The sequence below is a fragment of the Daucus carota genome, chromosome 2 (assembly GCF_001625215.2).
Source record: "Daucus carota subsp. sativus chromosome 2, DH1 v3.0, whole genome shotgun sequence".
NCBI classification, from domain to species: domain Eukaryota; kingdom Viridiplantae; phylum Streptophyta; class Magnoliopsida; order Apiales; family Apiaceae; genus Daucus; species Daucus carota.
The window spans coordinates 25,468,381-25,540,469 of NC_030382.2; positions in this window are offsets into that span (position 1 = coordinate 25,468,381).

The window sequence follows — 72,089 nt, forward strand, 5'->3', positions numbered from 1 at the left end:
CCAAAAGATAAATGAATAACTCCTACTGCAACTACTGCTACTTTCGTAGCATCTCCCATGAACACGTAGATCTCACCATCTCTAAGCATTCTGGATTGCTGGAACCCCTGCATAGAGTTACAAACATGATCAGTGGCTCCAGTATCTACACACCAAGTGCTCGTAGATATAGTTGCTACAAATGTTTCTGTAACTAGAGAAAGAGACATACCAGTATCGTTTGTCTTCTTAGGAGGAGGACAATCCTTTTTCCAGTGACCCGACTGCTTGCACCAGTAGCACTTCCCCTTAGGCTTTTTCACACCACCTTGAACTCCCACTGCCTTCACAGCTTTCTATGTCTGAGCCTTTTTCTTCTTCTTATTGCCCTTCGGCTTAGAGGAAGAACCTTTCTCAGCCACATTCACTTGAACACTCTGGCGAAATAATCCTTCAGCTGCCTGAAGTTCTGTCAGCAGTTCCGCAAGACTATACTGCCTCTTGTTCATGTTGTAATTCAAGCGGAACTACTCAAAACTCTTGGGCAAGCTCATAAGGATAATTTCAATCTCGGTTTCCCCGTCAAGCTCTGCACCAAGGATCTCTATCTCATTCAGATTTGACATCATCTTGAGAACATGATCCCTTACAGGTGTACCTTCAGCCATCTGAGTGTTCATTAAAGCCTTCATGGCTACTTGCCTAGCAGCCCTATTCTGATCTCCAAAAAGTTCCTTGAGATTAAAGAGCATATCCGAAGCAGTGGCCATAGCCTGATGCTGATGCTGCAAAACACCCCACATTGCTGCCAGAATGTAACATCGCGACATCTCATCAGCCTTTATCCACCGCTTATAATACTCTTTCTCCTCATCAGGAGCATCAACAGCGGGCTGCTCAGGCTTGGGTTCATAAGTGCAAAACTTGTACTCCTCAGCAGTCAACACAATGTCCAAATTACGTTTCCATTCAATATAGTTAGGTCCGGTAAGTTTGTTATCCTTAAGTATGGTGAACAGTGGATTAAAGCCCATTTTATCCTGGGAATCATGCATGAAAAAATCACATTACACATAAAGAAGGGAAATTAAGACCTCTTGGTTCCTCTAACAATCATTAAAATTAAATGCACTAACGTTTAAACACCATAAGTTTCTGCTACGTCACGATGGGTGACATGTATACCACCTAAATTTGTTTAAACGTTACTTCGGTCCTATTACTAAACAATAAGCCACGTTGGGGTGGTCTATATTATTTTTCATAGCTAAATGTATACCATCATCAAATCTTAAATTATCCGAAACCTATAGAACTTGGTACGCCACGATGGGCGGCATGTATACCTTCCAATATTCCTTGAATAGAATAATTCAATTCAATATTCGTGTCTGGTTTGAGTTCTAGGCAGTGGAGGAGTCACATTGGTCTCACTTAATACCCATAAGCCTTAGAAATCGCCCCAAATCAGAGATAAAGAAAATTCGTATCTATTCGTATTAATTTAAGAAGTTTGTTCCAGTAATATCTATAACATTCTAGACACCATAAATTACATGCCACGATGGGTGACGTATACATAATTTATATTCGTCTTTATGTTAAATTACATACAAACAATTATGGAGACCATGGAATTTAATATCATATTAACTCCCTCTCCCACTTAGAATTTACTTTGAGGATTTTAATCTAGATGCATCGCCCTATGTTAGTTCTTCGAAGTCCACATGTATACTATCATGATCATAGCAACACAAAGAACATATAACATGGCAGCATACTATCATGATTAAAGCATTAATAAAAAACAACCCTATGTCCATGTCATTCTAGCATGCGAAGGGTTAGTATCACATGGCATAACAACAAAGACAAGAAATAAATAACAACAATAATCGAGTATTATGTAAATCATAATGAAACACGTCCACTATTATGGCCCCGGAAAAATCAGCTTTGAATTTATCCTTCGGAAGATTCCAGAAAACTTCGAGAGCCCAAAACCCTAGCTGTCTCCTTGAGAAAAGTTCGGAAAACAGCCTCGAAAACACCTCAACCGGGGTTCCCCCGGTTGTAGCTAGCTCCGTCTCGTTCTGCCGTCTCCGAAAAGTGCTCGTTCGCCCAAATCGGACATCATATGCAAAAGTTACGGCCAAAACAGTGCAGCACCCCCGAAACCCTAATCGCAGCATCGGAAGATCCTTGTTTCTTGCAGCCCCGTTGATCAAACAATTACATACAAATCGTACAGACGAACCAGCCTATTCTATTACATCAGATCATAATCTAAAACAATTACAAATTGAATTACAAGATCAAAACTATCACAATCAACCCTCGTGATTTACAACAGCCACGATAAACCACGCGGAATCCAAACATAACAGAATAACCACGATAAACCACGTGGGATCCAAAACACATAATTAAGACATGGCCATAATAGTGGATAACAACCTGCATCACAGAACCACTACATACATGCATATATATAATCATGACATGGACTACATATAATAAAACGCAAAACCGCAACCTCGCTCTGATACCATTGTAGGAACAATCGGACCTTGGCCCTGCGTTTTATGATACTAATTAAAAGTTCGAACAGAATATTAACCTTAATCGCTACGGCGCAAGCGATTCAAATCCACGTCTTCTACTGTATTCCCTGATTCTCCTTGGACGAAGTGTGGCCTTCGATCTCCCAAGGTGTGCCTCTCCTTAAAGCTTCGAAAACCCAAAACCCTAGCTGTCTCCTTGAGAAAAACGTCTGCCTCTCCCAAACTCTAGGATGAATTCGTTTTGCTGTGTCTTTCAGCTTTAGGAGAACGAGAATATATATAGGCTACAGTAGGGATCATGGACCATTAGGTCAGGCCTTCCAATGACATTCCGGGCCAGGCCCAATGTCGTTAAATATTAATTCAATCCACTAAAGAATTAATATTTGCACTACCTTTCCTAATTCCGTAAATTGATTATTTAATTCGGCTCCCATATTAATTGCTTATAAATTCCCCATGTTTAAGGTATCGCATGTCCATTAATTAAATTAACTTCTGACAATTAATTTAATCAACATCTTTCATCCTTGATCATCCACTCAACCTTATAATTATGCGAGAACAAATCTGCCTGCAGGACTAAAGCATAATTATCTTTATGAGCTTTCAAGAGGACATCATCACCCGAATATATTTTTCGGACACGGTTTCCTTCTATAGTCAATATCCCACTCTGTATATAATGTCATTGCCTAATACATAAATTCGTAATTTGAAATAAATTACTTAACTTATGAGTCAAGGCATGTGCATTAAATACAAGTGTCAATAACTATATCCGGATTAAGAACCTAAGCAATAATAACTTCGTAGAATCCTAGTTCTTTATTGTCAGAATTAAAGAAACAATTATTCCACTATTTTGATCCCGTTCAATATACACAAAGTATACAAGTATTATTCAATAGTCAAGATAAACTATTTCCAAATAATACTTCAGTCGTTCCAGTGGTTTATCTAACACCACCTCGACTGTAAACCTTTATTATATTTATATAAGGAACTCGACAATCTAATCTTCTGCTATCCCATTTGATACTAGATTCTCTACAATATATAATATTCAGACAATGTGAAAACATGCATTCAAGATTCTCAAATAATTTTTATATACTTCAAACGAATATTTCAGTATAACCCTAACAGTACGTGCTTCTGACATTCTTTGGTATGATTTAAGAAAGTCATACTGTGTCAATCAGTATGACATTTTCCTTAAGTCATGTGTCTTGTGTCTATATGAATTTAAATGTCATACCCTTTGATGCTCTATGTCACACCCCAAACCAACACACACACTCGAATTGATATAATATGAACAAGAGACAGATAAATAATAAATCCGGAAATTAGGATTACATAATTTATATCCCAAAAGAATAACATTTAGTTAATTACAAATCCAAAAAGGTGAAATAAAGTCCCAAAAGATCTTATAAGTTCAGAGTGTGGATCAGCCCATCTAACTAGTACCAAACATAATAGCGAAAGCCGCTTATATCATATATGCTACCTTCGCCCTTAAACAATTCTCTGCGTAGCCAGTGGTCGATTTACGTGCTGTTTGCTTTGTGCGTACCATATTTGCTAGCTGTAAAAGGGGTTAAATACGAGAATATGAGCAAAGACGCTCAGCAAGTACTAACAGTCCTAAACACATGGCATCATAATAATATCAAAGGTGTCCGAAACAAATTCAAGAATAAATGATAAAGCATTCATTAAGGTTCATGATAATATGATGAATGGACATGGCAAAACACATGGATAATCATGGCATCATGGCAATATGGCAACATGTTATAATCATATCATCATCAAAATTCATTTTAGGACGCTACGGATTACAGCCGGTGATCAGCCGCGAAGTAATCCCGAACCGCGCTGGGTTCTCAAATATAATGGGATCCCTAGGCTATCTGTGAGCCTAATAAAATGTGAAGAGGACTTGCGTCTAGTCCAAATCACTAAAGAAAACATTTTATAATTCATTTTGATTTATAACATGGATGCCGGAAAAAGGTTTATATCATCTTTTATTGAAATATGGCAAAAGGGTTCAAGTTCACTAATAATGTGTCAACGCATATTGGACTTAAGGGGATAAGTTCCAAAGTCAAAAGAAAATCGATTCTATCAAGTGTTATTCGGTATTTATGAAAGTGTACGTGTCATGATCTTATTGGAGGTTTTATTAGGAAATCTATCGTTTTGTGGTTTAAGGGTAAGGGAATATGTGGAAAGAAAGGTACTAATATGATCGGGAATTTATGTCAAGGTATTTGCGAATATAATAGGCATGGTGATTATTGCAACAAAAATACTCGCGAGGATTTATGAGTCACGGGTGCACATATATTTGCAACAATTGTAAGGTTAAGGATGTAGTAACTTGCCTTTGCAAGATTCTGAGATTATTCAATCTTGATGGTACGAGCTTTTCCTTTTGCCTCGGAACCTACACATTATATTAACCTCGTCACTAAAGGGCACTTTAAGTCTAATTTATATTACACGCGCCTATTCTCTAGTTACGTAACCTAATACTCTATTATTAGCTAACTATCGCTATAAGAGTCATTGCACGTATTTAATTATAGGTATACATGCTCATTTATACATATAAAGATAATTAACGTAATCATGTAATCACATACTCCACATAGTCACATAATGACATGGCATGATTTATTAACTATATATATTATATACTATATACTTAAACTCCTAAACACATAAGCAAGTAGCACATAAAGGCTTATTTCTAAACTTCTAAACTCCCCATACTGACCTTATCTTAATCCTAAAAGTGCTTGCAAAAACTCAGCCCTTATACCCTTGACAATCATGCAAGAGTTGCACTTACAACTCTCCAATGACTCTCTAAGGTTGCTCTCGGTTACTTAGTGAAAATAAGATGCTCTAACTAGGGCCTTCACTCTAATTTACTTTTAATAGGTTGCTAAGACTCTAAACTTACTTGTGCAATTGATACAATACAAAGGCCTCACACAAATTGGTTTAAAAAGTTAAAAGGGCACAGTGAGGTTCTCTGTTGTAACCTCTCTGCACTACCTGCATCCTAACTGAGATAACTCAATGTGTACTAAGTGCATTCCTACCAAATCAATTCACATGGATTCCCAACTCTTAAGGTTATCTCTCAGACTTGGTTTCACTCCAAGGCCCCCTCTGAAACTACCCAGGTTATTATTCAAAGTTGACACTGCTGAAAACTACCCTGTTTCCCAACTGCCTTGTGTTTACTGATTTAAAACTCTGTTTTCTCACTAGGTTTTGGGTTCTAATGGTATGTTAGGCTTCCTTAGGGTTCACTAAACTCAGTTAAGCCAAGGCCCCATGAAGGCCTCACTCATGACAAGGTGAAAATCTCACAAGAACACAGATTACTCAATTCTGCCCTGTTTTGGGGTATCTACTGTTTTGAGTGTGTATACCTACCTAAATGCAGGGGATTTGGTGATTTAAGCCTACTGGAATCATAACAAAACTAACTCCCAACTCCTGGACACTTGGGACAAGTAAAACCCAATCAAATCAACACCAGAACTCCTAGTTTCTATGTGCAAAAATCTGTCCAGTGCTAGTGTGTGCCTCCTTCCACCTTATCACCCATCTTAACACCATTCAACATCAACCAAGCCAACAACTCTAATCTATAATCTATATACCACTACTGTATAGCCTTATACAAGAAATTACAACACAATTCAAGCCTCAATAATCACATTACCGAAGCCAAAAATCACAGCAGAGCAGAGCAGATTGGTTTTCAGCATTTTTAAGCATGATTTCGAACTCATAATCCATATAAAGTCACATAATACATCAAAACTGAACATGACTAATCATGGCACATATTATACTAGCATTTTATGGCAAAAACCGAGGCATGCAATGATTAAAAACCAGTTTAAAAAGTGACAAAATCAGCTTACACTTTATACTATGAAAATCATGACATGCACTTATAAACTCTAACTTTCTTGGCAAGATCTTGACATGCAATGTTTAAAACTTTGTATAACAACCTTGTAGAGACTAAAACTCAAAGATCCCAGCAAGAAACATCTCATTCCATCCACAAAAATATCCAAATCAATGGATTCCCTTCGGCTCCTTGGGAGTCATTGCCGAGGGCTTGAACCAAGGTTATGGCTTGACAAATGGGGGTGATACACTCCCTCAAGACCACTCCTTGTCCAAGTATTTAAGCCACAATGATTCCAACTCTAGATTCACATGAATCAAAGTTGAAAATCTCGGCTTGGTGACATGCAAGTACTCAAACTAACCTTAAATGGAAGCTTGTGACTAGGAGATGATTTTTCTCTCTTGGATGAGTTGCAAAATATGTGTGTATATGAGGTTATGAAGAGAAAATTTTAAGGGTTTGGGAGGGAGGTAGTATTCGGCTGAAATGAGAGAGAGAGGGAGGAGAGTTTGGTGGGTTTAATTTGGTGTGTAGTGTAGAGAATGATGAGGTCTTGTGCTTTTGACTAGACTAGAAGTGAGTGGATTTGGGTAGTTACAATTCTATCCTTCTAGTAGCTTTAGGTGAGAATGCATGCAAGGTTTTAGTGGTAATTACAAGAGTCAAATGGTGTGAATAGTCGGTCATGCCCTTGGACTCTATTCTCAACCAAAATGCATGCAAGGGTACTAGTGTAATCTTATAATTATTAAAAGTATGAATAAAATGAATGGATTTTAATAAATAAACTACAATTCCATAAATCATCAAACTAATACTATAAATACTATGAGATTTTACAAGTTTAACAAAATCATGATCAAAAATTTTGGACAAAGAAATATTTTTAAAAGCATTTTCAAGTATTACCCTCTAATATATAATCTATGTATAAAAAGAATAATACACGTAATAATTCACAACGAAACAACTTTCCACTACAATTATATATGTATATCATATCACGTAATCGCTCGCATTACAATTTACCACTATTTACGATAATCTCTACTATTATTAAATCGCGTAGCCGCAACTATTAAATTAACACCGAATCGTGCAAGATAATTAATCGCGTAGCGAAATCCCTCGCATACGACTATTTATACACGAAATAGAATCTAATTATGCCATCAAGTCATGTATAAATCCCAATTATCACTAAATCGCGTAACAAGAAATCTTACTCGCGTACAAAATATATCGCGTAGAAATTATATTAGTGATACTTGCAATACCACATAACAAGAGAATATATATATATACACTCTTATATAACGATTCCACGTATCGACATAATAACATAGAATATAAGTATCGTGCTTATGAAAAAGTTCAAAATTACCGGTTGTTACATCCTCTCCCCCTTATAGGATTCTGTCCTCAGAATCTAGGAGAATAATTGAGGATACCGATTCCGCATATCAGACTCTAGCTCCCAAGTGGCTTCTTCTACCCTTGGATTCCTCCACAACACTTTTACCAAGCTTACTGATTTCTTCCTAAGTTTTCTTTCTTGCCGATCTAGTATTTGTACGGGATGTTCTTCATATGATAAATCAGTCTGGATCTCCACTGGTTCACTTTCTATCACATGATTGGCGTCCGGGTTATACTTCTTGAGTAATGAGACATGAAACACATTATGCACGTGCTGATATTGTGGTGGCAATGCTAACTCGTAGGCAACTTTTCCAACTTGGTTCAAGACTTCAAAAGGTCCAATATATCTTGGTGCTAGTTTTCCTTTCTTACCAAATCTGGTCAAACCCTTCTACGGTGATATTTTTAGCAATACAGCTTCCCCAACTTCAAACTTCACATCTTTTCGAGCGGGGTCCGCGTACTTCCTTTGTCTGTCTTGTGCAGCAATTAGTCTCTTCTTGATTACCGTGATGGTGTCCTTCATTTGTTGTACCAATTCAGACCCTAAAACCTTCCCTTCTCCAACTTCATCCCAATTCGTCGGTGTTCTGCATTTCCGTCCATATAAAGCTTCGTATGGTGGCATGCCAATGCTGGAATGGTAACTATTATTGTATGAAAACTCCACAAGGGGCAAATGTTCGTCCCAACTTCCCGAAAAGTCAATGGCACAGCTTCGCAACATATCTTCAATGGTTTGGATTGTTCGTTCGCTTTGGCCGTCAGTTTGTGGATGACATGCCGTGCTCATGTTCAATTTCGTCCCTAAATGTTCTTGAAATTGCCTCCAAAATCTCGAATTGAATCGTGGGTCTCGATCTGAAACTATTGATATAGGTACACCATGTCTCAACACGATTTCGCGTACATACATATGAACTAGTCTGTCTAAAGAAGACTTCTCATTAATTGGAAGAAAATGTGCCGATTTCGTAAGACGGTCAACTATTACCCAAATTGCATCGTGTCCAGAACGCGTTCGAGGTAATCCTACTACAAAGTCCATGGCAATATTTTCCCACTTCCATTCTGGAATCTTCAATGGCTGAATCAAACCACTCGGTCTCTGATGTTCAGCTTTTACCCTTTGGCATGTATCACATTTTGAAATCCATTCTGCAATTTCTCTTTTCATGTTCGGCCACCAGAAATTCTTTCTCAAGTCTTGGTACATCTTGGTGCTCCCCGGGTGAATCGAAAATCTAGAATTGTGTGCTTCTTGCAAAATGTCATTCTTCAATTCAGTCACATTTGGAATCCAAATCCTTGATGAAAATCTTAACACACCTTGCTCATCTTTCTGTGTACAAATTTCTTCTCCCGTCAACTGATTATCTTCTCGCGTCATCATTTCGTCTTGATATTTCTTTATCTTCTCTAACAGAGTTGGTTTAAAGGTAATGGCATAACACATCTCTTCTGCCCCTCCAAGTTCACAAAACTCCAATTGCAACTTCTCAATTTCATTTGACAACTCTCTTGGCATTGAAATCACATTTAACTTCTCTTTTCTACTTAATGCGTCCGCTACCACGTTGGCCTTCCCGGGATGATATTGTATCGAACAATCATAGTCTTTGATCAACTCCAACCATCGGCGCTGTCTCATATTTAGATCTTTTTGAGTGAAAAGGTACTTCAGGCTCTTATGATCTGTATATATCTCACATTTCTCCCCGTACAAGTAGTGTCTCCACAATTTCAAAGCAAAAACTATCGCAGCCAATTCTAAATCATGAGTTGGGTACTTCTGTTCATGTGGCTTAAGTTGTCTTGAAGCGTACGCTATTACTTTTCCATGTTGCATCAACACGCATCCAAGTCCTTTGTAAGAGGCGTCACTGTATATCACAAAATCTCCCTTGTCATCGGGTAATGCTAAAACCGGTGCAGTTACTAGTCTTTGCTTCAACTCTTGAAAACTACTTTCACACTTCTCCGTCCATTCAAACTTCTCATTCTTCCTTGTTAATTTGGTCAATGGTACGGCAATCTTCGAAAAATCCTTCACAAACCTTCGGTAATATCCTGCTAATCCCATGAAACTTCTCACTTCTGTTGGTGTCTTCGGTCTCTCCCAATTCATCACAGCCTCAATCTTTTCGGGGTCCACTCTAATCCCCTCACTTCCAACAATATGTCCTAGAAATCTTACTTCCGTCAACCAAAACTCACATTTCGAGAATTTGGCATACAATCTCTCCTTTCGCAACACTTCCAACACTATTCTCAAATGTTCTTCGTGATCAGCTTCCGTCTTTGAATACACCAAAATATCATCGATGAAAACTATAACGAATTTATCTAAATATTCCTTGAATACCCGATTCATTAAGTCCATGAAAGCAGCCGGTGCATTCGTCAATCCAAAAGCCATAACAAGGAATTCGTAATGTCCGTATCGTGTTCGAAAAGCTGTCTTCGGTATGTCTTCAGCCTTAATCTTCAATTGGTGGTATCCCGACCGTAGATCAATTTTCGAAACACAAGAAGCTCCCTTGAGTTGGTCAAACAGATCATCAATTCTAGGCAAAGGGTACCTATTCTTAATCGTCAATTTGTTCAATTCTCGATAATCTATACAAAGTCTCATACTCCCGTCTTTCTTCTTCACAAACAAGACCAGCGCGCCCCAAGGTGAAACACTTGGCCGTATAAATCCCTTGTCTAATAGTTCTTGTATTTGCTTTGCCAATTCCTTCATCTCTGACGGAGCCATTCTATAAGGAGCCTTCGAAACAGGTTCGGTGCCAGGTGCAAGTTCTATTGTAAACTCGATTTGTCGGTCCGGGGGTAAGCCAGGAAGCTCTTCGGGAAACACATCTATAAAATCTCTTACTACTGGAATGTCTTCAGGGCTAGAAACTTCTTTACTCTTATCAATTACATATGCCAAATACGCCTCGCATCCCTTCCGAATCATCTTCTTTGCTTGCATCGAAGTAAGAAATCTTTGAGTTTGCCTTTGACCCTTAAATGTTACCTTCTTGCCTTGTGGTGAACTCAATACTACCGTTTTGTTCTTGCAATCTATTTGAGCATTGAAGCTTGTCAACCAATCCATCCCTACTATCACGTCGAATTCGCCTAACTGGAAAGGAATAAGACTCGCAGGAAAAACGTGTCCGGCTATCACTATTGTACAATGGGGGCACACATGTTCTACAGATATTCTATCTTGATTAGCTAAGACAACGGATAGGGGTTCATGCATCAATTGGGTTTCACAGTTCAACTTATCAACAAAAGATTTCGAAATAAAGGACCTTGTAGCTCCCGAGTCAATCAATACTTTAGCACTAGCAGCGTTCACAGAAAGCGTACCTGAAACTACATCAGAACTTTGAATTGCATCCTTTACATTCATGTTGAAAGTCCTTGCTTGTGCCGGATATGTCAAAGCTGGATGAGATGAGGATGATGCCATTTGAGGTTGATTGAAAGGCATTGGAAATGATGGTGCTGGCATAGGAGTTGCTTGATTCATCGGATACGGCATAGCAGTCATTTGTAGCAATTGATTGTTAACCGCTCCTTTGCATTCCCTCGACACATGTCCTACTTTACCACACTTGTAGCACGTGACATTGGCCTTCTGATTCTTACATTCATGAGCATAGTGGCCTTTTGCGTGACACTTGTAACAAACTACATTCGCCTTGTTGCAAATCCCCGTATGCTTCTTATTACAAACTTTACACTCCGGAATTGATCCTTGCAGGGGTTTCTGTCCACTCGATTGAAATCTGTTTTCTTGTGACTTGTTCCCAAATTCTTTCTTCTTGAAGTTTCCGGGTCCACTTTGAGGTTTAAACCTTTGATTAACTTTCTGATTCTGGCCCTTGTGACTTGTGCCTTCTTCTCCCGATTCAAATCTTCTCTTTTTGTTGCCTTTCTCCTTCTGATTCTGCTCACTTTCGCCTTCAATTACCATTGCTTTTTGAACTACTTCAGCATAAGTAGTCAATTCAAAAGCTGCCACCCGACTTCTCAACCACGGCTTTAGTCCTTGTTGAAATCTCTTCGCTCTCTTCTCTTCAGAATCAACATACTCTCCCATAAATCTAGATAGTTCAGTGAACTTCTTCTCATACTCCCCAACTGTCATATTATCTTGTTTTAATTCAAAGAACTTCATCTCCATTTGTGTTTGCATATAGCGAGGAAAGTACTTATCCAAAAACATTCTCTTAAATCTGTCCCAAGTAATAATTCCTTCGGGTTCTAAAGCTTTTGCTGTTTCCCACCAATAGTTCGATTCTCCTTTAAGAAAATAAGCAGCATACTCCACTTTCTGATTATCTCCAACATTTGTCAAGGCAAACGCCATCTCCATCTCCTTTAACCAAGCATGAGCTTCAACCGGATCTTGGGTTCCTATGAATTCCGGGGGTTTTACGGATTGGAAGGTTTTGAAAGTGGTGACATTTCCTGGAGGTGGTTGTGGTGGTTGCATTTGTTGAAGAAGTTGTGTAAGTCTAAATGTAAAGACAACCCTATCTGTTACATAGGGATGATAACTCAACAATAGAACAGGACAAGTAAATAACACTACGCCTGCACCGGAATCGGAAGATACGAAGACAAAGGTTGAAGAAGCCATCTACAGTCTTGAAGGAATAAGTTCACTGGAAGAAGTTCATTAATATGTTCATGCCTCAGTGAAGAATAAATATTGAAGTATTCAAGATTGTGGAAGTAATGAAGATGTTGTCCAAGTACTCGAAAGATTTCAGTGCAACCCCTGAAGCAAGATATTTCTCTATATCTTGGTTGGTTATTTACAATCAACAATTGAAGCATAAACTAACCCTGAACCGACTGATCAATGTTTGCTGACAAAGAAGGTACAATGTTTGACTTCAGTGTTAGTCGCTTGTGAACCAGACCAGTGCACTAAGCGTCAACACATACGGAGTTTTCCAAAGTATTTATCAATCGAAGAATTGATCAAGTCATAACAAGTCATTTGTTCCAAAGCCAAGCCAAGCCAAGCCAAATGCCTAGCCTCTGCAAGCTATGCCAAAGTGACCTATCTTTTATATGTGTGCACTTATATATTTGTATATGTACAAATATAATTATATATGTATATATGTATATTTAATTAAATATAATATATATAGTATATATGTATATATGTTTTTAAACATATGTATATGTATATTTATATGTATATATATTTAAATAAATATATATGTATATAATATATGTATTTATATTTTACATAAACATTTATATATTTAAGTGTATATATATATTATATTATGTGCATAAATATATCTATATTTAGAGAGAGTTATATATATCTTTATATATATATTTATATTTATATTTACACATAGTTATATGTATATTATATATATTTAAATATATGAGAATATATTTAAATATATGTGTATATATATGTTACTATATGTTTATATAAATATTATATATATGTATATATTTATATATACTTTTCTTTATATATATTTATGTTTATATTTATATTTATAAATAACTATATATATCTCTATATATATTTATATATATATATTTACATTTGTATTTACATATAATTATATATTATATATATTTAAATATATGAGAATATATTTAAATATATGTACATATATTATTATATGTTCATATAAATAAAATATATATGTGTGTGTATATTTATATATATTTTTATTTATTAATATAATAACAACATAATATATTATATTATATATATTATGCATGCATGTGATGATGTCAGGTGTCTAGGGCAACCTAGGGTTTGCATGTGTCCATGGAGCTAGGGTTTCAATCTCTTTAATCAACTGTGTTCACTGTGAGGCGCAACTTGCATTTGATTCAAGCAGAGACTAAGGCAAACGACATATACATACAATGTATGCTGTGTTGGCGCAACTTCAAGTTGGAAATAAATCTAAGGCACTCCGCATACAGTATACACAGTATATATCATGAGGCGCAAGTTGCTTAACCAGGAGAGAGAACATGGTGAGGTGGTTCTACTGTGTGGCGCAAGTTCAATGGGCTTAGTATTTTTCTAAGTCATATGACTAATACAGTGGAACTCAGTAGCGCAAGCTTTGACCTGGAAGTCAAAGCGCAAGTTTAAATGACAAGAATTTTTCTAAGTCCCTACAACGGAGCATTGAGGCGCAAACTCTACTGGGAAGACAACTTGTAGCGCAACCTTTGACCAAGTCAAAGGTTGCGACTCTAAGTCATCTCTCTGTGGCACTAGTTGAAGAAACTATATTTTGTCTAAGTAGAAGACACACTGTGGACACTGGACGGCGCGAGGTTTGACCAAACATTGGGCGCCAACTTTGACTTCTTATATATGCACACATATGTACATATCCAAGCGCAAGTTTGTGATATATATATATATATGTGTGTGTATATGTAAATGGCGCCACTTCTTGTGCTGGGGAGTTAGATTTATTTTGGATATCTGAAGTCGTCCAGGACGAACTCGTTAACCAGGGTTAGTTAATGAAAAGTCTATAAATACTTGAGATGTGAGTTCATTTTTCACACACACTCTCCACCACCTTTATGGTGGAATGGCTTTGTGCCTTGCACACTACTACACACAAATAAACTCTAGCTTAGTTTTGTATTATATATATATTTAGAAGCTAGGGTTTGTGAGTGTAAGTAGTAATAGCCATTGTAGCCAACCTTCGGGTTTGGATTTATAGCACCTTCGAGGTATTTATCAATATACAGATATACCTTGGAAAATATTGTGTGTTGGTTTAATATTTTTATATCCTCAGAAACCGACTCAATAAATATCCGGAACACGAAACCCATTACAGGACTGCAATTTGTTTATCCGCAAGATTCGAAAGAATTTTAAATTGTAGTGAGTATCGTATTCAACCCCCCCTTCTACGATACTTTGGACCTAACAATTGGTATCAGAGCCAGGTTGATTGATATACAAATCAGGATCCTAATCGTACGGAAAATCAAGAACCTAGCTTTTGATATTTGATTAGGGGAAATGTTCTTCCGGTTTGTGTTGCTGAATTTGTCCGTAGGCCTAAGCAAGGATTATTTGTCGGATACTGAACTTTGGACCGGGACTTATAAATTTATACTTTAAATTTTAAAAAGTTTATTTTATAAATTTGACTTAATTTATTTTAAACTTATTAATTGAGTTTATTATGAATTAATTAAATTTATCTTATAAACTTAATTAAATTTACTTTATAAACTTTACTAAATTCATTTAATAAATTTGCTTAAATTTATTTCAGACTTGTAAAGTTTACTCTTAGACTTTATCAAGTTTATCATAAATTTTTATAAATTTATTATTTAAATTTGTATAGTTTATGATTTAAATTTAAGTTAAAATATAAAATATAAATTTTAGAGGATTTTAACTGATTATGGATATAAGTTCAAGTTCAAGGGTTCAATTTAGTTTGTTCTGGAAGCTATGATTTAATTGGAGACGAGACACTTGAATATTTTCAAAAATTAAATTTATATAATAAATTTTAATATATTTACTACATGAATTTGTAATAAATTTGTTCTAAACTTGTTCAGTTTATTATGAATTTATTTGAATTTATTTTTTAAATATAATTAAATTTACTTTATAGATTTAACTAAGTTTATTTTATACTTTATTTTCTTTCATCTTTTAAAACTTATTTTTAAATTTATTTTCTTTATAATTTAAACTTAGTTTAAATAATCAAGTGTCCCGTAACCTTTTTAATTATTCTACTCCAAGACAAATCAGATTGACATTTAGTTGAGACAGATCAGGCTGACAGATTACAAGACAAACACCGGGCTTTCAAATACCAGATTCTCAGAACCGGTAATGGAAGTACATTGATGACCCAATCCAATTGATTACTCAAAGAATCATTAGAAGCAGTTTTCTATGTTCGACAAAGCTGATTGTGATTCGAAGAAGATTCTATTGAAGACTGATTGGACACTACTGACAGTGAATTTTGAAGAAGGTACTTCAGGCCTTGATCTGAGTAATTACTCCTACTTGATTATCAGATCACTAGATCAGGATGGGAATTTGCTACATCTGCAGTGAAGCATCTTCCCAGGGCTCGGAATGTCAACTTTGAATGGCACCACTAGTAGTAGGAAAAGAGAAGTTTTTACGGAAGAATCTTCAAGGGATTTCAATCTAACTCAGTGATTCAGGGATATACAATTACTCAGTGAATTGTACTGATGCTAAATCCATCCAGAATCAACTGAACCAAAGACAGAGAACTGTGGAGGTTTAAGGATATAATTATCGAGTTACTACCGCACCAAATCAGTTTCGTGCATTTATGTCAGAACCTTAGGATTGAACAGAAGAGTTTGTAACTACTGAATTTGAGGAAGCTCAAGTCGACGAAAGTTAACACTTTTGAAGAATGTGAGGACATAACTTCAAGGATTAGCATAACACTATCTGAGAGGTTTAGTCATGTCAGATTCAGATGGAATCCATTGGTTTCAAGTGGAGACTCTTCGGGGTTCAGTTCGACAGGTTGTTTGAAAACTGAGTTGGTCAGTACACACAATATTGTTTGGTATCTTAAGCAAAGAAGGGTTGCTATATATATTGAAGCCTCGACAAACAAGGATGATAGGGCTTGTCTGAAATTCAAGTGGATGTTTTGAAAGAAACATCACAACAAGTTCTTATGCTATTTTAGGAAAGGTGTGAGCTGGATCAGTTGCTGATGAGAAGGATGATTATGGTTATCTGGCTATCCTAGCATTCTCTGAAGATGACTCAACTCGCACATCTCAGGTACGAATTCTTTCTAACTATGCATTACATATTTCTTTATATTCAAAGCATGTTATAAATCTCTGAGTAGAATTGTTTAACACACAAGCACAAGCATGATAGCATCACAATAGATAATGTTGAACTAGTATGCTAGATCACTGTTCTGGTAACTAGGATTGATGATAATCTTGTGCATGTGTCTTTAGCAGATTCTTAACATGTGTATGAATATTTAGGATTTGATTATTTGCAATGTTGAGATTAGAAGCTTTCCTTTGGAACACGACTCTTAGTTTTATGGGTTATGATCCTAGCATATATAACTTTGTTAAAACACTTAGTTTCAAATTCCCTAGTACAACTAGATTTGCTTATTTATCTGAATTGTTTGTTAAGGAATTTATTTGTTCTATGATGGAATGTCTACCTTGTGTCAGTAGAACTTTTAGGACTTCATGTTAGATCTAAAACTGACTTAGGTAATAGAGATAGTATAATGCCATATAACAACAGATTGGAATTAGATCCTTATGCTCTTGGAAGATTATTGAATATCTGTAATTCTGCTTTCTACCTGTTACACTTGTGTTAATTGGTTTAAGTAGAGAGTACTGAATCTTCTGAATTGCATAACTGCCTGTCTTGCTATTGTCTTATCTTTGATTGTTTGCCATGTGTATTCAACATCATGTCTGCTTATTTTCATGTCATGAATGCATGTCTTTGTACTTGCATTGATTTTAGAAAAGCATGTTTGAGAATCACATTAGGGCAATGTCTAAATAAGAAGTAGCATGTTAAGGTTGATTCTGTTGTTACCACTGTTAAAGAAAAATCTCTAATCCATCCGGACCCAGTTATGATTGGGGACCATAGAACACTTTCCATTTGTGATTGCAGGTTACATATGATCCATATGATTTTTGGTGCACTCTGTTTGCTGAGTAGCTGAAATCATATGATTCACCAAAAGTACCCTGTTAGCAAATGTGATCATGTGAGCAGTTCTGTCAATAATCTTTGAAAGATGACAACAAAGATTCTCTTGCGGGACATGCCTGTTTTCCTGGAATGTCATCATGGAAGTATATCTTTCTTGGAAGAGTCAAAGCACACAAATTCTGAGTATCAGACTATTCTCTGACAAAGGACATTATGTCAGTTCATGGAATAGTGCTTTATCTCAAATCAGGAAAGATGTGAATCTGCTCGTAGCTAATATGGAACTTCAACTGAAGATGAAGTGAGCTATTTTCGATAGTAAAGCTTCATCGGATGAGTGTTAGCTATGGAACATGAAGCTCTCACACTTGTATGTCAAAACAAGGAGCTCTTTTTATTCGTAAGAAGAGAATTGGTGAGAGGACTACCTCATCTGGGATTCTATATGGATGAAGCTTATGAGGTATGTCAATAGGGAAGTCGAAGGAGCATCACAAAGAAGCAAAGATATGATCAACATTACTGAGCCGCTTCAGATGATACATATGAATTTCTACGGATCAGTTAATGTTATATCTACAACAAGCCAGATATCTTTTTGTGATGATCGTTGACTACTCTAGAGTCTTTTGTGTTGTTCGTATGTGTTCGAAGGACAAGACGTCACAAATGAAGGTTGATCAAGATGAACCCTGATCATTGATAAATCCAGAAAGACACCATTCTTTCCAGTGGCCAATCAGAAGCAAACACTAACTCTTGGTATGTGTTTGGAGGAAAATGCCTCTTTGAAAGTCTTGCATTTGAAGATCAAAGAATATTTTCCTCGGCTACTCAATGGAGTCTACAGTCTACAGGGTGATTGTGATTAATCAACAGAAGGTGATTGTAAGTCTAGACGGGACATTGAATGACACTTTGCTCCAAGCTGTTAAAGGTGATTGTATTTGTTTAATAATGATTCAGATCCTAGCAGAATCTCTTTGCAAGGATAAGGATTATTAAGAAGATCCCAACAACAGCTTAGGGGGAGCATTTGGTGGATCCACTAGTCAAACTCAACACCACATTGAAGATGAACAGGACATATCAAGAACGTATCTGCTTAGACAAAGGGTTTGAAATCAATATCATTCTCGGGTTCTAGTTCTTAAATGTTCCTAATGGTGAAGTGAAGACTAGGAGAGCTATGGTGAAAGGATGTTATTTCTTTGGGTTTCAATCTAAAGTGAAACTTGGGGAAGATTCAAAAGCTCTTAATGGGATCCAGATTGAGTGATTGCACGGCAAGATGATCTCAGTCAGTTTGAAAGCAGATTATGCGGAGTCTGATACCCTGACCTAATGACAATTCAGTACTTGGTATTTGTCGGGTATTTAGATTCCAACTGGATGTTTTTGGCTCTGTTACGAGGGACAAGCCAATTTGGTTGCTCAGAGTTATTACAAAGGAGAAGGTTATGAAGATGATGGAAACAGAATCTTCAAGTTCAGGACTCTACATCTTAGGGGACTCAACGACCTTCATGATTTAACTAAAGCACCATTGACGAGACTCGGGTTCAGGATATTACAGTGAGCTAGAAGATGAAGCTTCATGCAACATTTCAAGGACTTTTGCAGTTGCAGATCCAACGGAATTTGTATTCTCTTTCTTCATCAGCTCTCTATGAGTTACTCTCCAAGACCTGATGATCGTCATAGACATGGTATGACTTCTGACTAGCATATTATTTTAATATCTGTTTGCTAGAATCATATTTGGTATCCAAATTGTTACCTCTCATGATACAAGGCACACACAATACAACTATCTGTGCTGTGATACCATGATTATATTATATGTGGACTAACATCACTTGTGCAAGATAATTGCTAAGTGAATGCAGATTAGTGATATGATGAGTAATTTGTTGGAAAGTTGCAATTCTTTATGGTCTACTAGTTAGCCTAAAGAATGATGGCAATAAGAGGAAGTTAAGGATCTTTTGAATATGCGCATTTTGGAAGATCCTAGACCTGCCAAGACTTAAGCCAACAACCACTGAACTTGATCAGTACAAGAAAGGTACATCAACTGAAATGTCAAGTCTCAGAGGTATTCAACTTATCATTTTACTTAACTGCAAGTGGATCACATACTATATTTTTCATAAGGTATTACTTATTTCATGAGCATGTCTATCGTATTTATTAAATGAATTCATGAGTATTAAATTGTCTATACATAGGACTTGTGAATTTATTTAAAATCCAGTACCTCGTGCTTTTTGCTATTCTATGTGATTGCCATGTTTATTGTTTTGCATGCTTAGATGGTGATTATATGTTTTAGCATGAGTGTTTGTTATTTCAAATTATTTAAATTATGGTGCATGACAATTAAGTGACTTATTTGTTCATGATTTAAATGATTAGAGATGACATGAAGCATGACTTAATTATGTTATTTTTCTTGATCTATACCTTTTCAACAATTGGTATCTAGTAGAGAACTTTGTCATAATATGGTCGTGATATATCTGTATTTGTGAACATACTTAGGATTATTTTCTAGGTTGAATTCACTTTTATAGGTATAAAATCTGAAGCATGACTTATTTGTTTCTAGACTTGTGACTTGTATCAGTAATTGGTATGTGGTTAGAATCTAGTTAGAATTTAGTCATGATATACTAGTATTTGTGGAGTTACTTAGATTCTCTCTAGGCAGAATCCATTTATATTAGTGTATATATGTGAAGCATAGCTATTTGTGTTAGATATTTGATGATTTATTAATTGGTATTTTATTTCATGTCTAACTGCATATAGGTGTGATACTTTTAGTGTTAGTGATATTTTGCATGCTTATATGTAGATCACTAATATTAATTGTTAATATTTTCTGCGAGGAGTTGTGTGAGTTTACTTGTACTCAATGCTTACATGTATAGGACTTGTGAACTTTTCTTCAACTTTCCCTCGGGCTTACGAATATCTTTGTATGATTGTCATGATTTTAGTTGTTATATGCTGATCTGATAATTATATGATATTGCGTAAGTAATTATTATTTTATCTTAGTTAAATTGTGATCCATGACAATTATATGCTTATTTGTTTCATGATTGACTTTGATAGATTAATAGAAGCATGATTAATTCACGTTTTGAAATATTTAATTGGTATCTCTTTTTGATGCTTTATTGATGTTTTATTTGTGAATTGATTGTGATGTATTGGCACTGGTGAAATACTGTTGCATATTTCTTAAAACCACTAGTGCTAATATATTTTAGGTGTTTAATATTCTGAGTACAAGGGAGACAACATAATCTTTATTATGTCTCATATTTATGTTCTAGAGTGGTGAGTTTCTTCAAAGAAATTTTCTTATCAATTGATTTCAACAATTGGTATTCACTACTCTATTTCATAAATATTTCTTAGAATATTTTGCATCTATACATGTAGCGTCATAGGACGAGACATTGATTATCTTGTATTTGTGTACTTGGTGATCTTTGTCACTTGCAGCATCTGTTTTGACGATGTGCTAGTATGATGCCTTTTTACTAATTATTGTGATGAGTGCTTTATACACTGTAGCGCATAAATTTTCTTGTTTCCTTTTTAAATTGTAGTGAGAAACAAGAGTCTGTGTCTTTTTCAAAGACAAGTTCATTTAAAACTTTTATGCATAGATTCAGACTCTCGTACTCAAACAAGTTTTAAAGGAAAACTTTGATTCTTTCATCGGTTGTGATTGTCATTCTTTATGAAAATCATTTTACACTCACAACTGATTCATTTTTCTCAAAAGATTAAATGCAATTGCTTTCATTTAAAATCATAGATTTTCTAAAATGCATTTATATCTCATCTTGTTCTTCGGAACTTTATCAGCCTCTTGGCTTTCCTAGATAGTCATAAGGTTGAAAACCAACAATCTTTATCCCAGACTATAAAACCAAATTCAGAACACATCCCAACTTTCCCCCTGGAGTGATAAGGAACTTATTAGACTAGAGGTCAATGAGGGAGAAACTGTACTTGTTGCAGCAAATAAGGATGTGAGGGATATACCCACAGCTCTACCTCTCAAGAAGAAAAGGTGTTTTTGAACTTGAGGTAACTGTTGCTCATCTGTATTCTCTCAAAAGAATATAGAGCTGAAAAGGCAATAAAACAGTCTCTGGAATCATTCTCTCAACAGGATGAGTCCATTGAAATTCGCTCGTCAGCCAGAGCATCTTGTATTGAGTCAAGCACATCATCAGTAATCACTCTGATGAAGAGCCTAAACAGAAAATCTTATGGACACAATACAAGAGAGTGCACAGTAAGGTTAAAGGTTTTGTTCCAGAAGCAACTTCTTCATTTACCATTTTACGGTAAATAAGATGGTTGATGCCTTTACAGGTGTAAGGAGGAAACGAGGATCTCAATTGCCAAATCTTCAGGATTCTCGTCTCCCTCCCCAGATAAGAACAGATCTGGATCCAATCGGAATGGATTTCCTATTTATAGGAGATCGGCAACTCTCTGACTATGAGTCAATTTATTGATGAGTCGGTTGAGGGTCGGGGATTTACGAAACCCCATTGCACCGCCAGTGACCTCTCTTGAAGGGGCTATGGTGACTTTCTCATGCAGGTACAGAAGACCATACTTTGAGTGCTGAGAGAAACACTATGAGCCAAACACTAAGAGTTCAACACTTGGTGAGATTCTGAGAAGAACAAGTGAGATATCAGAATGAGAAATATGTGAGCATGAGTGAGTGCAAACACATAGGATATTGAGAAGAGTGAAACACTTGTGAGGTACATATAATAATAATTGGTATTGAAAGCTCACAAGTTGTTGAAAGAATTGACGGAAGCAACTACGGTTCATTCCATTTCACGTTGTGAACCTATGGTTGATGATTCTCTTGAATCAAGTGTCTTCACAGACATTGAGGAGGACTTAGGCCTTTGCCATAATTAAGCCTTTGTCTAACCTCCCAGAGCAAACAACTCTGGATCCTTAATTGGATAATCCACTTAGTGGTTGGCAACTTGTGGACCATGATTCGGATTTATCTGATGAGTCTGCAGGGACTGGGAATTACGAACTCCCATTGCACCACCGGTGACCCCCTACAAGGGCGGCTAAGGTGATTTTCTTGCAGGTACTCAGCATTTTGGAAGCTCAGTATTTGTGTGGAGGGATACACTTACAGAACTCGTGAGTGACACCCTTACCCAAAAACCGAGAGAAATTTGAGTGTTGAGTGATACACCTGCAGAACATTTTAGTGAGACACCCACTAATTACCAAATTAATACCTAAAGACAAAGTGGATGTTGTTACTGGAATGTTAGTTTTTACTCATTATTTTTCCGTTTGGAACCTATTCTTTCAGCATAGGGACCAACCCAATCAAAGTAAACCCTTCTTCTGAACTCTTTCTTCGACCCCAGCTTTAGCGTTGTTTAGTTCTCTATGGGGAGATTATCTTTTGGTACAGGAAGTATTGTACACGTTCCTTGACCTATTTGATACCACATATCCTCGGAGGATTCCACAACTAAGGGGGAGAATATATTTAGGGGGAGAATATATGAAAGGGGGAAGAAAAAGTAAGTTAGCTTTCTTTAGCTGTCTACAACTAAGGGGGATTAAACTACTCTTTAGCTGTGTACTACTGAGGGGGAGATTCTTCTTTCAACTAAGGAGGAGGATTGATCTTTCATCTAAGGGGAGACAACTACTTATCACTAAGGGGAACCTGATCAAGGTAACGGGAGGAGAAGTATAAGGTGATACATTTATTCTTCAGTAAGTGGTAGACAGGAACTTATTCATTACCACTGAAGAATTCAATGAAGCTGCTGATTGTTCTTTGCATAATGGAATGTTTTGAATTCTCTTCAAGACAGACTATGAGGATTATCTGGCAGGTAAGCAAGAACCAGAGAAATAAAGGTGATATGCACATCTGTTATTTCTATTCATGAAATCTGGAAATGTATTATATGATCCAGAAACTTTGTAGCATTATTTACTAGTCCAGGACTTTACTTTTTCTAGTGTTAGTTGAGTTATCCTCCAGAGGATTTGCTTGTTATGATTAACAAACAAATAGGGGGAGATTGTAAGTCTAAATGTAAAGACAACCCTATCTGTTACATAGGGATGATAACTCAACAATAGAACAGGACAAGTAAATAACACTACGCCTGCACCGGAATCGGAAGATACGAAGACAAAGGTTGAAGAAGCCATCTACAGTCTTGAAGGAATAAGTTCACTGGAAGAAGTTCATTAATATGTTCATGCCTCAGTGAAGAATAAATATTGAAGTATTCAAGATTGTGGAAGTAATGAAGATGTTGTCCAAGTACTCGAAAGATTTCAGTGCAACCCCTGAAGCAAGATATTTCTCTATATCTTGGTTGGTTATTTACAATCAACAATTGAAGCATAAACTAACCCTGAACCGACTGATCAATGTTTGCTGACAAAGAAGGTACAATGTTTGACTTCAGTGTTAGTCGCTTGTGAACCAGACCAGTGCACTAAGCGTCAACACATACGGAGTTTTCCAAAGTATTTATCAATCGAAGAATTGATCAAGTCATAACAAGTCATTTGTTCCAAAGCCAAGCCAAGCCAAGCCAAATGCCTAGCCTCTGCAAGCTATGCCAAAGTGACCTATCTTTTATATGTGTGCACTTATATATTTGTATATGTACAAATATAATTATATATGTATATATGTATATTTAATTAAATATAATATATATAGTATATATGTATATATGTTTTTAAACATATGTATATGTATATTTATATGTATATATATTTAAATAAATATATATGTATATAATATATGTATTTATATTTTACATAAACATTTATATATTTAAGTGTATATATATATTATATTATGTGCATAAATATATCTATATTTAGAGAGAGTTATATATATCTTTATATATATATTTATATTTATATTTACACATAGTTATATGTATATTATATATATTTAAATATATGAGAATATATTTAAATATATGTGTATATATATGTTACTATATGTTTATATAAATATTATATATATGTATATATTTATATATACTTTTCTTTATATATATTTATGTTTATATTTATATTTATAAATAACTATATATATCTCTATATATATTTATATATATATATTTACATTTGTATTTACATATAATTATATATTATATATATTTAAATATATGAGAATATATTTAAATATATGTACATATATTATTATATGTTCATATAAATAAAATATATATGTGTGTGTATATTTATATATATTTTTATTTATTAATATAATAACAACATAATATATTATATTATATATATTATGCATGCATGTGATGATGTCAGGTGTCTAGGGCAACCTAGGGTTTGCATGTGTCCATGGAGCTAGGGTTTCAATCTCTTTAATCAACTGTGTTCACTGTGAGGCGCAACTTGCATTTGATTCAAGCAGAGACTAAGGCAAACGACATATACATACAATGTATGCTGTGTTGGCGCAACTTCAAGTTGGAAATAAATCTAAGGCACTCCGCATACAGTATACACAGTATATATCATGAGGCGCAAGTTGCTTAACCAGGAGAGAGAACATGGTGAGGTGGTTCTACTGTGTGGCGCAAGTTCAATGGGCTTAGTATTTTTCTAAGTCATATGACTAATACAGTGGAACTCAGTAGCGCAAGCTTTGACCTGGAAGTCAAAGCGCAAGTTTAAATGACAAGAATTTTTCTAAGTCCCTACAACGGAGCATTGAGGCGCAAACTCTACTGGGAAGACAACTTGTAGCGCAACCTTTGACCAAGTCAAAGGTTGCGACTCTAAGTCATCTCTCTGTGGCACTAGTTGAAGAAACTATATTTTGTCTAAGTAGAAGACACACTGTGGACACTGGACGGCGCGAGGTTTGACCAAACATTGGGCGCCAACTTTGACTTCTTATATATGCACACATATGTACATATCCAAGCGCAAGTTTGTGATATATATATATATATATGTGTGTGTATATGTAAATGGCGCCACTTCTTGTGCTGGGGAGTTAGATTTATTTTGGATATCTGAAGTCGTCCAGGACGAACTCGTTAACCAGGGTTAGTTAATGAAAAGTCTATAAATACTTGAGATGTGAGTTCATTTTTCACACACACTCTCCACCACCTTTATGGTGGAATGGCTTTGTGCCTTGCACACTACTACACACAAATAAACTCTAGCTTAGTTTTGTATTATATATATATTTAGAAGCTAGGGTTTGTGAGTGTAAGTAGTAATAGCCATTGTAGCCAACCTTCGGGTTTGGATTTATAGCACCTTCGAGGTATTTATCAATATACAGATATACCTTGGAAAATATTGTGTGTTGGTTTAATATTTTTATATCCTCAGAAACCGACTCAATAAATATCCGGAACACGAAACCCATTACAGGACTGCAATTTGTTTATCCGCAAGATTCGAAAGAATTTTAAATTGTAGTGAGTATCGTATTCAACCCCCCCTTCTACGATACTTTGGACCTAACAAGTTGTTGTTGTTGGGCAATAGTGGCTGTCTGTTGGCGTACCAATTCTAGAAGTTGTGTTATGTCAAGGTTCTGGTTCGCGTTTCGATTTCCTTCTTCCGCATTTTCTCGGTTATTAGAGGGTCTTCCTCGAGCTCTTTTAGGTGCCATATTCTGAAATAAGAGTTATACAATTTTAAATGATACAAGGTTACGGTATTATTCGCAATTATCATGGTATGCAGTTCAATATAAGCAATAGAAATGATGCATGGTTATAAGCAAATTTAAAGAGCAATATAGGAATCAAGGAAAGTGCATTACTGGATTAAAACATGGTTCGAAACGAAAGATACGAATGTCAAAGTACGAAATACGAGTACAGATCCGAATCAAAATAGTACGAAAGTCTAGAAACGAAAATAAACAACATAGTGATAAAAGGAACAGCCTAAGGAACTAAAGGTCACGTCCTCTAGTCCTCGTCCTCCTCCTCGGTCTCCTCCTCACGGGTCCTAGGGATGTTAGGGGTCGTGTCCTCACGCAGCATCTTGACCATGCTCCTAAGTTCATCCGCTATCATCTGCACAGTGAGCTGGCTGGACCGGTCACGGTGTACTGGCATCTTCTCCAACCTAGATGTGGCCACCTGGATCAATGATTCGAGCCTAGAGATGGTCTTCTCCTTAGGTCCGTCACCCATGATATGATCACTCGAATAAACCTCCTCAATGCGCTCCATGAGCCTGTCATACTTCCCTTGGATAGTGTCGAGCTCCAACCTCAAGTCAGCATAGACAGAAAAGGGAATAGGTTCAGGCGGCGGGACCGAAGATGAGTGCGCACGTTGCTGTCAATAATATATATATATATACAAAAGGGTTAGATACGATTAAATCGAACGACGCATAATAATACTCCCGATATATATATATATATATATATATATATATATATATATATATATATATATATATATAATATACTTATACACCCTATGATCCTAATTGGGCTGTCCAGGGACTCTAAACCTAGGCTCTGATGCCAAAAATGTCACACCCCAAACCAACACACACACTCGAATTGATATAATATGAACAAGAGACAGATAAATAATAAATCCGGAAATTAGGATTACATAATTTATATCCCAAAAGAATAACATTTAGTTAATTACAAATCCAAAAAGGTAAAATAAAGTCCCAAAAGATCTTATAAGTTCAGAGTGTGGATCAGCCCATCTAACTAGTACCAAACATAATAGCGAAAGCCGCTTATATCATATATGCTACCTTCGCCCTTAAACAATTCTCTGCGTAGCCAGTGGTCGATTTACGTGCTGTTTGCTTTGTGCGTACCATATTTGCTAGCTGTAAAAGGGGTTAAATACGAGAATATGAGCAAAGACGCTCAGCAAGTACTAACAGTCCTAAACACATGGCATCATAATAATATCAAAGGTGTCCGAAACAAATTCAAGAATAAATGATAAAGCATTCATTAAGGTTCATGATAATATGATGAATGGACATGGCAAAACACATGGATAATCATGGTATAGAAATCATGGCATCATGGCAATATGGCAACATGTTATAATCATATCATCATCAAAATTCATTTTAGGACGCTACGGATTACAGCCGGTGATCAGCCGCGAAGTAATCCCGAACCGCGCTGGGTTCTCAAATATAATGGGATCCCTAGGCTATCTGTGAGCCTAATAAAATGTGAAGAGGACTTGCGTCTAGTCCAAATCACTAAAGAAAACATTTTATAATTCATTTTGATTTATAACATGGATGCCGGAAAAAGGTTTATATCATCTTTTATTGAAATATGGCAAAAGGGTTCAAGTTCACTAATAATGTGTCAACGCATATTGGACTTAAGGGGATAAGTTCCAAAGTCAAAAGAAAATCGATTCTATCAAGTGTTATTCGGTATTTATGAAAGTGTACGTGTCATGATCTTATTGGAGGTTTTATTAGGAAATCTATCGTTTTGTGGTTTAAGGGTAAGGGAATATGTGGAAAGAAAGGTACTAATATGATCGGGAATTTATGTCAAGGTATTTGCGAATATAATAGGCATGGTGATTATTGCAACAAAAATACTCGCGAGGATTTATGAGTCACGGGTGCACATATATTTGCAACAATTGTAAGGTTAAGGATGTAGTAACTTGCCTTTGCAAGATTCTGAGATTATTCAATCTTGATGGTACGAGCTTTTCCTTTTGCCTCGGAACCTACACATTATATTAACCTCGTCACTAAAGGGCACTTTAAGTCTAATTTATATTACACGCGCCTATTCTCTAGTTACGTAACCTAATACTCTATTATTAGCTAACTATCGCTATAAGAGTCATTGCACGTATTTAATTATAGGTATACATGCTCATTTATACATATAAAGATAATTAACGTAATCATGTAATCACATACTCCACATAGTCACATAATGACATGGCATGATTTATTAACTATATATATTATATACTATATACTTAAACTCCTAAACACATAAGCAAGTAGCACATAAAGGCTTATTTCTAAACTTCTAAACTCCCCATACTGACCTTATCTTAATCCTAAAAGTGCTTGCAAAAACTCAGCCCTTATACCCTTGACAATCATGCAAGAGTTGCACTTACAACTCTCCAATGACTCTCTAAGGTTGCTCTCGGTTACTTAGTGAAAATAAGATGCTCTAACTAGGGCCTTCACTCTAATTTACTTTTAATAGGTTGCTAAGACTCTAAACTTACTTGTGCAATTGATACAATACAAAGGCCTCACACAAATTGGTTTAAAAAGTTAAAAGGGCACAGTGAGGTTCTCTGTTGTAACCTCTCTGCACTACCTGCATCCTAACTGAGATAACTCAATGTGTACTAAGTGCATTCCTACCAAATCAATTCCCATGGATTCCCAACTCTTAAGGTTATCTCTCAGACTTGGTTTCACTCCAAGGCCCCCTCTGAAACTTCCCAGGTTATTATTCAAAGTTGACACTGCTGAAAACTACCCTGTTTCCCAACTGCCTTGTGTTTACTGATTTAAAACTCTGTTTTCTCACTAGGTTTTGGGTTCTAATGGTCTGTTAGGCTTCCTTAGGGTTCACTAAACTCAGTTAAGCCAAGGCCCCATGAAGGCCTCACTCATGACAAGGTGAAAATCTCACAAGAACACAGATTACTCAATTCTGCCCTGTTTTGGGGTATCTACTGTTTTGAGTGTGTATACCTACCTAAATGCAGGGGATTTGGTGATTTAAGCCTACTGGAATCATAACAAAACTTACTCCCAACTCCTGGACACTTGGGACAAGTAAAACCCAATCAAATCAACACCAGAACTCCTAGTTTCTATGTGCAAAAATCTGTCCAGTGCTAGTGTGTGCCTCCTTCCACCTTATCACCCATCTTAACACCATTCAACATCAACCAAGCCAACAACTCTAATCTATAATCTATATACCACTACTGTATAGCCTTATACAAGAAATTACAACACAATTCAAGCCTCAATAATCACATTACCGAAGCCAAAAATCACAGCAGAGCAGAGCAGATTGGTTTTCAGCATTTTTAAGCATGATTTCGAACTCATAATCCATATAAAGTCACATAATACATCAAAACTGAACATGACTAATCATGGCACATATTATACTAGCATTTTATGGCAAAAACCGAGGCATGCAATGATTAAAAACCAGTTTAAAAAGTGACAAAATCAGCTTACACTTTATACTATGAAAATCATGACATGCACTTATAAACTCTAACTTTCTTGGCAAGATCTTGACATGCAATGTTTAAAACTTTGTATAACAACCTTGTAGAGACTAAAACTCAAAGATCCCAGCAAGAAACATCTCATTCCATCCACAAAAATCATCCAAATCAATGGATTCCCTTCGGCTCCTTGGGAGTCATTGCCGAGGGCTTGAACCAAGGTTATGGCTTGACAAATGGGGGTGATACACTCCCTCAAGACCACTCCTTGTCCAAGTATTTAAGCCACAATGATTCCAACTCTAGATTCACATGAATCAAAGTTGAAAATCTCGGCTTGGTGACATGCAAGTACTCAAACTAACCTTAAATGGAAGCTTGTGACTAGGAGATGATTTTTCTCTCTTGGATGAGTTGCAAAATATGTGTGTATATGAGGTTATGAAGAGAAAATTTTAAGGGTTTGGGAGGGAGGTAGTATTCGGCTGAAATGAGAGAGAGAGGGAGGAGAGTTTGGTGGGTTTAATTTGGTGTGTAGTGTAGAGAATGATGAGGTCTTGTGCTTTTGACTAGACTAGAAGTGAGTGGATTTGGGTAGTTACAATTCTATCCTTCTAGTAGCTTTAGGTGAGAATGCATGCAAGGTTTTAGTGGTAATTACAAGAGTCAAATGGTGTGAATAGTCGGTCATGCCCTTGGACTCTATTCTCAACCAAAATGCATGCAAGGGTACTAGTGTAATCTTATAATTATTAAAAGTATGAATAAAATGAATGGATTTTAATAAATAAACTACAATTCCATAAATCATCAAACTAATACTATAAATACTATGAGATTTTACAAGTTTAACAAAATCATGATCAAAAATTTTGGACAAAGAAATATTTTTAAAAGCATTTTCAAGTATTACCCTCTAATATATAATCTATGTATAAAAAGAATAATACACGTAATAATTCACAACGAAACAACTTTCCACTACAATTATATATGTATATCATATCACGTAATCGCTCGCATTACAATTTACCACTATTTACGATAATCTCTACTATTATTAAATCGCGTAGCCGCAACTATTAAATTAACACCGAATCGTGCAAGATAATTAATCGCGTAGCGAAATCCCTCGCATACGACTATTTATACACGAAATAGAATCTAATTATGCCATCAAGTCATGTATAAATCCCAATTATCACTAAATCGCGTAACAAGAAATCTTACTCGCGTACAAAATATATCGCGTAGAAATTATATTAGTGATACTTGCAATACCACATAACAAGAGAATATATATATATACACTCTTATATAACGATTCCACGTATCGACATAATAACATAGAATATAAGTATCGTGCTTATGAAAAAGTTCAAAATTACCGGTTGTTACACTCTATGACTTATTAAGTCATACCACTTGATTCCTTATGACTTTGGCTAGTTAAGTCATGCCAAATGACCCTTGAAGGCCAAGGAAATAATGTCATACCGTTTGTATCAGTATGACATTCCTTTAATATGTCATTCCTTCATTCCTTTTGGCATGGCTTTGCTTTGTAATGTCATTCCTAAGCTAGAAAGTCATTCCTTTCAATGTCATACCTAGTTCCAAGTGATTTGCCTATAAATATGGCTTCACTTCTTCATTTCTAAGTTGTTCAAGCATTGTAAAAGCTTTCAAGTTGTTTGTAACTTGCAATTGTTATATCCACGGTTTTATATGCTTTGATCACTCGGTTGTTTTAATCACTGAGCTAGAATACATTCTGTCGAATTTATTCTACGAACTTTAGTGGACATTAAAAGGAACCATATTAATTATATAACGACTTAAAACGTTGTTATATTAATTAATTAAAATCTGATTAACAAGTTATATTCTAATCAGATTATTCCGCCGCGATTTTTAGTGACGATTGTATTCAACCCCCCTTCTACAATCGTTTCAGTACCTAACAATTGGTATCAGAGCCAGGTTGATACCATCTTTCCGTATTAGATCCTATACACACTCTGTAACGTCCAAATATTTTTTATTCGAATTAATTTTATTCCAAAAATTAATTTTGATTTAAAATATTTTTCTTTCTGTTAGGTCCAATCAGACGTAGAAGGGGGGGGGGGTTGAATACGTCGTACCAATTTCTTCGATTTAATTTAATTGCGGATAATATTTGTTTCAGTCCATGTTAAATCAATCGTAAATAAATAACTCCAGCAAGTCGGGGAATATTCTTGTATTAGAAAAAATCCTCGGGTGCTACAAATTCCAACACAAGTGTCGGCTGCAGAGACTACAATCACTCTATTACAAACTCTCGATAAATATGATCTTCTAATTGAACTCTCGAGAACGTGTATAGTGTGTGCACTTACAAAGTGTGTAGTTGTTTTCAAATGAAAACACTAAGCTCTATTTATAGGCTTTCCAACAACTAACCATGGTTAACGAGTTCGTCCTGGACGACTTGAGTTCGTCCTGGACGGATTCGATTTATAAAAATAAATCTAACTCCACAATATGCAGGAAGTGGCGCCAACTTTATATACATATATATACTTGTATATATATATAACAAAGTTGCGCTCCATTTACTTATTACTGCATTCCCTTTACTTAGAATAAATCTCAAGTAAAAGTGTGTGAGGGGACTGTATTGAAAGGAGGCGCAACATTTGACTTTTGGTCAAATGTTGCGCTCCATTCATTAGTGGAGTGGCCTTCACAGTGTAAACAACTTAGAAAATTAGTGAGAAGTGGCGCTCAGGTTGCTTTACTGTATGAGGGTGGCGCCAACTTTGACTGGAGTCAAAGTTTGCGCCCATATACCTCCAGTAAGGTGTCCTCGTACTTAGACAAATTTCCAGTGCTTGTATATGTGCATTGGACACTGTTGAAGTCGCAACCTTTGACTTGGTCAAAGGTTGCGCTCCATCTCACTGTGTAGTCCATTGCCTTAGAATATTTTGCCTTAGTCTTCCATTTGCACTACTTATTAAATATATATATATATATATATATATATATATATAGAATTAATTGTGTTTAATTAATTACTTGAATTATTTATGTTCAAGTAATTCACAATTAATATATATACATATACATATGTATATTAATAAGTTCTTTGACGATATTCTGGAGCAGCTCGATTGACTTGATCAATTAATTCGTTGATCGAATTCACTGAATACTTTCGTACGTCCTGACGTCCTGTGCACTGGTCTGGTTCACGAACGACTCGAACTGAAATAATCCTTTGAATCCTTTGCTTGATAATGTACTTGATCAGTCATTCCGGGTTAGATGTTGCTTCGATAAATTTGATTACAGATAATCAATTTAAATATACTGGAATCTTCTGGTCTTTGATACTTGATCTTCAGGCAATCTTGATAGCAGACACATTGAACTTTATTCTTCACTGAGGCTTGAACATGTTAATGAACTTCTTTCAGTGGACGGATGCTCATCTCAGATATCTTGATTGTCTTTGTCTGTTCGTATCGAATCTCCAACCTGTAGATTCCTGTATAATACTTACATATTGTTTCCTGTCTTTTGTTGTGTTGAGTTATCGTAATTACAGTTACGTTACATTATGCTTTACAATCTCCCCCTATTTGTTTGTTAGAGTTCGACAAGCAAATCCTTTAAGAGGATAACTCAACTGACACAATGAAAAAGCATACTAATTTAAACAGGAAATAATACTAAGTACAGTCTGGATTATATCTTACATTTTCCAGAAATCAAAAAGTAAATACAAGCAGCCATTGTTCCTCTAGCCTGAACTAATCTTTCCTTGGTTTCTTGGCTCTTGCATTAATCAGCTTCTGCTCAGCTTTCCTCTTTGCAGCTCCTTCTACTCTCTTCTGAGTAAGCTTGTTTTCAATCTCTTCAATCCTTGCAGTAATGGTACTCAGTGCCACTTGCTCCAGTGTATTCTCAGGTGGAGGTTGCTCTAGATTTTTCTTCATCTTCTCTAAAGTTTGCAGGTGAACCATCTTCTTCAACTTCTTAAAAGTGACATTCATCTCCATTCCTTCAATTTTCATAATGATCCTTGATGGATGAGCACGAACTCTAGAAGTGTTGTGGACAGTCTCTACAGCTTTTCTTATCTCCAGAAGATCAACCAAATCTTTGAGCACACTCTTGTCTTCTTTTACCACTGACCACTTAACAGCTGCAACTGCACGAGTGATTCTTTTGGAATTGAGTTTTCCAATCTCTGTGAGTGGTATAGCAGTGACTTCAGAGTCTTTCTTCTTCTTGAATATTACAGATGTAGGATTGTAAGTGACAACAGGTGCATTTGGAATTTCAGGAACTTCAGGGTCTAGTGGAGGCAGTGGATATGGTGGTTGACGATTGATGGCTGACAAGTCTAATTCTCTCAGAGCAGCAAAGTTCAGACGGTAAGCATATAGCAATTCAGCAGTTAATCTTCCCTTGCTAGTCCTTGAGCACTTCTCCCTGACTTGAGCTTCCAGATATTTCAGTATACGAGGATTGTATGTTGATAATGCTTCATCAGTGAGTCCTATACTCTGAATCATACCATCCTTGAAGTACTTAATAACTGAGGGCTTGTCATGAATTTCAACTCCAATATCAGTGATCCATTCTTCCACCATATCTCTGAATACTTCATTATGCTTTCTGCCGGTAGAGATGATCTTGTTTCTTACCACAAACAGCTCAGTTAAAGATAGATCTCTGAGAAACTGACTTGACACATGCTTGAGTCCATGGCCTTCTCTTTGTAGCTCAAATGATATGTTCACCATCCATCCTCTCCTGGGAAGAACAGCAACAGACACAGTAGAAATGATATCATTTAACACCTCGTGATAATCATGTAAATCCTTGTAGTTGTTTCTGAAGGAGTCAAAGATATCTTTTACTTCGTCATCATCATTGTCTTGAGTGACCTCGGGGAAATCAAACACAGATCTAGCAGCATCCCATTCAGCTCCATCTTTATGTAAGTTGGCAAGTCTCCTTTCCCTTCGAATCCGTCTTTGATTTTCTAACTTCTCCCTTGCTCTCTTTTGCTCAGCATAATCCCTAGCAACATTAGCAATGTCTTGTGGATTTGCAATTTCAAACTCTTCAGCAGGAAAGATGTCATTGTGATATGCAAGTTCATCAGCAAAGACTTCAGCGTCTGGGATTTCTCCTTCTTCAAGATCTTCATTCTCAGCACCAACCATTCTTATCACCCTGTCATCCACAAACTCAGGGATGTATTCATCATGAGTGTAACTGAATTGATGCCTAAGAGCAGAATCAATCAGTTCTTCAGACACCCCTGTTATCACCCTTTTTCCTTTAGCTTTTTCTGCTGCTCTCTCCCCCTCAGTTGAGTAATCCTCTCTGGAAGGTTGAGATGCCAGCAACTTAGCCTCCAGGGCAGCCAACCTTTGCTCCATTGTTGATTTTATTTCTACCAACTCCTCCCGTAGAACAAGATTCTCAGCTTCTAAGTGTTGAACTTTGAATTTCAGAGCTTCAAATTCTGTCACAGATACAGTTGGAATGGCAGATTCAATTGTAGGTTGGGATGAGGGGTTCTCACTAGTACGTTCTGCAGGTGTTTCTCTCATTTCACTCAAAGCTAGAACACTCAGTGGGTCAGAGGGTTTCTGTATAGCAAGTTCTGTTGGTGTTTCCCTCTCACTCAAAGAAGTTCCAGCATCTGTTGATGTACCTGCAAGTGAAATCTTCTTAGCCTCTTCTAGAGAGGTCACAGAAGGTGCAATGAAGGTTCGTAAGCCTTCGTCCTCGGTTTCCTCGTCAGATGAATCTGAGTCATAAGAAACAAGTTGCCGACCACTTGAAAGTGATGAGTCCTTTGATGGATCCTGAGTTGGAATCTCAGGGTGGGTAGACACAGGGCTCGAAGGATGTGATCCTTGAATTGGCGAAGCACCCTGGTTTCCCACAACTGCCTTTGATGGCGAAAGACTTTGTGACAAGTCCTCTGTAACTGGCACACTTCCTGATACGAAGGGCTCAGAAACAGATTGCCGTTCACCTTCGAGAGGTGAAGAGTCCTTTGAAGGATCTGGGAATATTCCTCCCAGGGGGGTAGACAAGGATGTAGAAAGTGGCATTTCATCCAAGTTTCCCCCAGAAGCCTGTGAAGGCATTTGACCCTGAATAGGATCAGAAACAACAGTGTCTATCCCTGACATGGACGACAAAGTGTTCGCAACCGTCAATTCTTCAACTGTGTGTGCAACCTCACTGTGCATTGGAATAATATTTGGCTGAGGTGGTGAAGAAAAAGACAGTTCTGCAGTTGTCTCAGGTTCTATTCTCCTTTCCTGACTAGGAGACAGAGCTGCAGATTCAGAAACAAACTCCTTGTGTGGTGCACTTAAGGCACTTTCTCCCTCTCTCTCAGAAATAATAAGTGGTTGGCTGAGGGGTTGAGTAGTTTCTGCTTCAGGTGTTTGTGAAGTGGTGCCTTGGTTATGAATTTGGGGGATTTCAAATTCATTGGCACTTGTGAGAGGTGGTGAAAGCTGATTGGAATCCAAAAGATTCTGAACCCAATCAGGTGCATCAAATGACAAGTTGTCAGAGTCAGAAGGAATACCTGACTGTAGCAGTGGATTGTAGGTGTTAGAGAAAAGTTCATCAACATCCACCATTACATCAGCTGTAGTGGATTGAACAGGAGTATTCACTTCATCTTCAGAATCAGTGGAGTTGTCTTGCAGTGAATCCTCTCCTTCAGATTGAGCATTGTCATCTGAGGATGTCTGTGCATCTTCCACTATCACCTCTTCTTGAATTTGAGAAGTTTGAGTCTCAGGAATGTCAGCTTGATGAGATGACTCAGGAACTTCTGCACTTTGTGTTTCAGGGACCTCCTCTTCCTGAACCACTGGATCAGCAACATTTTGAATGTGGGGTGGAGGCACATTTGGATTGTTCAGGAATTCTTGCATTGCCTCCGGAAGAACCACAGCTTCATTGTTGGTGTAGGTTTGATGATTTTCCAGCATAGAGATGACCCTGGTAGTCATGAAAGAGCATATGACATTGTCTATATTAGGATAGACAGCCCTTTCAGCAGGAGTCAGCAACTGGTTGAGCACAATCTGGAAAAACCTAGGATAGAGTAGTATGTTTCTGTTTTTCCTTAGGGAGTCCTGAAAAGCTCCCATGATCATGTGTCCTAGATTTATTCTTGAATTCTGAGCTATTGCAATTCCAATCTCCTGGTTGAAGGTTGTGATGCCATGGAACCCTCCAGTCTTTGGTGCAAATACATGAGAAATGGAATTAAAGAAGAAATTCCATTCTCGAGGTAAATGCTTGACGTACATTTTGCTTGGAAGGTCACCATTCTCCCTTTGGCAGTGAATAGCAAAGAAAAAATTAGTCCTTTCAGCTCTATCAGGAACAGCTTCAAAGTCTTCAGTTGGCAATTGGAGTGCATTGTTCAGGGTGTGCTCAGTTATCATCAGTGTTCGTCCCTGAATGACGCACTTGAGTCCAAATACCTGTCCTTCATTTACAACAGAAATAGAAGACAGAAAATCTCGAAGTAGAGATTTGTTAAGATAAACTGATTCTGTCATAGCAAATCTAGCAAATGAAAATTCTGACATGTAACGAACCCAGCGTCGATAATTCGCTTGCGTAATTAAATTATTATTTTCAACAATAGTGAAATTTGTTTTCGGAATATCAAAATTTGCAGCCATTTTTAATTAAAATTAAAAATGATTATAAATTTCGTTTCACGAATAAACACGAACAAATATTCACTTTATGTCACGAAAATAATTAATTAATAACGCTCCGAAAAACCCTAAGTCCAAGAATTTCAGATTTTGATGAAATTTCAGTATGTTGTACTTCTTGAAATTCTAAGAATAATGGTATCGGTTTCGCAAATTATTGATGCTAAACTCACGTTCAAACCTAGTCGAGAAGTTCAAAAGTTTCAAAACCCTCTCCGAAAAATATCAATGGATCGTCACAAGATTTAGATGAAACTGAAGCTCTTGTAAAGGGGTTCACGAAACAGGTCTCAGAAATCCAAATGGACAAGATTTCGACTTGGTTTTGTGAATTTGAAAAACTCGTTTCTTTGAAAAAGAATGGCAGTGGGGAGTAGTTCTTAAGTCGTGTGTATATATGCGTGTAAGTGTGGAAGATGAGAAAATAAAAAGAACAAGTGTATCATATATATGTGTACAGGAGAGGGGAGGCGCAACAATTGAAAAGACATACGTGCCCCTTATCCTAGACACAGATAACTTAAGTTGGCGCAACTACTGAATTGACTGTTTTGCCCCTTATACACATACAGTGTATAAGTGGCGCAAGTTCATTTTGAACTTAGAAATTTCAGAGTGGAAGAACACAGTATACATATGTACGCATAGGGGCGCAACTTTTGACCATAAAGTCAAAAGTTGCGCTAGATAGAGTACACACCATGCCTAGAGACTGAGAAAAACTTCTAAGTCGAAGTGAATACAGTGTACAGTGTTAAGAGGAGTGGCGCAACGTTTGACTTTGGTCAAAAGTTGCGCTTCTCCTCATGCAACACAGTGTTGCTTTTGAAGAATTTCGAACATAAAGATCCAAAAGCAAACACTCACCTATCATTTTATTAAATAGATTTTGATTAAGTCAAAATTATCTAATAATTTGATTAGGAGAAAGTCACAATTAAATCAAATAAAGTTTAACTAAATTAATTTAGTCAAACAATATTTCATTAATTATGCTGCAGTTGTTTTAATTAAAATTTAATTAATGGTCAACTTAAAATAATTTGAATTGCTTCAAATCCATTAATCAAATATAATTAAAATATGAATTGAATAAACACTAATATTCATTAATTGAATATAAGCACTTAAATAATTCAAGAAAATTAATTTTAAATATCTACCACTTAGCAATTAATCACATAATCATGCAAATCATATAAATCATGGCAAATAATTAAAACTAATTATCAGATTAATATGTAAAATACTGGATGTACTTTGTAAATTCACAAGTCCTGAAAATATGTACATTTTAAAACGTGTGAACTTACGAACAAATTGCAGTTATTTCTTGTCTAATTAGTTAGACATATTTAACATCCCAAGTTCACCAACCAGTCTAGAGAAAGTGGATTCGTCTAGTGGTTTAGTGAAGATGTCTGCAATTTGTTGATCAGTAGGTACGAAGTGTAACTCTACTGTTCCATTCATGACATGCTCGCGAAGGAAATGATACCTGATATCAATATGCTTTGTCCTGGAGTGTTGAACAGGATTGTTGGCAATGGCAATGGCACTCGTGTTATCACACAGAATCGGAATTTTATCCAACATGAGTCCATAATCTTGTAGTTGATTCCTCATCCACAAGATTTGAGCACAGCAACTTCCAGCAGCTATGTATTCAGCTTCCGCTGTAGACGTAGACACGGAGTGTTGCTTCTTGCTATACCAAGACACCAACCTTCGTCCAAGAAACTGACAGCTTCCTGAAGTACTTTTCCTATCAATCTTACATCCTGCAAAGTCAGAATCTGTATAGCCAACCAGATTAAAACCTGTATCTTTAGGGTACCAAATCCCTAGATTGGGGGTTCCCTTAAGATACCTAAAAATACGCTTAACAGCTATAAGATGTGACTCTTTAGGATCAGCCTGGAATCTAGCACATAAACAAGTTGCGAACATGATATCTGGTCTACTAGCAGTTAAGTATAAGAGAGAGCCAATCATACCTCGATACTTTGTGATGTCAACTGACTTACCAGATTTGTCCTGATCAAGTTTGACAGCAGTTGGCATAGGGGTTTTGGCAGTAGATGCTTCTTCCATTCCATATTTCTTCAGAAGATCCTTGATGTATTTAGATTGGCAGATAAAAATACCGTCAGGCTTCTGAATGACTTGAAGTCCTAGGAAGAAGGACAATTCTCCCATCATGCTCATCTCATACTTGCTCTGCATTAACTTAGCAAATCTCTCGCACAAAAGATCATTAGTAGAACCAAATATAATGTCATCGACATATACTTGTACAAGAATTATATCATCCTTATGCTTTTTATGGAAAAGAGTTTTATCGATGATACCTCTGGTGAAACCATTTTCAAGTAAGAACTTGGAAAGAGTGTCATACCAGGTTCGAGGGGCTTGCTTCAGGCCATAGAGTGCTTTGAAGAGAAAGTATACGAAGTCTTCAAATTCTTTGTCTTCAAACCCAGGGGGTTGTTCAACATAGACTTCCTCTTCCAGATCACCATTCAGGAATGCACTTTTCACATCCATCTGATATACTTTGAAGTTGGAGTGTGCTGCAAATGCTAAGAACATCCTGATTGCTTCAAGCCTAGCAACTGGAGCATAGGTTTCATCATAATCAATTCCTTCTTCTTGTGAATAACCCTTTGCAACCAGTCTTGCCTTATTCCTCGTAACAATACCATCTTCATCCAGTTTGTTTCTAAAAACCCATCTGGTGCCAACTATAGATTTTCCTTCAGGTCTTGGCACCAGCTTCCAAACTTTCTGCCTTTCGAATTGATTGAGTTCTTCCTGCATTGCAGATACCCAATCTGGATCACTTAGAGCTTCTTCAACTTTCTTTGGTTCTATCTGAGACAAGAATCCAGCAAAGTTGCATTCATTCTGAGTTGCTCTTCTAGTCTGTACTCCTGTGTCTGGATCACCAATGATTTGTTCAACAGGATGATCTCTACTCCATACCCTTTGTCTTGGCAGATTCAATCTTGATGATTCACTAAAATCATAGTTGTGTTGAGTGTGATGACTAGTAGATCCACTTTGACTTACTCCCCCTGAGCTGATGTATATCCTATTTGATGATCCTCCACTTTGACCACTGTGATCATGATGATCATTTGTATTGTTGCCAATACTTCCTCCAGATGGTTCAGGATCATCATTCTCTTCATTTGCATTAGGATCTCTTATATCAGCTTCAGGTTGATCTTCTCCTAAATAGATGTCTTCTAAATTCTCAAACTCCAGAGAATCAGATTCATTTTCTTTTTGAAGACTTGGGAGTTTGGTATCATCAAATCTTACATTGATGCTTTCAATCAGTTTGTCGTCATTGATCAAATAAACCCTGTAGGCCTTAGACTCCAAAGAATAGCCCAGAAATATGCCTTCTTCAGCTTTGGCATCAAACTTTCCCAAATGCTCTTCTTTTAACACAAAGCATTTTGCACCAAACACATGAAAGTAACTCAGTGATGGTTTTCTGTTGGCCATTATTTCATAAGGAGTCTTATCCAAATCTTTGTTAATCAGGGTACGATTTTGAGTGTAGCAAGCAGTGCTTACAGCTTCAGCCCAGAAATAGATTGGAAGTCTTGATTGACTAATCATTGTCCTTGCTGCTTCAATCAAGGTTCTGTTCTTCCTTTCTACGACACCATTTTGTTGTGGAGTCCTTGGAGCTGAATACTGACGAGAGATGCCCTTATCAGTACAGAAGTCATTAAGAACAGCATTACGAAATTCTGTTCCATTATCTGATCTGATTGCCCTTACTGGCAGATCTGCTTCCTTTTCAATCTTCTTGATATGATCAATGATGACGAGTGCTGCTTCATCCTTTGAATGTAAGAATAATACCCATGTGTATTTTGAGTAGTCATCGACGATCACAAGAGCATATCTTTTCCTTGATATAGAAGGAATGTTGACTGGTCCAAACAGATCCATATGAATCAGTTGAAGGGGTGAACCAATATCAGTCATGCCTTTGCTCCTGTGTGATGCTTTCTTTGACTTCCCTTTTTCACATGCATCACAGAGTCCTTCTTGACAGAATTCTTTCTGTGGCAGTCCTCTCACAAGTTCCCTTTTAACTAAAGAGTTCATAGTCTTAAAGTTCAAGTGTGAGAGCTTCCGATGCCATAACCAACTATCATCAGCAGAGGCCTTGGTGTAGAAACACTTGACCTCCCCCTTACTTGCTGAGTCTATGTCGGCTATAAACAAACTTGATTTTCTTACACCACGGAGTGTAAGATCCTTGTTCTTCCGGTTCTGGATTAAGCAAACTTCCTTCTGAAAGATTACGTCGTATCCTTTGTCACAGAACTGACTGATACTCAGTAAGTTGTGCTTAAGTCCTTCAACCAGAGAGATATCTTCAATGATGACATTTCCAACTTTCAGCTTACCATATCCCGTTGTAAAACCTTTGCTGTCATCTCCAAAGATTACAATTGGGCCGGTTCTCATTACCACATCTGTGAGCAGGGACTTTTCTCCAGTCATGTGTCTTGAACAACCACTATCAAGAACCCACACAACTTTTCTCTTCTTTCCTGTGCCCTGCATTCACAAATGGATTAAACTTTCTTTGGTACCCAGACATTCTTGGGTCCAGGTGATTTAGTAGAAACAGGATTATCAACAGAAACTGGTTTAACATGTGCTTGTTCAGGGGTGACTGGACTCTTCTCCTTTTTAGTCTTAGCAGAAGTGCTTCTAGACTTGGAGTTGGGAGTTTCCTTCTTCTTAGAAGGACAAGCAGTCTTTGCCACAGAGGCAACAGGAGGTGCAGGCATATTCATATTCATGGTAGATGGTGCAGAAAAAGATGCATTCAACATGGTAAAGCATGCAGACATCATATTCATAGCACATAACATGCAACCTACTCTACCACATGGCAAATGAACAGCATTCATGTTAACAGTATTAGGAATGCTAGAAACAGAATTATCTACTTTAATCACTTTACATGCATGAGTAAGATGATTAGTAGAATTGCAATTAGTACAAACCTTTCTAGCATTAGAATTCCTAGAGTTGGTGTTCTTAGGATCTAACTTGCCATTCCTGTTGTTCTTCTTTTTGTTGGAACTAGTACTTCCTAATCCAGTTTTATCTGAGTCATCTCTGACTTGGGAACTAGAAGGTACATCTTGTGATTCCTGTTTTACTTGAGGCTTAACAACTTCCTCATTTTTCAACTCTTCTTTGATTACAAGATCTTCTTCTATCAGAGGTTCTGTTTGTGCCATTCTAAAGATAGGGGTCTTGGTGTTCTTCAGAATTTTAGGTATATTTGTTCCTTCAGGAGCATTCTCAGTTCCTGCTGAAACAAATATGCCTTCATTCTCTTTTCTTTTCTTTCTTTTAGCTCTTTCCAAAGAACTATAGTCAAGGCCAATAGCAACCTTCTTATCAACCCTTTGACTATCCAAGATCTCTTTCTGTAGAAAGGCAGAATTCTGATAGGCCTTAAGCTTAGTTTCTAGGTCAGCAATCTGAGACCTAAGGGACTCCTCAATTTCTGCACTACACTTCTCCTTATTCTCTAGATATTCAATTCTATCTTTAAGGTTAGTGTTTATGAGTTTCTCTAAAGCTAATTCATCTACTCTTTCTTCAAGTTTAGCTATCTTTAGAGAAAGACTACTGTTATCTGATTCTGAAGCTAATAAACTAGTGTGCAAGTTATACATCTCTTGACCTAGTTCATTTATAGTCTTTTTATAATCAGCAGTAGTCATGTCATCAACAGAAATTTCAGGAGATACCTGAGATGGAGATTCCTCGACAGTGTCAGCCATTAATGCAAATGCATAATTGCTCTGGACAGGTTCATCATCAGAATCTGTGTCATCCCAGCTTTTTCCCTCAGCAATGTAAGCCTTTCCTTTGTGCTTGGCCACCATTGCTTCCAACTTAGCTTTCAGCTTCTCATTCTCTTTCTTCAGATCCTCATAAGAATTCTTCTTATCATATGAGTTGCTTCTGACAGGAGCAGCTTTGGGTTTCCTGCATTCTGTTGCAAAGTGCCCTAAGTCATTGCAGTTGTAGCATCTGACCTTGCTCTTGTCGTACATGTTTGGTTTGAAACTGCCAGTAGTCTTTGACCCTGAGCCTGAGTATCCTCCTTTACCCTGAAACTTGTTCCCTGAAGTTTTCTTGTACCGGGGGTTCTTCCTGAACTTGATATGCTTGAACCTTGCAGCCATATAAGCCATTGACTTATCTTCCAGCTGCTCCAGCTCTTCTTGAGTGTAGAACTCATCCTCCGGTTCTTCAGAAACTTCATCAACTTCAGCTTCTACAATCTCAGTAATGGTAGAAGGATAGTCAGCTTTGATGGATGAACAATCACTCTGAGCAACAGTGTGATCATTGATACCATATTCAACTAATTGTTGATAACCAAAGTATGGTTGATCAGCAATCAGTGCAGTGGTCTTCTGTAAGGCCATACTCTTGGATTCTGTTGATCCACCACCATATATGATCTTTCTCTGTTCAAGTTCCATCTCAAACGTCTTCAGTTTTCCAAACAGCTTTTCCAAAGTCATAGTCCTGAAGTCGCTTCTTTCCCGGATGGTCTCTGTCTTAACAACTAGATGGGGTGGCATCACAAATGAGAACTTTCTGTTTATCTCTTTCTGTGGATAAGTCTTTCCATGCAGGGTGAGTTCATTCAGTAACAACATGAACCTCTCGTAGATTTGAGAAATGTTCTCTCCAGGTATTGCCTGAAATGCTTCATATCTGGCAATTAGCATATCGTATCTGTTTTCCCTGACTTCTTCAGATCCCTCCATCAATGCCTCAATAGTGTCCCACATCTGCTTTGAAGTTTTCAGACTTAGTATCAGATGTGTCATTGTCTTGGTCATTGATTCAACAATTATGAGTTGCAGATTATGATCTTTTGCAACATATTCCTTATCAGTGTCAGTGTATTCACTTTTCTCTTTGGGAACAGACTTCTGTGGAATACGAACACCATTTTCAACAGATTCAGGATTAATCTTCATAGGCACAAATGGACCATTTTCCAGAATCCCAATAAACATGGGATTAGCAACTCTGATGTACAGCAACATCTTCATCTTCCAGTTGTTGTAGTCATCCTTGTCAAATGGAGGTACTTTGATTCCTAACTTGTGTGTCGACATTGTTATCAGATAAAATTACGATTGTACGGACAGCTAGCTTTTCAGATTGGTTACGGATCTCAGATCTGTATATCGATCAGCTAAGCTCTGATACCAATTGTTAGGTCCAATCAGACGTAGAAGGGGGGGGTTGAATACGTCGTACCAATTTCTTCGATTTAATTTAATTGCGGATAATATTTGTTTCAGTCCATGTTAAATCAATCGTAAATAAATAACTCCAGCAAGTCGGGGAATATTCTTGTATTAGAAAAAATCCTCGGGTGCTACAAATTCCAACACAAGTGTCGGCTGCAGAGACTACAATCACTCTATTACAAACTCTCGATAAATATGATCTTCTAATTGAACTCTCGAGAACGTGTATAGTGTGTGCACTTACAAAGTGTGTAGTTGTTTTCAAATGAAAACACTAAGCTCTATTTATAGGCTTTCCAACAACTAACCATGGTTAACGAGTTCGTCCTGGACGACTTGAGTTCGTCCTGGACGGATTCGATTTATAAAAATAAATCTAACTCCACAATATGCAGGAAGTGGCGCCAACTTTATATACATATATATACTTGTATATATATATAACAAAGTTGCGCTCCATTTACTTATTACTGCATTCCCTTTACTTAGAATAAATCTCAAGTAAAAGTGTGTGAGGGGACTGTATTGAAAGGAGGCGCAACATTTGACTTTTGGTCAAATGTTGCGCTCCATTCATTAGTGGAGTGGCCTTCACAGTGTAAACAACTTAGAAAATTAGTGAGAAGTGGCGCTCAGGTTGCTTTACTGTATGAGGGTGGCGCCAACTTTGACTGGAGTCAAAGTTTGCGCCCATATACCTCCAGTAAGGTGTCCTCGTACTTAGACAAATTTCCAGTGCTTGTATATGTGCATTGGACACTGTTGAAGTCGCAACCTTTGACTTGGTCAAAGGTTGCGCTCCATCTCACTGTGTAGTCCATTGCCTTAGAATATTTTGCCTTAGTCTTCCATTTGCACTACTTATTAAATATATATATATATATATATATATATATATATATATAGAATTAATTGTGTTTAATTAATTACTTGAATTATTTATGTTCAAGTAATTCACAATTAATATATATACATATACATATGTATATTAATAAGTTCTTTGACGATATTCTGGAGCAGCTCGATTGACTTGATCAATTAATTCGTTGATCGAATTCACTGAATACTTTCGTACGTCCTGACGTCCTGTGCACTGGTCTGGTTCACGAACGACTCGAACTGAAATAATCCTTTGAATCCTTTGCTTGATAATGTACTTGATCAGTCATTCCGGGTTAGATGTTGCTTCGATAAATTTGATTACAGATAATCAATTTAAATATACTGGAATCTTCTGGTCTTTGATACTTGATCTTCAGGCAATCTTGATAGCAGACACATTGAACTTTATTCTTCACTGAGGCTTGAACATGTTAATGAACTTCTTTCAGTGGACGGATGCTCATCTCAGATATCTTGATTGTCTTTGTCTGTTCGTATCGAATCTCCAACCTGTAGATTCCTGTATAATACTTACATATTGTTTCCTGTCTTTTGTTGTGTTGAGTTATCGTAATTACAGTTACGTTACATTATGCTTTACACTTTCAAAAATCCAAATCTCATCCAAACACTATTCACTTCAAATCCTTAAATATGAGTACACAAAAGATTAGTAGCATTAAAATCCCACCGTTCAACAAAGAACACTTTGGCCTATGGAAGAGGCACATGTTACTATTCCTCCGCACTGCGAACAGAAAATATATCGGGATATTAAACAAGGGTGTTTCTACTCCGTTGAAGCTTATAATGGCACACGAAGAGGATGGTGTGTTAATGCCTCATAAAACTGTTCCGAAAGAACTTCATGAGTACACAGATGAAGAGAGTGAACAAATGAACATAGATGATGCTCTTCAACTGATCTTAGTTGAATCCCTAGATCCTGTCATGTACATTGCTGTTGTTAATTGTACAAACGCAAAGCAAATATGGGACACTCTAGAAATCATAAACGAAGGCTCAGAAGAAGTTAGGGAGAACAAGAAAGAGATACTGATGGCTCAGTATGAACAGTTTGGCTCCAATCCCGGAGAAGGGATTTCAGAAGTATTTATCAGACTTAATAATCTGATTAATAACTTAAATCTGAATGGGAAATACTACGACAATAAAGAGGTCAACATGAACATCTGTAACACAGAATCACTGCTATCAGGGAAAGTAGAGATTTGAATGAGATTTCTCTGGAAAGACTCTACGGAGTTTTGAAAACTTATGAACTCGAGCAAGTTCAAAGTAAGCAGAGATATGGCTAGGGTAAAACACTGAACCATTCAAGAGCTCTAGTTGTTGAATCACCTGCACCGGAAGAAAAGAAGGATGTTGTTGTACCTTCCAAAACCACTCAGGAGTTTGTTGTACTTGAGATGGGTTAGACTGCTTCTTCTAGTGGTGATGATGAGTTCTATACAATGGAAGAGCTAGAACAGTTAGAAGATCAATCTCTATCACTGTTTGCCAAGAAATTTGGAAACATGAGATTCAGAAAGAACTCCTCCAACAAGTACAAACCTACTGCCAACAGGTTTTAAAAAGGAGGTTATTCATCTTCTACGAGCAAAGGAGGATACAAGACTGGGATGGTGGACAGAAGCAAGTTTAAATGTTTCAACTGTGGTGAACCGGGACTCTTTGCAACTCAATGCAAACAGCCCAAGGTTCAGGGAAAGAGAAAAGATTCCTACGACGAGCTGAAGCAGAAGTATGATGCATTAGTGAGAAAGCATCAGGGTACTTCTGGAAGTCAAAGTTTCAAGAGCAAGTCTTATCTTGCAGAAGGGAAAAGCTGGGATGATACAGACGGTGATGAAGAAGAGCAGATTGGGAATGTTGCTCTAATGGCTAATGCTGGATCATCTTCACCTCCTCCTGCTGGAAGCTTTCAGGAAGATCCTACATGCCCTAAACTTTTTATGCAATTAGGATTAGAAAGAGATGATGCTATTTAAAAGCTGAAAGCTGCCAATCTTAAAATTGATACGTTAGTCTTAGATATTCATGCTTATAAGATGAATGAGATGAATGTATTGAAACCTAAAATTGAACAACTGACTATGGATTTAGGATTACAAGTTGCTAAAGTCAGAGTTCTAGAGAAAGGTGAGATTGCTTTAAGACTTCAGCTAGACGAAGAGAAAGTGAAATGTAAAGCCTTTAAGGAAGCCTCCACTATAGTCAAAGAGCTTAATGATAAACAAGAGATCAAGAGAACTGTTGGAATAGGTTTTGACTATAACAAATCTGTAGGTAAGGCTAGTAACATTACTCCCTTTAAGAAGAGTGCTAAGGAGAGAGGAATTCCTTTTGTTTTGAAGGATTCCCCTCAACCTTTGTTCAAATCCTCAGAAGCTGAACCTCTGTTAGAAACTCCTGTTGTCATTAAATATGAACTCAAACAGGAAGACCTTAAAATGAAAGAGAGTAATGAAAAGAGAGATGAGATCCTGACATCACTGAAACCAATCAAAGTGAAAGGCAATGTTAGGTTGCCTAAAGCTGGTTTAGGTGTCAACTTTGAGAGAACTAAATTCAACAAGCCCAATAATTTTGTGAATCGGAAGAAAAAGAAAAATAGATGTCATTCTACTGAGAACTTTAAATCTGTTAACAAGGTTAGACTGGAATCTATTGATGTTCCTACTACTATGACTGATATTCCTGTTGTTCCTGCTTTTGATGCATGTCATAAATCTTGTCGTGTTGATAACTGTATGACTTGTGCTTTCAATATGATGTCTGCTTATTTCAGAAATTTGCATGCTAAAAATGAAAACACATCACCTAGACAACATACAAACAACAAGCATGCTAGATCAAAGACTGCTAGTCCTCCTCGTGTTAGGAAGGAGACTTAAGTTCCAAAACCTAAAACCAAGGTTTATAAAGCTGTTCTTAAGGAAGTAAGTTCAGTCAAATAAGAACCAAGTATCAGTCCAAGAGGCTCTGTTGTATTACCTGATAGAAATCACTTCTTGAAGTTTGCTGGACCCAATCAAGTGTGGGTCCCAAAGAAGGTTTAATCAAGTTGTCTTTTGCATGGTGCCAGTGGAGTTGTTCGAGTTGCTTGGGTGCTTGACAGTGGAGCGTCAATCCACATGACTGGTACAAGATCCCTGCTAGAAGAAAGAAGAGAAACAACTGGTCCGACAGTTACTTTTGCTGACAATAGCAAAGGTCGTACTGTTGGATATGGCAAGTACAAAGTTGGAAGGATCATCATAGAGGATGTTGCCATAGTTGAAGGACTTCAACATAATCTCCTGAGTGTCAGTCAGTTTTGTGACAAAGGATATTATGTTCACTTTGAAAAGGAGATATGTATCATTAAACATATCAAGGATAAACGTCCTTCACTATGTGGCATAAGGAAAGGCAATATATTCGTAGCTGATTTGTCTTCAGGACCAGGAAACGAAATTCACTGTTTCTACGCCAAAGCGTCTGCTGAAGATACTTGGTTATGGCACAAGAAGCTCTCACATCTCAACTTCAAAACCGTGAACTCTCTAGTCAAGAGAGATCTAGTGAGAGGTTTGCCTTCCCTGGAATTCTCAACTGATGATCTCTGTGAAGCTTGTCAGAAAGAAAAAGCGAAGAGAGCATCTCACAAAGGCAAGACCATCAATACCATTACAAATCCACTTCACTTACTTCATATGGATTTGTTTGGCCCCATGAATGTTGCATCAATTGATGGAGGAAGATATGCCTTGGTCATTGTGGATGACTTCTCAAAGTTTACTTGGGTTTACTTCCTGACTTTTAAGGATGAAACCCCGTTGACAGTGATTGATCATATAAAGCAAGTTGAATTGGATAAGGGTGTGCCAGTGAAAGCTGTAAGGTCAGATAATGGCACGGAATTCAAAAATCAAACTCTAATCAACTTTTACTCTGAAAAGGGAATTAGAAGGCAGTATTCAGCACCAAGGACCCCACAGCAGAATGGAGTCGTCGAAAGAAAGAATCTTACATTGATTGAAGCTGCAAGGACTATGATTGCTGAATCAAAGCTTCCACTGTACTTTTGGGCTGAAGTTGTGTCTACTGCCTGCTATACCCAGAATAGAACTTCCATCAACAAGGATCATATGAAAAATCCATTTCTTCTATATAACAACAAGAAGCCATATGTCAAACATCTTCATGTCTTTGGAGCTAAGTGCTATGTTCTCAAAGATCGAGAAGAAAACTTGAACAAGTTTGAGCCAAAGGCATCTGAAGCAATTTTTGTTGGTTATACAAATAATGCTTATAGAGTTTTTGTAATTGATACTCTGTCAGTGAAAGTTAGTGTCAATGTTACATTTGATGACACTAATCTTCCAAGTTTACAATCTACCAATCAATCTGAATCTCTGAAGTTTGATAACTATCCAGATTCTGATTCAGATGATGATGTGCCACCTGAGGTTGCAACAGGTGATGACAACAATGATAATGATCCAGGCAATGATGGAGGAAATGGCAATAATGCTGGAGATTCCACTGATGCTAGTGGTGGATCATCAAGTCAACCCGGCAACAACTCAGGAGGAGCTGGTGGATCAACTAGTCATTCACATCAGCCTAATAATAATACTACTGAATCATCTAGGACACAACTTCCAAGGGAAAGGATTTGGAGCAGAGATCATCCTTTTGATCAGATTATTGGTGATCCTGATGTTGGTGTAAGGACTAGAAGTGCTACGACAAATGAATGTCTATTCTCTTGTTTTCTATCACAATTAGAACCAAAGAAAGTGGATGAAGCACTTGCTGATCCTGATTGGGTTCTTGCCATGCAAGAAGAACTCAATCAATTTGAGAGACAAGAAGTCTGGGCCCTGGTTCCAAGGCCTAAGGGTAAATCTATAATTGGAACTAGATGGGTCTACCGGAACAAGTTAGATGGTGATGGCATTGTTGTGGTCGCAAAAGGTTATTCCCAAGAAGAGGGAATTGACTACGATGAAACCTATGCTCCAGTTGGTCGTCTTGAAGCCATTAGAATATTTCTTGCATTTGCTGCACACTCCAACTTCAAAGTTTATCAAATGGATGTGAAAAGTGCATTTCTGAATGGAAAGCTGGAAGAAGAAGTATATCTGGAACAACCCCCTGGCTTTGAAAATCCAGAATTTGTTGATTTTGTATACTTCCTATTCAAAGCTGTCTATGGACTCAAGCAGTCACCAAGGACTTCGTATGACACACTCTCTGAGCTTTTAATTGAAAATAATTTCACTAGAGGTGTCATAGACAAAACTCTCTTTTACAAATTGCATGATAATGATATGATATTTGTTTAAATATATGTTGATGATATTATATTTGGTTCTACTAACGATAACATGTGCAAGAGATTTGCTAAGTTAATGCAGAGTAATTATGAAATGAGTCTGATGGATGAGCTATCCTACTTTCTTGGTCTTCAAGTAAGCCAAAAGGAAGATGGAATCTTTATTTGCCAGTCAAAGTATGTCAGACATCTTCTACGGAAGTACAATCTAAAAGACTGTTCACCGGCAAAGACACCCATGGCCACTGCCACTAATCTTGACCAGGATAAATCTGGTAAGAAAGTTGATATCTCAAGCTATCGAGGTATGATTGGCTCATTACTCTATCTCACTGCTAGTAGACCAGATATTATGTTTACAACATGTTTGTGTGCTAGGTTTCAGGCTGATCCTAAAGAATCACATCTAATAACCGTCAAAAGACTCTTTAGATATCTTAAGGGTACACCTGGTTTAGGTATTTGGTACCCTAAGAATACTGGTTTTGACTTAACCGGCTATACAGATTCTGATTATGCAGGTTGCAGGATTGATAGAAAGAGTACGTCTGGAAGCTGTCAATTTTTAGGACGTCGGTTGCTTTCCTGGTACAGCAAGAATCAACACTCAGTGTCCACTTCTACTGCTGAAGCTGAGTACATAGCTGCTGGTAGTTGCTGTGCTCAGATTCTCTGGATCAGAAACCAATTGAATGATTACGGCATCTCTGTCGACAAAATTCCAATATTTTGTGACAACACCAGTGCCATAGCCATTTCAAACTATCCGGTGCAACACTCCAGAACCAAGCACATAGATATCAGGTATCATTTTATTCGAGAACATGTCATAAATGGTACTGTTGTGTTACATTTCGTACCCACGGCTGATCAGATTGCAGACATCTTCACGAAACCACTTGATGAATCCACTTTCTCTAAGTTGGTTTGTGAGCTAGTGATGTTAAATATGCCACGATTCTCGTTGTATATATTTTATATGTATTTTATATATTGTTATATATTTTTGTGAATTTTCTGTGTAATTATATTTATTTTATTAGATTTTATATAATTGTTTGTAAATTATCTGATAATTTTCTGTGTAATTATGCATGTTCATATATGTCTCTATAATTGTTCTAAGTGCTGCATACTCCCCTGTAATATTCTCTGCTGGTATTTAGATAATTATATGTATTTTGTATTTTTCAAAATTAATTACGCATAAATATTTGATTTTAAGTTAATTCATTTTAATGAATTAAAGTTAAATTTATAAGTATTTATATTTAATTAAAGTTGAATTTTACAAAATGTATGTGTAATATATTATATATTATGAGTATTAAATTTTTGATTAAATGTGCAAAATGTTCTATTATTTTTAATTCATCAAAAATCATAGTATTTTCTTTTATTTTTGTTAAGAAATCTGTTTTTGAGCGCGGTATGACTTTGTCATACCGACTGTAGCTTATGGAACACACCTCACTACGGCATGACTTTCCAAAAGAAAGTCATACCGTAGTTTTCACCAACCTCCTGTTAAAACTCGGTATGACATTTATATACAATGTCATACCGAATCAACGAGAATCCCATGCTCAGCCTCTCGGTATGACTTTACTTAAGAAAGTCATACCGACCATTCCCATATCTGTATGTCTTATCAAAACAATCTCATACCTCCTCCTCACTTCATCACTTTCATGTTATACTCGTATATCACTACACCAAATTCGCATTCACACAACGGTCATGAGACAACGGTTGAAAATATACCCGTTTTCCTAAAAAATCATACAACGGGCTTTTCTTTGCTATGAAAAAACTGTTGTCTTGCTTTCCATCCAACAACAGTTATAGAGGATTTTGCACACTATTGTCTAAGCTGTTCGATTTGATTTTTTTAGACAACTGTGTTTTCATGGACTATTGTTCATAACTATTTTACACAAGGGTGCACAAATGTTGTATGTACAAAAATTCATTCTATCTTAAGACAACTGTTATTTTACGAGCTGTTGTTTGTAAACCTTTTACACAATGGTGCATGCATGTTGTATGTACAAAAATTCATTCTATCTTAAGACAAAAATTTTTGACAACTCCGTTTTCTAATTTAGACAATGGTTTACTAAAACTGATATCCTAGACTCTATCAAACAATGGATTACGAATACCATTGTAGAAAGCAAAGTTCATAGACAATGGTTATGGATTCCGTTGTGTAAATGAGTCAACATAGAAGCATCAAACAACGGTTTTACAATTTTGAAAAAAAAACTGTTGTCTGTTTACAAAAAATAATGGCACCACCTGATTGGTGGAAAATATTTCACTTGGATTGCTGACTTGAATCTGGCACGATTCCCGTTCTAAGGACTAGTACTTTCACCGTATTTTCATAAAAAAGTCGTACAAGATAAAATTATTATTTTTTGATTATTTATTTACATGACTAAAATAAGTGGGTGTTAACATCCGTACGGTTGGGTCGTTGAAAAATTGATTTCAAAAATTTTTTTAGTCAATTTGGCACGATTCTTGTTCTAGGGACTAGTACTTTCACCGGATTTTCATTAAAAAGTCGTACAAGATAAATATATTATTTTTTGATTATTTTTTTACATGACTAAAATAAGTGGGTGTTAACATCCGTACGGTTGGATCGTTGAAAAATTGATTTAAAAAATAAGTCAGTCAATCCGGCACGATTCCCGTTCTAGAGACTAGTATTTTCACCGAATTTTCATAAAAAAGTCGTACAAGATAAATTTATTATTTTTTGATTATTTTTTTACATGACTAAAATAATTGGGTGTTAACATCCGTACGGTTGGATCGTTGAAAATTTGATTTCAAAAAATATGTCAGTCAATCTGGCACGATTCTTGTTCTAGGGACTAGTACTTTCACCAAATTTTCATTAAAAGTGGTACAAGATAAATTTATTGTTTTTTGATTATTTTTTACATGACTAAAATAAGTGGGTGTTAACATCCGTACGGTTGGATTGTTGATTTCAAAAAATATGTCAGTCAATCTGGCACGATTCTCGTTCTAAGGAATAGTACTTTCACCGAATTTCATTAAAAAGTCGTATAAGATAAATTTATATTTTTTTGATTATATTTTTACATGATTAAAATGGTTATTAACATCCGTACGGTTGGATCGTTTAAAAATTGATTTCAGAAAATATTTCAGTCAATCTGGCACGATTCGTGTTTTAGGGACTAGTGCTTTTAGTGGATTTTCATTAAAAAGTTGTACAAGATAAATTTATTATTTTTTGAATATTTTTTTACATGACTAAAATAAGTGGGTATTAACAACCGTACGGTTGGATCGTTGAAAAATTGATTTCAGAAAATATTCCAGTCAATCTGACACGATTCCCGTTTTAGGGACCAGTGCTTTCACTATATTGTTATTAAAAAGATGTACAAGATAAATTTATTATTTTTTGATTAATTTTCTACATGAATAAAAGTGGGTATTAACATCCGTACGGTTGGATCGTTGAAAAATTGAGTTCAAAAAATATTTCAGTCAATCTGGCACGAATCCCGTTTTAGAGACTAGTACTTTTACTAGAGTTTTATTAAAAAGTCGTACAAGATAAAGTTATTATTTTTTGATTATTTTTTTACATGACTAAAATGAGCGGGTATCAACATCCGTACGGTTGGATCGTTGAAAAAATCATTTCAAAAAATATTGCAGTCAATATGCCACGAGTCGCGTTACAGGGAGCAATACTTTCACTATATTTTTATTAAAAAATCGTACAAAATAAATTCATTAATTTTTAATTATTTATTTACATGACTAAAATGAGTGGTTATTAAAATCCATACGGTTGGATCATTGAAAAAATCATTTCAAAAAAATATTACAGTCAATCTTGCACGAGTCCTGTTATCTAGACTAGTATTTTCACTAGATTTTTATTAAAAAGTCTTATAAGATAATTTTTTTTTAATTTTTATACATGACTAAAGTATATGGGTATTAACATCCATGAAGTTACATAGATGTAAAACTAATTTAAAAAATAAATTCCAAAACGATGCATATATATATATTTTTTAGGAAAAAACAATGCATATATATGAAGAAATAAAAAAATTATTTATCTTTTCAAAATTTCATCCCTTTTCCATTCCCCCTCCAATTTTCGTTTGCCCCTTATTCCAAAATTTATTTCCCCCTTATGTTTCCCCTCTCACATCTCTTACTGTCTCCCTCTAGTTGCTGGTAAGAGCGTTGGGAGTGAGTGGGTAAGATTTGAGCTAAACTCTCAACAACTATAGCGGTTCCGTGCATATCAGTAGCTTCTACAATCTCTGTTAGCCTCAATCCTAAAGCAGCCCTCAACATTTCCCCCAAATCCAGACAAACCCTAGCTACTTCTGCGATACACCTTTAGTTATAATTTCTCGCCCAACTGGTAAGTTTACACATTGGAACAGGAGAGGGCTTTCTTTGAAAGACCTAGCATCGATGGTTTCCACTAAATCTTTGTGTTTTAACTATCCTGTTTGTGCTTGTGATTTGTGGCTATACAGTTCTTTGAATAAGGGCTTTGGATTTGGGTTTTTTCAGCTGATTTAGGGTTTTATGCTGATATGGATTTCGATTCAGGGTTGCATCATCATGTCTAAATCTGTTTATTCCAAGAACTTGCAATGATCTTGAGAGGAAGAGAGGCTGATATGAAGGTTCTAGGGGTACTCCAGGGAGATATGAGCTTCGGGGTACACCAGGTATGCTTCCAATGAGCCTTGACTTACACCTAAGATGTCTTTTGGTAGGATGAAACAAAACTGTTGAAATTTTGAATGGAGTTAAATTTGATATTATATTTTTCTGGGGTTCTGTAAAATTAATAGATAAAATTCTACTCTGTTTCAATTTAAAGGATACAAATTGTATATCTTTCACATTTTAGAGGGTATTAAAGAATACATCAATACAATGAACATCCAGGGTTGCTTTTGAGCTTGCTCTCTTCTTAAAATTTTAACTTATTGTTCTATTTAGACAGATCTGACTGGGATAATGGCAGATGGGAATGGGAAGATTCACCATACAGGGATAGTTGTCCTGGTAGCAGCAGGAGACATCACCCTTCACCAGCCCCTATGTTGCTAGGAGCATCTCCTGATGTACGATTGGTTTCACCATGGCTGGGGGGCCACGGTTTATACTCTTCTGGTATGATCCTTTATCTGCTCAATCTTTTTTTTTTTCCAAGTTAAATGTTATGATAAAATGATGTATTGATGCTCAATCACTGTTCTAAAATTTTAATCCACAATTAGATTATATTACCTAGTTACCCTTCTTTTCCATTAGAAATGTTTCAAACTAGGAGGATTACTTGTTGCTGCTAATGCTCTGAACCTGAAGCTTCTGCTGTTAGTCATATGGACTGATCCTATCTGTGTTGATATATAATTGGTCCAGGGTTTATATTTGTATCCACTTTCAATACAGGAACAACAACATACTTTGCACTCCACATTTGCTCAAGAAAACCAGCCCACAAAGAGGCAAAAACTGGATGCAGGATGATCTAGACAGGTGAGAAGAAGAAGGGTGGGCCACTTTAATTGATCTCTCTTTAAATTATCTAGGGGCAACACAATTGTGAACTTGTGATTGTCATTTTCACCAACTCTTGCAAGAGTATTTCTTTAGTTTTGCCCTCTTCTTTTCAGAAATTCCCACTTATATTCTGTGTGCAAATATGATTCTTCGGTAAAGTGTGCCTCAGAGAATAGATTCCCACTAAAACTCTGTATCTCTTCATTCCTGGGGCATATCTGAAGGCTTGTTCAAAAGAATGCATAAATTATACTACTCGATATTCCAAAAGACCGTAAATACTTGTCAAGTACTAGGTCTATAAATACTTGCCAAGTACTAGGTCTATAAAAATGACAGCTAAAGTAGACTTGTTTATCAATGAGCTAATTTATTGATTGAAACTTAACAAGATGCAAAGTACACAGATAAGCACCAGATGCAAAGTACAAAGATGCATTACATATATGATATTTATACAATTATTATATGTTTTGACTCTTATTTAGAATTTTAGTTAATGGACATCTTCCCTCAAACTTTGTGTTATCGTATGCTGTATGATTTACTTATGGAGCCTGCCAGATAATTTTGATTTTTGATGTACCTCGTCTTTCCAGTTGGACCAAATATTTATCTGTAGCAGAAGTAGCAAATACTTGTAGACTGATCTGATTTTCTTGATATTACAGTTTATATTTTAGTATATGCACTTTCCTTGTCTGCAATATTTGATTTCTGTTTTCTTTCTCTAACATGTTGTCTATACAAGTTATTAATTAAAACTTTGACCGTGTAAAAACTTATGGTTTAGATGTGGTAATAGGGTCTAACATTAACATTTGTGTTGTGATCTGATATCTTTTTGTACATTTCAATGACTCAAGATGCAATACTAGCAGTATTTAATATCTATTAGTTTAGTGTTGAATTACTGAGAGCCATTTAATCTCAAAGGTCCTAACTCATGTATGCTTCATTTTAATCACAGATGCGCACTGAGTCATATCATTTAGACTTGAAGAACAAGGTCAAGTGAAAAACTCAAAGCCTCAAGATGGTTCTGGTGCCATTGAAGAAAGAAGTTGTTCGCGATGGTGATATCAATCCAAATAAAAAATCACAAGTGATGTAGGGATATTAAAATTCTTTGAAATCATTTGATGTTAGCTTGACATGATCAAACTAGTTTTGTATCTAGTTTTTAGAATTTGGAATTTTGTAAATACTTTGGTTTCGAGGTCATGTTATATATAAACCATTGTGTCAAATAGAAATAACTATGTTTTAGACCTAAACTATTGTGGCTACACTTTCAGACTACAGTTTTTATTTACTGAACGGGGTAACTTTTAGAAGATGAAAGTTTGTTGTTTAAAAACCTAACCTACAATGTAAGTTAAAATTAAAATATGGTGTGAAGATCTTTCAGACAACAGTTAACCACAATTGTTTTGACAAAGCGTTGTGGTATAGTTACAATACTTGTGGTCCAACTGCTTATCTAACATAGCCCAAGATAACAATTTTTCTCAAAACATGTTGTGGCAAGGCTTTCAAATAACATGGTACTAAAATAACCGTTGTTTGAAATATATTTATTTAATGAACTTCGGAACTCTTACTTCACGTCTAATAACAGTTGTCTGTTTGGCCAAACCATTGCATGTAGTTGTTTCCAACAACATACGGTATATTAAAACTGTTGTTTCTTTTATTCTTCAACAACCAGTATAAAACTATTGTGTTTCTTCTTTCTAGTAATGGTTCCTGTAACTGTTGTCTGATCTCAATCAGACGGCTCCTCGATAGTCAACGGAAAATTTTGATAACAGACAATGGTGAAAAACAATTGTATGAGCTTGTTTTTCTTGTAGTGTATACACACGACTGTGTTCTTGCTTGCTCCGATTTTTTTCAAGTTTTTGCCATAAAACTTGTTGGTTACTCTAATTCAAGTGTAAAAGCTTGCTTGTTTCGATTGTTTTCAAGTAAACAAGTGGAATTGCTGCCCAAATCTTCACTGAGTTCGAACCGAGTCACTGAGTTGGACCGAGTTGCCCCGATTCTGACCGAGTTTGAACAATCTTGTGCCGATTTCGTGATTCCTGGACCATGTTTTATCAGTATAGATCAATTTGTGGTGATTTTAGTTCAACTGATTTGAAACCCTTGATCTTGGATTCGAAATTTTGGGGTTTGTGGAGCAATTTGGGGATTTTTAAATTAATTGAAGTTTAAGGCCGTGTTTGGGACCTTGTAAAGCCATTTTGAGATTAATTAAATTTTAATTTGATTTTACTCATTTAAATCGAATTATTAATTAATTAATTAATTGATATTTAATTATTAATTGAAATTTGTGAGAAATTTGAGAATTAATATTTTATTTGAAAAATTCTCACTTAATTCAATTTTTGATTTTAAAAATGGCCGGTCGCTTTGTAATTGAGGAGACGAATTTGAATGGATTCTTCGACCTCGAGGCCAGTTTGGCTCGTTTTAGACCGTGGGTCCGTTTTCTGAATAGTCAGTCACTCGTCAGCACTGTCGTTACAGCTCACGCAGAACTTCAGATACAACCAATTCAGGACTTCTACTCGACAGCCCTGAATACTACTTCGAGGTCGAACAAAGTAGTATTCAGGGCTGACAAAGTACGTACCATTCATATCAACACTGATGATGTGAATAGGATACTAGGGTTTCGAAGGGATAATTTTGCTGAACTCCCTACTGAAGATGAACTCACCCAATTCTTCCAGACAATTTTATATCAGGGAGAAATCAACTTGCCTAGGATGTTGAAAGGCAATCTGAAGCCGGAGTGGGATCTTTTCTTCGACACTTTGGCTAAAGTGTTTGCTCCTACCACTCGCAAGAACTTCAACGTTATATCATCTTTGCTTCAGAAGATTGGGTTCTGTATTGCTCATAATCGCCCAATCAACTTTGGTAAGCTTATTCTTCAAGCTATTCTTACAAAGTTGGGACCCCTAAGGAACAGATCAGTCGAGTAGAATGCAAAAGTCTCGTGCTTTTATCCAAGATTTATCATGTTGTTTCTAAATGATAAAATGATTGATGCTGAGAAGGAACACTACATCAACTTTCCAGTGGCACCAGTTCCTCGTGCTTGCACTAAGTTGATGACTCAGCTAGATAACAAGAATAAATTTGCAGCTGTTCCTCTTGTCACCACTCCTCATATGCTGCTGATAAGTGGATTTTATATCCATTTGGAAGCCTTCGTTTTGACTTAAATTGATGGAATGGCCTCAAGCTTTTGATGTTTTTGATATGTTTTAGTGTTGTGTTGTGTAGGTTTTTTGGAAGGAGAACGAAGAGGAGAATCATAGCTTTCATTGAAAAAAAACGGTGAAGCAATCGGATGCTCGAGGAGAAAGATACGGACGCGTAAAGGTTGGATGTCAGGGCTGCCACTTTGGCGCGGCCGCCTCGTTGGCGCGGCCGCCCCAACTCTGGCGCGGCCGCCCCAACTCCTGGACGGGGGGGGGCTGCCACTTTGGCGCGGCCGCCCCGTTGGCGCGCCCGCCCCAACTTTGGCGCGGCCGCCCCACGACCTGAGCGGGAATTTTGGCTCTTTTTGCCCGTTTTTGATCCGTTTGAAGGCCCGTTCGCTGGGAAACTTAAAGGAAGGCTTGGGGGACTTAAAACACAACCTAGAAACATTCTAAGGAGCACGTGACGGCTACGGAGAAGATCGAGATCGAATTTCATACTCTTTACTTTTGTAATTCTTCGAAGTAGGCGTACCTTTGGATGCTCGTTTCGGATTTGTTTCTCAACTCTTATTCTCGTACTTTGACTTTGTTTTTCATATTCAGTACCATGTTTACATTCGAACCCATGATGATGAGAAGTTCGATTATGAACTAATCATTATCGTGGGATACTAGCGGATTTATATATGGATTTCAGTAGTTGATTTGCCTTAATTATTTGTGTGATGAATGATTGATTTCTTCGTATTGGTTGTGCTTATTCTTTTTGGATGCGTAGCTAACATCTAAGTTGTGGGATAATCTTTATTGAAGCGACAGTGGATATATTGATTTAGAACTTGCCATGCGAACATAGGATTATGTATTCGATATACATGATTAGTGGTGTGATTTTAACCATCTTGCATCGCCCTATGTAATCTTGATAGATAACTTGTTCTTCAACCGTTATGCTTTCAAATTCTATAGACATATAGGGTCTAAGCATAATTGGTGTCTGTTTACCTTCTATCTTAATTGTGGATGTGTAGCAGTATGGTGCACGTATAACGACAGTTAGCGTGTATCAGTTTCGTGTTATCTGATTAGTTATCAACCATCACATATCGATAAGGCATAATTCTGAATGAAGTATATGATGAAGTTAGAATCCTATGTTTTATTCTCATTAGTAAATCGTTATTCTCTTAGTTTATAATTCTTAGTTTCATAATTCAAATCGAATTAGTTAAGTAGAAAACCAGAACCCAATTTGATACTTGTCTAAGCATTGAATAATAATCATACATTGGTGCATAAGTGCATAATTCTGAATACACCAGTCTCTGTGGGAACGAACTGAAATTGATTCTATACTACTTGTGACCACGTACGCTTGCGTGATTTTGTGCGAACAGCTGCAAATATTCAACGCTCCTCTGTAGCCTTATCAAATTCAAGTGGTTCCTCCTCCGCAACAACAGCAACAACAACCGCAACAACCTCAACCCCTGCAGATTCAACAACCACAACAACAGCCACAACAACAACAACAACAACAACATTCACCTCAACAATCCCAAGAAGCACAATCACAACACCAATCATCAAACCAATCATCATATCACTCACCTCTTCACCAGCAACAACCTGACTTTTCAATTGAAGATGAAACATTGGAATATGATTTCTTCAAGAATCAACCATCTTCATTTGAACCACTACCACACCAAACACACTCCCAAATAATACCACAAACACAATCAACCTCACAACCCCTTCACTCTGACTCTCCTATCAACCAGGAGTTGCAGTCCTTTCGTCAGGACCTACAGGTAGCTCAGGTACTTACTAACTTCTCATCTAATTTTAATGTTGATACGTCGGATTATGGTTGTGACCTTGATTTTGTTTAACAGCATGCCAACAATGAACCTGACAACACACAACACATCAATCAACACTTCTATGCAACCTGTTCGTAAAGTTGCAAGGAAACGGAATACGAGTAGTTAACTGGGTCAACCCGCAGCTCCGTCTCCCTCAAAGAAGCAAAGGGTGGAAGCCGTGGAGACAACTGCAGCCTCATCTTTGCCTTCCCAACAAGGCTCAGATTTTGACATGGCAATAAAACAGTCTCTGGACCCATTCTCTCTACTGCGCTAGCACTCACGCTAGTGCAAGCCCAAACAGATTCACAGGTTAATATGTTTACTGAGTGAACAGATTTTCAAAATCAATGTCTTATGTATGAAAACTTTTCTGATCACTCTTTCTTTTCTGATCAGGCGGAACTTGGCAGCGTGCAAGTTAATCTGCCCTCACAGGCTTCTGGAGGACAATTTGTTCCTCCACTACCTTTGAACCCATCTCAGGGGACATTGGTAGTATATACAGGTACAACAGGAAGAGTGAATACTATGAGTGAATAAAGGCAAACACCGAACGATACACATGCACGTGAGGCTAGTGAAACAGCTTTGAGTGTACGCGAGGTGAGCGCACACACTGACCCTGCTCTGTTTGAGGAACAAATGGCTAAGTTAAGAGCTGAACTAGCCAAGATGATAGCTGAGAATGAAAAGCTCAAGGGTGCACAGTTGGTGACCCTAGCAGAGAAAGCTGAGGAAAGGCCATCCAGTTCTTACAGGGATGAGCTTAAAGAGGAAATTCATGAGTTAGCTGTTGAAATGAGATCCAATCATGAACTTTACATGGCTAAGTTTGATTCCATCGACAGCAAACTTGATCAACTCCTCAGGAATTCAAAGTCTGATGATCAACCCTCCACAAAGGATCCTTCAACTAAGAGGGAGAATAGAGGAGACGAAGGAAACAAGGATGATAAAGGAAACAGCTCAAATCAATCAAACAAAGGAAATACCACTTCTGGATCTGCCCCTGACAAGGAATATGAAAAGTCTAAAGGCAAAGAACCGTTACATCAGTCCGACAATGTCTTCAACTCTGATAGTTATGATGACTATCCAAATGATATGGATGATGATGTCGTCTTCGATGCTACTTACCGTCAAGCAGAAGAAGAAGGTAAATTTGATGAGAGTTACATGTTTCAGGAAGAACCTGTTGATCTAAAGCATGAGGAGAATGTCCGGAAGTTCAAAGTTGAAAATGAAGCTAGGAAGCGTAAGTTTCGTAATTATCAGAAACTTCTAGAGGACAAGCTGATCACAGAAGAGCAAATCAAGATCGAGAAACAGAAAATCTACGATGCTGCGTGCAAGCAGAAGAATCTTGATATCAAAAGAAAAGAAGGAAAAAGCTGGGACATTGCAAGAAGAATCTTTAATGGACCTCAATGGGAATCTTTCGATGACAGAAAGTTTTTATCTCTGATCTATGATCTCCGAGAGGTAAACCCTGACGAGGATGTCTTTATGCATGCCTTTGCTTTAGAATTGCAATATGTAACTGTTGCAGTTAAGGGATTGCTAGAAGAATGGGAGCTGATTGTCTATACACAGAGGAATGGTTCTTTCAGACTATTTGTTGAATTTCTGAAATCATTCTCTGTATCTGAGCTCTGGGTACTTTGCAACAAGGTGAAGCGTTGCTCCAACCTGAACGAACTCCTTCGAGACAAACTGCTGGATTGTGTTGTCTTCAACTGTCCTCAGGTTGTTAAGAATCCTTACTGTGTCAAGTTCGTTCACAAGGTGATCTTCTGCACTGTCTATCTCAATGAAGAGGCCTTGCCAAAGTATCCTGCCAAGCGTCTGGCTCTAGCATCCCCCTTACTCAGAACCAAGGGCTTCGCTTCTAAAGCCAAGTCTGATGCTAATGATGTAATCTTATCATACTGCACCCGAAGAAATATTTCTCAATACTTTCGAAGGATGAAGGGTGTCACTAAATCTCAGCCATCAGACTTCCGTGAAGACCCTGTGGAATTGGAGGTACTTCATCAACTGGCTCTGGAAAGGGAACGAAAGAAGCATGGTGAATCCACTACATCTGAAGTGCCAACCAGGGAAGAACCGTCAACTCCTATCCTTCACAATTCTGATATCGAAGAAGGAGAAGTTGATCTTTAGATTCATTAGGGATTTGTAATATATGTTCAGTAAGAACATCCTTTTGTAATCTAATGTAATCTTTTGAATTCTGGTCAATGTTTAATTAAATACCAGAAACTTTTTGCTATTTACAATTCATGTTTAATCCTTTGTCTTATCAGTTAGTTGAGTTATCCTCTCGATAATTTGCATGTTATGTTAACAAACAAATAGGGGGAGATTGAAAGGCATATGTTTAGCCTATTTGTAATTAAAGAGGTACCAACTCAACTCTGATAAGAAAGCAAGGTAAATAGCAAGTACTGTTGAAGGAATCCATACGAAGAACGTCAAGTGATTTATTTAAATTATATGTCTGAAGAATTTCAGGATGCTGCTGCACACCACTGGAAGAAGTTCATTAATATGTTCAAGCCTCAGTGTACAAATAATCTTTTGTAGCACGTCCAAAAGGTATAAAGTTTTAATACTTTATTTATTCAGAAGATTCCATACTATTGTTACTTATGAAGAAGAACTAGGAAGACAAAGACTCGACGAACAAGCCACGTCTCAAATGTTTATTTGATAAAGAATATTTAATTCAGCTAGATACAGATGAACCAGATAGTACATTTGTGTGTCAGCTACTCAGATTAAGTGTTCTGCATCAACTATAAGTGGCCGTTCAATCAAGACGAAGATCTACATCGTTTTACAATGTCTAGAGTCCCTGCTGCTTAAGGAAAAGAATTCTATAAATATTTCTTTAATTACTTCACTTATCAAAATAATTAAATTGGTTGTATAATTTATTTATTAAATTGATTCACCTTCGAATTAATTTAATTTATGAATTTATATGATTAATATAATTAATTGAGTGATTATTGAATATTTATTTATTTAAAAACACATGTTTTATGCATTATAGCAGTCGGTATGACTTTGTTTTACAATGTCATACCGTGTCTCCCATTATGACTTTCCTGCCATGACTTAAGAATGTCATTCTGATGAGCTTATCATGGTTTATTCAGTCGGTATGACTTTATGAAAGAAAGTCATACCGTGTACGTGCTTCTGACATTCTTTGGTATGACTTAACAAAGTCATACCGTGTCAATCAGTATGACATTTTCCTTAAGTCATGTGTCTTGTGTCTATATGACTTTAAATTTCATACCCTTTGATGCTCAATGACTTATTAAGTCATACCACTTGATTCCTTATGACTTTGGCTAGTTAAGTCATGCCAAATGACCCTTGAAGGCCAATTGGAAATAATGTCATACCGTTTGTATCAGTATGACATTCCTTTAATATGTCATTCCTTCCTTCCTTCCTTTAATTTTGGCATGGCTTTGCTTTGTAATGTCATTCCTAAGCTAGAAAGTTATTCCTTTCAATGTCATACCTAGTTCCAAGTGATTTGCCTATAAATATGGCTTCACTTCTTCATTTCTAAGTTGTTCAAGCATTGTAAAAGCTTTCAAGTTGTTTGTAACTTGCAATTGTTATATCCACAGTTTTCTGTGCTTTGATCAATCGGTTGTTTTAATCACTAAGCTAGAATACATCATGTCGAATTTATTCTACGAACTTTAGTGGACATTAAAACGAACCATATTAATTATATAACGACTTAAAACATTGTTATATTAATTAATTAAAATCTGATTAACAAGTTATATTCTAATCAGATTATTCCGCCGCAATTTTTAGTGACGATTGTATTCAACCCCCCCTTCTACAATCGTTTCAAGACCTAACACAAACTCAAAGTACGAGAGTAAGAGTTAAGAAACAAGTCCGAAATGAGCATCAAAAGTTAAGCCTACTTCGAAGAATTACAAAAGTAAAAAGTATGAAATTCGATCTTGATCTTCTCCATAGCCGTCACGTGCTCCTTGGAATGTTTCTAGGTTATCATTTAAGTCCCCCAAGCCTTTCTTCAACTTCCCCAGCGAACGGGCCTTCACACAGTTCAAAAACGGGCAAAACGGGCCTAAAATCGCGCACAGATTATGGGGCGGCTGCGCCAAAGTTGGGGCGGCCGCGCCAAAGTTGGGGCGGGCGCGCCAACTCAGCAGCCCTGACATCCAACCTTCGCGCGTCCGTATCTTTTTCCTCGTGCATCCGATTGCTTCGCCATTTTTTTTCACTTAAAGCTATGATTCTCCTCTTCGTCCTCCTTCCAAAAAAAACACAACACAACACTAAAACATATCAAAAACATCAAAAGCTTGAGGCCAGATCATCGATTTAAGCCAAAACGAAGGCTTCCAAGTGGATATAAAATCCACTTATCACACCCCCAAACTTAAACCGATGCTTGTCCTCAAGCATAGACACACAAACTTAGGTGACAAAGGAAGGCGCCACTTCACTACTGTTGCCATTTGAAGATACGAACTTGATTATAAACATATATATAATCAAGTGGCGCTAGTTACATTTCATTGAGGCACCACTTGAAAATATATGTATATTTTCTAAGTCAAAATTACTCAACTACATACTAAAGGGAAGCTTGGTGCCAACTCAAGTATATTAACCACACTTTGGTTGATATTGAAGTGATCCTGGATCACTTGGATCTTAACTATACTTGGTTAAATTCTAGTGATCCTGGATCACTTGGAAAGTTAACCACCCATGGTTAAACACAACAGATTTAGGATCACTACACTGATCAAAGATCACTACACTAATCCAGGATCAATTGGCCTAACCATGGTTAGATGTTGAAGCCTATAAATAGAGATTGTAGTTTCATTTGAAACTAACTACACACTTTGTAAAGTGCACACACTATACACATACGAGAGCAAGATAGAATATCTGTGATTACGAGCGTTTGTGTTTAGAGTTACTTGTAGTCTCTGCAGCCGACACTTGTGTTGGAATTCGTAGCACCTGAGGATTATTTCTAAAACAAAGAATATTCCCCGAACTTGTTGGAGGTGTTTGATTACGATTGAATTATGAATTGAACAGAATTATATTCCGCAATCGAATCGGTATAAGACGTATTCAACCCCCCCTTCTACGTCTGATTGGACCTAACAATCTTGTTTTTAACCAAAGTATCATTAGAAAATACCTATCAAGTATCATTAGAAAATACTTCAGTTGTAAAATTAACTCTTGAGAGGAGTGACTTTCGATAAATGAGGAAGAGAATTTTAATCAAGAAAGATCGTCAATGGTACATGTGTGTCAAATACTGATAAATTAATGACAAATATAATTATCAGTTCCTGGTATCAGTATCAGGATCAGTAGCATGAGTGTATCATCAACCTATCCTTTTGTTGGGTTCCGAGGCACAAAACGCAGCGGATATACGTAAATAAAACGAAAATTTTCAAAACCCAAGAACAGGATCCATGTATAATTATGGGCAAATTATGGAGATGAAAGGCATATGTTCAGCCTATTTGTATTTAAGAGGTACAACTCAACTCAGATAAGAAAGCTCAGTAAATAGCAAGTTATTGGAATCCGTATGAAGAACGTCAAATGACTTATGGGAATTATATGTCAGAAGAATTCAAGGATGCTGCTGCACACCACTGAAAGAAGTTCATTAATATGTTCAAGCCTCAGTGCACAAATAATCTTTTATGGCACATCCAGGAATTCAGAAGGTATAAAGTTTCTATACTTTATTTATTCAGAAGATTCCATTTAATGAAGAAGAACTTACAAGACGAAGTCTTGACGAACAAACCAATTTCATATTGTTTATTTGACGAAGGATATTTGATTTAACTAGATACAGATGAACCAGACAGTACATCTGTGTATCAGTTACTCTAATTAAATATTCAAAGTCAAGCATAAGTGGTAGTTCAGTCGATCGACTAATCAAGACGAAGTTATTAAAATTTAAAGAAGACAGGAAGCAGTTCTACTGAAGATTGGGTGATTAAATATTTAATAGACTATTATTTCACTTCTCAAATAATTATATTAATTGTGTAGTTGGTTTATTAAGTTAATTCAATCTCGAATTAATTTAATTTATGAATTTATATGATTAACTTAATTAAGTGGATACTTTTATATTTAATATATACTACAATATTACATTTATAATCACCGAAACAAGCTCAGCAAGACAATCCACGATTGTCTTACCGAGCTTGCTTCAAGGAAGGAAGGAGAAGTGCAAGACAATTAAAATGAATTGTGCTGAATGGAAGAGAAATCAGCAAGACAATTCAAATGAATTGTCCTACCGAAATGGTTTGATGGCAGCAAGACAATCTAAGATTGTCTAACCGTTTGCTTCATGTGTGGCCAAGACAAAGCCACTTTGTCTTTCTGCCGTGTGCAAAGACTTAGTAAGGCAATCAAATTGTCATACCTTGTGTCAAATTGTCTTGCCCCCTTTAAGATTGTCTTGCCCTTCACATTTTTGTCTTTCTGGCGAGTTTAAGGCTTGGTAGGCAATCCTGAATTGTCTTACCTTACCTTGTTTTGTCTTGCCCAAGCCTATATTGTCTTGCCCCTCTTGTATTTGTCTTTGCAAGCTTGTAATTGTCTTTCCTTTGCATTGTCTTACAAGTTCAATGCTTTGCCTATAAATATGGCATTCATTCTTCATTTCTAAGTTTTCATCACTTTGTAAATCAAAGCATTTGTAAAGCTTTCAAGTTGTTCGTAACTTGCTTGATCGGTATATCCACAGTTTTTCAGTGCATTGATAACGCGGTTGTTTTAATCACTATTCTAGAATATACCCTGTCGAATTTATTCTACGAACATTAGTGGACATTAAAACTGAACCATATTTATTATATAACGACTTAAAACATTGTTATATTAATTAATCATAATCTGAGTCATATTCCAATCAGATTCACTTCCGCGATTATTTGGTATCGATTGTATTCAACCCCCTCCTTCTACAATCGTATTTGGACCTAACAATTGGCATCAAGAGCGGTTAATACGAATACACCGTATTAGATCCTATACACACTCTGTAGCTTTTCAAATATTTTTTATTCGAATTAATTTATTCCAAAAATTAATTCTGATTTAAAATATTTTTCTTTAAGTAATCCAAATCTCATCCAAACACTATTCACTTTAAATCCTTAAAAATGAGTACACAAAAGATTAGTAGCATTAAAATCCCACCATTCAGCAAAGAACACTTTGGCCTATGGAAGAGGCACATGTTACTATTCCTCCGCACTGCGAACAGAAAATAAATCGGGATTCTGAACAAGGGTGTTTCTACTCCGATGAAACTCATTCTAGCACACGAAGAGGATGGTGTGCTAATACCTCATAAAACTGTTCCGAAAGAACTTTCTGAGCACACTGATGAAGAGAGTGAGCAGATGAACCTAGATGAACCTAGAGTGAGCAATATGCACTTATGCAACAATGTATGATTATTATTCAATGCTTGGACAAGTATCAAATTGGGTTTTTGTTATCTAACTTGACTAATTCAATTCGAATGATGAAACTAAGAATTATAAACTAAGAGAATAACGATTTACTAATGAGAATAAAAACATGGGATTCTAACTTCATTATATACTTCCTTCAGAGTTATGCCTTATCGATCTGTGATGGTTGATAACTAATCAGACAACACGAAACTGATACACGCTAACTGTCGTTATACGCACACCATACTGCTACACATCCACAATTAAGATAGAAGGTAAACAGACACTCATTATGTTTAGACCCTATATGTCTATAGAATTTGAAAACATAATGGTTGAAGAACAAGTTATCCATCAAGATTACATAGGGCGACACAAGATGGTTAAAATCACACCACTAATCATGTATATCGAATACATAATCCTATGTTCGCATGGCAAGTTCTAAATCAATATATCCATTGTCGCTTCAATAAAGATTAACAAACAATCTAAGATGTTAGCTACGCATCCAAGACGAATAAGCACAACCAATACGAAGAAATCAACATTCATCACACAAATAATTAAGGCAATTCAACTACTGAAATCCATATATAAATCCCCTAGAATCCCACGATAATGATTAGTTCATAATTGAACTTCTCATCATCATGGGAACAAAAGTAAACATGGTACTGAATAGGAAAAACAAACTCAAAGTACGAGAATAAGAGTTAAGAAACAAATCTGAAACGAGCATCCAAAGTTAAGCCTACTTCGAAGAATTACAAAGGTAAAAAGTATGAAATTCGATCTTGATCTTCTCCATAGCCGTCACGTGCTCCTTGGAATGTTTCTAGGTTATCTTTTAAGTCCCACAAGCCTTTCTTTAAGTTCCCCAGCAAATGGGCCTTCACACGGATCAAAAACGGGCAAAACGGGCCTAAAATCGCGCACAGATTATGGGGTGGCCACGCCAAAGTTGGGGCGGGCGCGCCAACTCAACAGCCCTGACATCCAATTTTCGCGCGTCCGTATCTTTCTCCTCGTGCATCCGATTGCTTCGCCATGTTTTTTCACTTGAAGCTATGATTCTCCTCTTCGTCCTCCTTCCAAGAAAGTAACACAACACAACACTAAAATATATCAAAAAAATAAAAAGCTTGAGGCCATATCATCGATTTAAGCCAAAACGAAGGCTTCCAAGTGGATATAAAATCCACTTATCACACCCCCAAACTTAAACTGATGCTTGTCCTCAAGCATAGACACACACACAAATACTACTATTGAAATGTATGAATGCAACTAAATGCCTACATCTAAGCGAATCATGAAGTGTAATCCTTGTTAACATAGCATCCTCAGAATATGCAACACTCTCGGCATTTATCTCTTTCACATATTAGCCATGTTCTCTTCGACTACAAGTGTGAAGTGCATCGTGTGTGCTAGCATGCTTTCTAGTGAAACAAAACAAAGACCCTCAAACTTCAACAGAGTACTCACTATGAGCCGTTAATCAGAATCAGGTTTAAACACTTCTTTACTAAAGAGTCAACTACAATTTAGGGTCACTAAAGAATTCCTATGGACTCTCCTAGTTTTTCAATTTTTTTTTCTTGCAAAGTCTACGGTTGGGACGCTTCTCAGTGTAAGTGAGTCACGACCTCCATTCGACTTTGCTTATTCATTTTTTTCTTTTTTTTAATCAAGTAATTCTCTAGTGATCAAGGGTTGTGAAAAGTCACCAAGAATTTGCTTATTCTAATACATTTGCACTTAATACCAGCACAAGTACATGGATCGTCCCTTTCACATGACATTGCATTTGCCCATTGATCTCAAAGGAGTACTAATAATTTTTATTCTTTTTTTCTCTCTTTTTTTTTAGAAAGGCATATTCATCCCTTAACACCCCCAAACTTAAGATTTACAAACTCTAAGTTCAAAAAGGGAATAATCCAAACTCTACGCCCGACTCAACGCAAGGACTCAAGAAATAAGTTAGTCTAAGTCTTATCTCTAGAGCATAAGTGTAATTACAATTTTCACACAAGCAGTTTCCAAATAACACGGCATCATAGATGATCAAGACTACTAGCCAAGAAATTATGCACATAAACTCATCATCGGAAATCAACTTGGAACACAACTTCAAGATTCATGCAAATGCTACTATATGAAACTACTAACACATACTAAAAACAAGCATATATATATAATAAAAAAACACGTACTAATATACACACTATTGATATAATATGCTAAACCAAATGCATCATGCAACCTATATGAACACACACTACTACTAGTCCTTAGATTACCACCCACAAACTTAAAATCTTCAATGTCCTCATTGAAGGTGATAAAAAGTATCGAATGTACCTAGAAGGAGTCGGAACGATCACTCTCCTCACCCTCATCGGGTGAAGAGTCAGCCGGAGGAAAAACCTTGTCAGCACCGAACACAAGCCACTCAACGTCTACGCCCGTAGCACGAAAAGCAGTCCCCAAAGCCTGTGTCAAATCCCTAGCAAAACGGCT